General features: G+C 37.3%; 4 protein-coding genes across 4 annotated transcripts; 2 read left to right on the forward strand and 2 right to left on the reverse strand.

Annotated features, from left to right (window-relative positions):
- Nucleotides 1-450: 450 nt before the first annotated feature.
- Nucleotides 451-8727, reverse strand: LOC131318398 (glucomannan 4-beta-mannosyltransferase 9). The gene is made up of 9 exons (XM_058348116.1): nt 7714-8727; nt 7495-7593; nt 6806-7058; nt 4932-5042; nt 3488-3624; nt 2373-2486; nt 2084-2283; nt 1275-1469; nt 451-1174 (listed from the first exon to the last, which is right to left on the reverse strand). Exons 1-9 carry the CDS (start codon nt 8041-8043, stop codon nt 1012-1014), a joined length of 1602 nt encoding a protein of 533 aa, XP_058204099.1. The 5' UTR covers nt 8044-8727; the 3' UTR covers nt 451-1011.
- A 19959-nt stretch (nt 8728-28686) lies between these two features.
- LOC131321101 (uncharacterized) lies at nt 28687-42994 on the forward strand. The gene is made up of 6 exons (XM_058352114.1): nt 28687-28954; nt 29682-29763; nt 41819-41885; nt 42005-42184; nt 42454-42514; nt 42622-42994. Exons 1-6 carry the CDS (start codon nt 28687-28689, stop codon nt 42783-42785), a joined length of 822 nt encoding a protein of 273 aa, XP_058208097.1. The 3' UTR covers nt 42786-42994.
- Nucleotides 42995-43877: 883 nt separating this feature from the next.
- On the forward strand, nt 43878-49374 carry LOC131321102 (uncharacterized). Its single transcript, XM_058352115.1, has 8 exons — nt 43878-43898; nt 44104-44395; nt 47119-47352; nt 47458-47539; nt 48338-48404; nt 48529-48708; nt 48801-48861; nt 48958-49374. The coding sequence occupies exons 1-8, from the start codon at nt 43878-43880 to the stop codon at nt 49161-49163; spliced, it is 1143 nt and encodes a 380-aa protein (XP_058208098.1). The 3' UTR covers nt 49164-49374.
- Nucleotides 49375-51295: 1921 nt separating this feature from the next.
- Nucleotides 51296-56411, reverse strand: LOC131318399 (AT-hook motif nuclear-localized protein 1-like). Its single transcript, XM_058348118.1, has 5 exons — nt 55769-56411; nt 54887-54954; nt 54631-54762; nt 53278-53439; nt 51296-51811 (listed from the first exon to the last, which is right to left on the reverse strand). The coding sequence occupies exons 1-5, from the start codon at nt 56163-56165 to the stop codon at nt 51503-51505; spliced, it is 1068 nt and encodes a 355-aa protein (XP_058204101.1). The 5' UTR covers nt 56166-56411; the 3' UTR covers nt 51296-51502.
- Nucleotides 56412-57286: the final 875 nt, after the last annotated feature.

Below are 57286 nucleotides of genomic sequence, written 5' to 3' on the forward strand. Positions count from 1 at the left end.
CCGGAACTAATTTGGTCCAAGCCTAATTTACGGGCTGGCCTGTGAAAACCACTTGTTTTACAAAACGGTTCTTTCATGGTCCACTACTGTAGTTCCTTTCTGGGATTTGTGGATGGGCATCCACTTGGTAAAGTTCGTAAAAGCCCTTAAGATTTTACTGTTTCACTGAATTGCTATTAAATTATTAATTCTTGCTTAATGTTGATGAACTAAATAATGACTTCTACTTCACATTGATGAACTAAATAAGTACGGTATTTATTTTATGAATTAATGGTGATGTATTGTGAGATAAGACATATTTCGTAAAACGAGAAATAAATACTTAAACAATAAAAAAACCTTAACAGATTGGGCCTGATACGGTTGGTCAAAGACTCAAAATCCCAGTCAGTTCGCTACAAGAAGAAACAATCACAAACACAAAACAGATGTAGAGAGAGAGAGAGAGAAGAAGAAGAAGATTACTGGATTGAAGAATGAAACTTGAGAAGGTTTTCTGTTTCCATCAGTTTATTCCCCATGAAACAAACCCAGCCAGAATCAAAACGGAGAAACAAAAAAAAAAAAAAAATACAAGCTGCTAGAAGTATCAGAATTACAAACAAATCATTTGATGATTTTATCTATTCTATATACCTAATTCTTGGCAACCCATGTTCTGCTTTTGCATCCTTTGTTTCTTTATTCTCCTTATCTCCTTTGTATTACCCATTCCCAAATCCATATTTTAGTTGTGTGACTGCTTTGGATTGGGAATATGAGCATACACAAACAAATTCCTTATTTTTATGCTTCTCAAAGCATAAAAGAATGACAACCTTTCCTGTTTTTTTATTTTTTTTTATTTTTACAAAGATGGTAAAAGAAGAATTGTGAAAAAAAACGGAGAGGAAAATCGCTTAAGACGGCACTGACATGTGATGCCGAATGATGAGAAACACCACCACGGCGCGATGAATTGCAGAAACAAACTGTGATACTGACAAATCAACTCTTGAAACCCGCGCGCTACGAGTTGGGAACAAAGGTGCCAATGTAACCGAACCCCATGATGAAGAAGGCGATTGCTTGGACGAAAAGGTAGATGAAGTAGTGGTTTTTCCCAAAGGCCATGTCGTAGCATCCGCAGAAGAAGAGGTAGAGGCCAGTGCCAAGTTCCAACAAATGGATTCTGTGAAAATTTGGAGAAGGATAAGATAAAGAAGATATTACTGCCATATCATTCTGGATGTGTTTTCTGCAAAAGTACAACGGAATTTGAGAACTTGTACCTTTCTCCAATCTTGAAGCGAGGTCTTTTAGGCGCTTTAGCGCCTGCTTTTGTCTTGAGAGCATCCCCGAGTTTCTCAGTGACTACCCATTCGTTCACTCTCCCGGCCTCCAGAAGACCGATAAAGGTGGCCTTGGTCCGGTGTAGTGACATGACATTCTCGAAAAGGATCCAGAACACCAGTAAGTGGAGTGACCTGAGGGGATCAAAGTAGGGTACATGACAAAGAGAATCTCCTTTTACAAAACTTCTCTGATGGTTGTGATTGTGCGTCAAAGTACGAAAGTTTCATTGACAGTTAGAATGAACTGCAAGATCAATCGAAATAATGCCCTTGTACCAGATACAGCATATTACATTCAACCTTTAAATAGGACATTCTGTTAGATATCGTCCTTGTTCCCTTCGTATCTTTATATTTATTTTTCTTTCTTTGCAGTTTTGGCAAACGATTAAAAGTTCGATATATTGAAAGCTCTTGCTCTTCCACCAAAAAAACGTTTATTTCCCTCTATGTGAGAAAATAGTTCTCTGGAATTTAGAAAGCATCTTTTGGTGTTTCCGAAAGTTTGGTATTTTGAGATAGTATTAGTGTTTTTCAGAAAATGAGAACACAAAGCAGGAAAACAAGAAACGACACAAAACATGCCCGATTGCTACTTGACTTGGCTAGAGTGCACTAATGAAGCAAGGTTTGATCGTGAATTCAAAATCTGCTGCTACCTCGTGCTCATGCAAACATAAACCTTGAATTTCAATACAATTAAACATAAGAAGATAAAGAAGTAGCAATGTGCTAGAAAACCATACCTTGGAGTTCCAATTGCATTCAGAATGGTAATGACAGAAGGGATATAAACTGCAGCCCATTTCGGAACCTCAACTTCCGGTACCAACACAGTTGCCGGTAGCACAACGCAGTAAAACACAAACGTGACAATGTGGGCTACGATCTTCCTAACCATGAAGAAACTGTAGATTACATGCACCTTCTTCCACGTAGTCACTCTCTGCAATTACCATAACTCAAAGGATAAGGACTTTCTTTCAGGCTATAGCGATTGGTCTCAAGAAAATTTGCAAATTGGGGTAAACTGACCTTGTTTGTTACAATCTCCATTACCATTTTCCTGAAAAGATTGGCAGGGCCACAAGACCAGCGGTGCTGTTGGTAACGGTAGGCCTTGAATGTGCTCGGCAATTCGTTTTTCACCTACAATACAGATAAAAGCGTACGAGAACTTAGAATTACCGGTGCTATTGGAAAACGTTGCATACTGGCATATGTAAGTTACTCCACCAGCATAAAAAACTAGGTCCTAATCTGAAACATGATCTGCATATAGAGCTGAACGGGACTGAGTTTAACCGCTCAGACTCTTGTTTAATTTGGTGACCTGCAATTGAATGTCCAGAAAATTTCGAGCAACGATTAGCCAAGTTGCCAATCTTCTTATTAGCACCTTCCTTTTCTGTTTTTTTGTACTACATATGTTTTCTCCTTTCACCAAAGATATAAATGGATGCGTATTCATACGGTGCAGGCACAAGGCCAAGTGAAGGAATAGCAGAAATCAAACACTCACTCTACGACAAAGTTTGAGTCACAGAACTCCAACGAATGATCAGCTAGATCTAGCATTGCTTTCGTTTCCTTGATTGCAGCCGACGCTCCCACACAGAAGCCGTTTTGACCGAAAAAGCAAAACAGTTTTATTCTTCCTTCACCATTTCTTGTCCAGTGAGGAAACTGTTTTGGAAAAAAAAAAACAGCCCAACTGTTTTGCATCTTTTCACCCCTTTTACAGATTAGATATGAATTATTTTTCAATCTCTAGTATTGCTCAAATGAACATAAGGGTCTCTTTAGAAAAATAGGGATTTCACGTTGCTCTTCGATAAGAATAGCACAAATTCAGGTTTGATAGTTTACCTAGGGGTTTTGAGAGCTCTATTATGAGGACTTGACAACAATCCTAGTGCATGACATCTCTTACGCTTGTGTAAACCATTTTTATCCACACGGACCCTTAGGGTTATATGCTCGCTAGTACGTTTTTTGGGAAGGAAAAAAGGCGGTGATTCCACAACACTATGTCATCGCAAAAATCTGATAAGGCTTTCACTTTAGTGAACACGGATCAGTAAAAGTACGCTTAGATGCATTGCAAAAACCAAGAACAAAATTCTGGAGAGAAAGCGAAAATAGAACACCTTCAAAGAACCAAGGTAAAGGAATTTCCAGCCTTTCAAACTAGCCCGGACAGCTAGATCCATGTCTTCAACTGTTGTCCGGTCCTTCCACCCTCCGGCCTCGTTAATGGCGGCGATTCTCCACACGCCGGCAGTCCCTACAGTTGCAAAAGAATTCTATTGTTTCTCAAAACTGGAGAAAAATTGTTTCCCTAAATGGAAGGACTTAACGAATTAGCGATGCCGAGTTCATCGCAACACATGACATTTTCCCATGTCTGGTTGAAGCCGTCTTGCCAAGATAAGTTCTCATGTTTTTTTTAGCTCTAAAATTTGAATCGGTTATGCCATTGACACCTCATTGGACTGTTATTGCTGATCAATTTGAATTCAAATCCTCATTTATCATCTCATTAATTACTGTAATCATTCCATAAGTAAATCATGCATTCAATGATCATTTTTTGTTTGGGTAAATGCCATTAATTTGAATTTCAAATCCTCATTGATCAAGTAGTACACTGTACACCATGTATTCAATGAGTTCTGTTGGATGCATTAACTGCAACATAATAAACTTTGGAGGGCAATTATTAGAAACAGTCAATTAATGTCAAAATACATGGAGTTAATGCACAACATTTAGGGGTGCTTTGGCTATCGGATAATTTTTTTTGGCTTTTTTTTTTTTTTTTCACATTTGTTAGTTTTGTGTCAAGTTTTTTTAATTATTTCTTCATCATGATGAGGGAAATCTGAAAAAGAAAGAAATTGATGAAAGAAACCCAAAATTTATTGAATAAAGACAAAAATAAGTCATTAAGCCAAATTTTTTGTCTTTGAGTTCCGATAATAATTTTGTACTTCTCCGATTTCTCTCGTTGAGACAAACCAATAATTCACAAAAATTCGACAATAACTAACAAATGTGATTTTTTTTTAAATAAAGACAAAAAAATAATCCAAATGAATTATTTACTCTCTATCTTTACCATACATTTGAAGTGATAAATTACGATTCAATTTATTTATACTCGTAAAATGCAAATACAAACATGGAACAATAAAAGGCATGACACAAGGGTGTAGTCCGCCATCCGAGCTGTCCGTCATAACTATCAATGGTCAAGTTTTTTTATCTCGACAATGGACGGCTCAGATCTGCAAGGGCCGAGATAAATTCTGGCTCATTGATTGCCGAGACGGTCGGTTCGGATTGTGCACTACATCCCCGTAGTGCACTACAGAATCCCCAAATCCCGTACATAAGAGCTTGAGAATGTGTGAAATGGGTAGAGTTTCACTATTTCCTCATTCTTTTCTAAACTATATAAAATGTTTAACACGAGTGTGTGTGGGCTCCACATGTGTGTGAGAGGTTGTGTTTCGTGTTGTCGTGCATGTAGCATAATTGATTAACAAAAGTAGGAAAACAAAAACAGAGTTAAAAGGGGTGGGGTCTAACCATTGAAACCAAAGAAGGCATAAGTGGATGAGCCCACTTCTTGCTCCACCGTGAAATGGTAGTCCAGTGACATCTCCTGCATTCTTGTCATCAAGCATTCGTTTGCGTTCACTGCACACAAACAACAAAATGTGTCAATTATCATTCTTTGCCAACCAAATTATACATGCGTATTCACGTATGATTAAGGTGGACCGGACCGTCTAGCCATGCCCCGCAGGCCCATCGCAGATCTATTTTGATTGTGATAAATCGTAATCACTTGATCTCAAACATATTGGTCTTGGAAAATGAATGCGTTACTATGATGAATGGGAAATTTACTTCTCAAAGCCAAAGGTCACAAAATACGATTTACGAATAACTTTTTTAACCATCATCGAGGTGAGATTTGATTTATTCTCGTGATGAATGGAAATTATATTTGCCGTTCAGAAAAAGAGGCCAGATCTGCTATGCTATGGTACCATATAAGAACTGGGTGGTTACCCAAAATGAACAGGAAACAAGTCCACCCCTACACACAGTGACACAGATTTGTCTAGCATTTTTGTAATTTTTTTTTTAATTTCATAAGCGTGTATTCGTGCATTTAGTGTTGCATACAATAAAGTATATGCATTATGAATCCAATTTGGACCACCAGGCCATATAGCACATGCAACTGTTTGTCAGTTAAGGGAAGTAGGTGGGCGTGAAGGACAGATATACCCTTGCATGATTGCTTATGGATTTGGATCTTCTCGGGTCTTAGATGGGAGAGTTCAAATCTGGATCATTCATTGCTATAAATAATGACTCGGAACAGTAGCATGTGCTATATGATCCAAATTCAAACTATCCCGAGTTTTGAAACGGAAAGAATATGAACCCATTGAGTATAATTCCAAACATGCCCTTCCTTTGTAATTGAAGAAGGATAGAAGATTTTCTTGCCAGATCTTGCTCCCATAAATCTAGAAGACTACCTCTTGCTATTTGCTAACCATGTAAGGACATTGTCAGCTTTTCCAGAAAAAAAGAAGGTATGGGGCTCTAGCGTAATTCTACCACAAACAAAAAGTGCCCATTAAAAAAACTGGCTATTTTTCGGTTCAAGAAAAAAGAAGAAGAAGGCTATTTCCAGGTGTACTTCCTCTTCTTCCAGCAGCACCACACGGATTCGGAAATACTAGAGTGCACAGTCGCATTACAGGGTTGTAATGAAGCCGATCTAGTCGTCCATATTGGCACAGACGGTTCGCATTTAATCTACACTCCTATTAATATGAACCATCTATTACTCGGAATAAAAATCCGAACCGTCTATTATCAAAATAGACGATCGAATCAACCGCACTACAATCCCTGTAGGGCAGCCCACCCTGCACCACACAAGACAACTTTCAGGAAGAAGCAACAGTGTACTGGAAATAGCTAGTCCAAATAGTATTTGGAAACTTTATACTTGTACAGTTGTACTATCAAACAAGATAACAACGGACACGTGTTCTCGCCCTTGTGGAAAAATTAATTGCTAGTACCTTTAATATATGGGCCATTGCGTGCATACTACCTGTGTATGTATATATCACCGACAGTTTTTTAATCGTAATTAGAGATAAAAAAAACACTTATAGAAATAAAGTTAAATTAGAGATAACACACGGTTGTAGTGCGCTTCTGATAAACTTTTGAGCTATCAAACAGCTCATTTTGTGGAGTTTGACGAGCTTTTCAATCAATTAAAAGTAATCATTCATACCCAATTGACTTATTTTTGCTCAAATAAAATGCTCAACAAAATCTATTAGTATAAGCAGTTTATATGGCGCGAGAAGGCGTTACAAATAATTGTTGCGCTGAAATTTTTTTTTCGGTTTAGGAGGGCTTACCGAACTTCCAACGGGCCTGAACGAGGGCGAGTTCCGGGTTGTGGGCGAGGAAAGGGATGGTCCGCCAGAGGAAGTCGGGTTCGGGTTGAAAATCCGCGTCGAAGATGGCGACGTAGTCGCAGTGCTTCACGTAATCTCGCTTCATGCCCTCCTTGAGAGCCCCCGCTTTGTACCCGTTTCGATTGTCTCTGATTTCGTACTTTATGTTTATCCCTTTGCTCGCCCATCTCTGGCATTCCAATTCTACCATATCCTGTACCCAAAAAAACACAAACACCACAAAACCCTTATACAACCACGTACTACACATATACATCAACCGAGTCGATTATGACTTGAAGCTATAGGTGCCGGTGTTTGTGGCCTCAGGTTCAAGTCGATGGAACAACGTTTGACCTGCCATACTGACAAAAACGGTGACGAGCGACTATGTTTTGACTACCATGTTTTGTGTACTAATGACCACATTTTCAAGGACTTGAACAAATGGGTACTACTGGGAAGAGGGGTATAACAGACTAAGGCCCTGTTTGTATGCTACGGTAAAGAAGTAATGATAAAACTTTGATTTGGTGAAATTATGAGAAAATTGAAGAAATGGGTTTTGATCGGAATGGAGGGTTTTAATCTGGGTTTTTGCCCATTTTCGGAGAAGGAAAAATCTGGGTTTTTAAATATTTTTTTTTTACCTTGATAGTGGGGTCTGTTGAATCGTCCAGGACTTGAATTATGATTCTGTCCGAGGGCCAAGATAGCCCACATGCAGCTCCGATTGATAGCTGATACACCTGTGCGTATTTAATGTGCGCCATTAACAACCACAGAAAAAAAACAAGTTTTGGAAAATGGGAAGGAGAGGCAATGGTGGAGAGAGAGAGAGAGAGAGAGAGAGAGAGAGAGAGAGAGACCTCTCTTTCGTTGTACATTGGGATTTGAACAAGGACCATTGGATAAGCTGAATTACCAAACTCGATATCGTCCTTCAATGGCTCCCATTTGTACCGTTTCTCTGGTTTCCGTCCAAACAGCTTCACGAGGGTGATCACGACGGCCATGTACACCCTCTCGGTGAAGAGCATCAGGGACATTATCAAGCACAGGAGAACGGCCAGTTTCAGGAGAGGGACGATCAACGGAGCCTTGATCTGCTCCCAAATCATTGAAATCTGCTGGGAAATGTCGTCTCTGGCGCCCGAAATCGCGTCCGGAATCAGGGTCGTCGACGAAAGACGATCCATTGCTAAAACAGAGGAAAACAGAGTTTGTTTTTAAATGATAAAATTCAACGAGATCTGTTTGAATATATAGGGGCCTTCTTTGGGGAAAAAGAGAGGAATAATTGTCTTTTCTGATTTTGCTTCTGGGTGAAGCAAATTAACGGTGGTGGCTTTAAAATTCAGAAAGCAAAAACCATGTTTGGACCTAAGAAGCTAGAGAAAGAAAGAGCATTTTGCATTGATAAACCGAAGAATGTAGAGGTTTATGAGCAAATAATCTCACTCAATGCCCTGTGATGTTGTTTTTGCGAGAAATAGAAATAAAGGCCTTTGCTTCTGTAATCAGAGGAGTACAGAAGCAGAAATGTGAACGTGGAAACAGAGAGGTAGAATGATTATGGAGAGAGAGAGAGAGAGAGAGAGAGAGAGAGAGAGAGAGAACGTGTTTTTGTAATGGAAGCTCTCTATTTTGGTTTCTGTTTGAGGTTTTTTGGTTTCTCTCTCTTACTAATTATTTGTTTGAGAGAGAAAGCCACATAGCCCCCCAACTGCATGTTGGAACAAGAAGTGTGAGGCTCATATATAAACAAAGAAACTAAAATTAGGTGACAACCCCACTCCGTTCGCCGGCGGCCACTGCCGTCAGATACCGACGGCGACGTGAATTTTTCATCTCTCTCTCTACTGTACACACGCTGGATTGGTTTGTCTACGTATAGAAGCGTATTTACAGGTTAATAAACCCTGTACTTTTCAAATTTTGGGGGTAATCAGCCCGTAGTCCTTAACGCAACGGTCAGCCCCATTCATGCTAGAGATTAATTTATATATCATAATTTTTTAATTTAGTTTTTATTTAATTTTTGTGTGTGTGTTTGTTAGTTTTACGCTAAATTTTTATATAATATAGGTTTGTCTCGACGAGAGAAACCGAAAAAGTAAAAAATTGAAATATAACTTTTACACAAGTATTTTGAAAAATATCTAAGAAAAAGTTTAAGAACTGACTTTTTGAGATTTTACTTGTGTAAAAGTCATAATTTTTTACTTTTTTAATTCTTCTCGTCGAGACGAATTTATATCATATAAAGTTTGCCGTAGAACTAACAAATGCAAAAAAAAAAAAATTAAATAAAGATAAACTAAAAAATTATGCTGCATAGATTAATCACTAACGTAAACACAATAAAGGGTTCTTGTACACTTTTTTTTCCCGTTTTGTATGTTTTGCGTTATACTATTTTTTGGATTAATTATCTGTCTCCAAGAGAGAAGTCTAAAAAGTACTCCATCCGTCCCTTAATAAATGTCCATGTTACTATTTTGGACATTTTAAAAAATTATTTATATTTTCCAAAGTATATTATTTTTTATATGCAATTAATATGGATCTTGTTTGATAATCTCTATTGGTTCTATTAGACAACGTTTTGAAAATTATGAAAAACGTAATAAATTGAAAGATTAATTTAAAAATAATTTGAACAGAGGGAGTAAAAAATTATGACCAAAACCAGAAAAAAGTTCACCAGAGACGAAAAAAATATCAAACTGTCTTTTTTGTCTAAAGTGTCGTCTTATATGAACTTTTTCAACATCGATTAGTATTTTTATACTTTTCCATTTCGCCTCGTCGAGATGAACTGTTAACCCTAAAAATTATGAGAAAAACTAAACAAAGAGTTACGAAAAATAAAAAAATATCGAAATAAATTCTGTACAAATAAGTTTACAAGAAAACAGCCCTTAACAGTTCAAAAATAAGACTTTTTTTGTATATCCAATAAAAAACGAACTTAAGAGTTTTATTACCCATACACGATAGTTATGGCATCCCCAACCCAATTCTTTGACCCCGTTTGATAACGGGTTTGGGGGTTGAGATTGGAGTAATAATCCCATGGGACTATTAATACTCTGTTTGGTAACAAAAAAAATGTCCGGACTATTAGTCCGTTGGAATGTCCAATCTGGTCTTTAGAGGGTATTAGCAATACCCCGTGGGACTTGGTATTCGTAGTCCCATCCCAACCCATTTTCATTACCAATCCATTTTTATTACCAATTTCTTCTTTCAATCCAATCTCATCTCAAACAAACATGATATTAATAATCTCATCATCTAATTACATTCCAAACAAATATATTCATTATTAATCCATTCTCATCCATCTATCACTGTTATCAAACGGGGTCTCAATTCTTCAATTTGAATAATCAATATAGTGAATTTAAAGAGTGCTACTATTCATTCAAACTCCAATCACATATCTCTGTTACTATCTTCATTTTCCAAAGGGTAAATTTCACTTATCTCTTCTGAGGTTTCTAATAATAACAAAAATCTCCCTTCATGTTTTTAAAATTACACTTACCTCCCCCTCGCTTTAGTTGTTGGTTGTAGATTCTCCCATTCCGTTAGGAGAATGTTACCAATTAATGGAAATCGCTGACATCACCAACTAAACCTATTTTCCTACCCATTTTACCCTTAGAATGATGGTATGACATGAATGCTCTTCTCAACTCAATTTAAAAGACGTTAATAACTCTAATCACAATTTCTTAAAAGAGACATATCCATATATACATTTGTATGTTAATTAAACACATATCGACATTTGGTTTTAAACATGCATGTATAATATTTTTTTTATTTCAAAGCTTCAAAAAAAATTTGAATTTTTATTAAGCCACACACATGCGAGGCATAAACACAAAGGAATTAGAGTTCCTTTACTTTTTTTATGATAATTCACATTTTTTTTGGCAAAGAATAAAAAAATCTCAAATATATAGCTTCATATTAAAATAATTATATTTTGCAACCCTATACCGCCTTTTTTTACACTCCAAAAAACAAATGTTAACATTTTTAGCCAAAAATTTCTTTTTCTCCCATCGAATTTTTTTTCTTGAACTTTTGAAATTTCTAAGCCACATATTCATTGAATAATTAACCTTCAAACACTTTACATTAACATTGATTAAAAAAACTTTATTACTGAACAAAAATGAACTAAAAAAACTATGCTAAATTTTTTTTCTTTTGCATATTGGCTTAAAAAAACTATGCTTTATAGATGAATAACTTTAACTATCAAGTTTTTGAAATTACACTTATCAATTGGTTATGTATATTAGTTCAATGTATTTTTTAAAATTCAGGGTGTTTTGAGATACTTTATGCACATCATACAACACTTTAGTTCAATGTTCAATCAACTTTCTTTGTCTTGTACTCGTAAAGAAAAAATAGAAGTGAAAGCAATTACAACAACAAAAAAAAAAACTATTTTTTTTCGGGGGAGGTATCTAATATTATTATAAACCTCAGGGGAGGTAAATAAAGGGATAGAAATGGAAATTCACACTTTCTGTTAACAGAAGTTAGCTGACAAGACTGACAGGGGAGGTAAGTGCAATTTCAGAAACGTGAGGGGAGGTGTCTGTCATTATCAGAAACCTCAGGGGAGGTAAGTGAAATTTACCCTTTTTCAAATAACACACTCAAAATTGAATCATCTCTCGAAATTAATTAAGGCTGATCACGTGATGCAGTCTGATTTTTTGGAGTGCATTCGGCAAATACCCCTCACAGTGGTCTCTAATCCTCCTTGAAACTTGCCCTCCGACATCGTAGTTTCATCTGATGTAGGAAGCACTTTTTTTCCCTTCCGTTTTACAACCGGTTTTCTCCATTTTGGAAATACACTAGACCGGTCTGGTTCCAGTCAGTGGGCCAATCATAGGGTTACACTGGTAATTTGAGCATTTTTTTTATATACTATTAGGGTAGATATTTTGGTTCCACTATCCTCGCTACTTTCCAAAATCTCCAAGAGCATCTCCAACAGTCACTAGGCAAAATGCCTACCCAAAACAACAAATTTTATTTTGGCTAGTCACAAACACGTCCACATCCCAACAGCCCAAGCAAAATGCCTATTCAAATCGCAAACTGACAAAACTCCTTTTGATATAAAAAAAAAAACTTGCAAAACCCATTTTGTCTCTCTGAAATACTTCTGTGCTGTGTACCAAAAACAAAAAGGCCAAACAAATCTACAAATTAAACCACCTCAAATCCATCACTTGTTTTGATCTAGTGCTCAATATATATGTTGATAGTTCTGCTGCATCACAAGGAACAATTGGGAGGAATAGCCATCTTCGAACAATCATTTGGTTTGGTTCATTCTTTGATTGCTCTGCTCCCCTACAAAAAGGGGGGAGACTTGTTCTTTCTCTCCCAATTCAGGAAGACGAAAGAAAATCGCCGGTTAGTTTTAGCTTAAAAAATTCAACACTCAATACTTCATTTTTTAGCTTTCAATTTTATCAAACAATACCTTAAACTTGCCATTTTTCTTAATTTGATTTCACATTTTTAACGTTGTTTTTTTAATGTAATTAATGTTTTTGTAAAGATTATTGAAGTAAGCAAGTGATTATAATGCATAGGGTAATTAATGCTAGACATATGTCGACACACAAGTCCTTTGCTTAGTTAATTACTAGATCTTTGAAGTACTTATGTAGAAGTGCTGCCATAATTATTAGGCTTTAGATTGCTTTCCTTAATTAGTTAATTAGATGTTTAAAGAAGTTGCTGATGATAAAATGTTGCTATCTCACCAATTCCATCACCTACAAAAGAAAAGACAGGAAGTGGTATTTTTCATCGATGATGAGGAAAATATTGATCACCTAATGGTCAAAAACTTCAACAACATGTTATTTGCATCTAAAAGCTATGGATGGAGCCAAGGACAAACAACGTAAGTGAAAAGGAAAACCAAGCTCTTGGGAACAAGAACCCGGCTTCTCTGCAGTCAATTGCAGAGAAGGGCGTGCGGTTCTATCTGACCTGTTTATCTTGAAAATCAATGGTTCAGATTTGTTAAATTTTATTACTGGTCATAAATTGAAAACAAATCTGGACCCTTGAAAACTTCATCCGACATCTGCGATCACTTGGACCGCATATCTGCAGTTCAAAACTAGACCGCAGACAAGCCAATTCTTGGAAGAAATTGAAGCTCAACACATTTCTTTGACAGTTTTTTTTTTTTTAATAACTTAGGTGTTTTGACTAACTTTCGCACATCCAGACTAATTCAGGAGGTTTCTTTGACGGATATTTTTTTTATAACACGAGTGTTCAGGCCGATTTCGTACACCTAGACTAATTCAGGAGGTTTCTTTGACGGTTGTTATTATTGTACAATGACAAGTTATTATTGTACAATGACAACTTAAGCTACGTACTTGATCCAAATACGGAGTATATACATTGTGTGGCAAGAGGAATAATATGATTATCACTAATCGTTATTGGTCTCTTGCCAACGTTTTGGGTCTCGATTGACCTTAGGTTAGTAATTTTTCCTTTGAATGCTCTTGTCCTTTTAATCTCTGTATTTTTTCAGAGATTAATAAAATTCTTTTGCTGAGCTTAAAAAAAATTCGTGTATTAAATAGTTGAATTATTTAATTGCACAGAGGGTGAAATTTTCGTAATCATAAGCACGTTTAAATAGTGATACCTAAGCTATATGAATTTTTTTTTGTTTGAATTTTTTTTTTTCCTGACAAGGTGTCACAGGCTTTATTCTGATTAATACCTGGACAAATTTAGAGTTCTACCAATCCAGCATCGACATATATTAGGAATCTGGGAGCCAAATATTCTTTAAATTCTTGAACGTGAATTCTATGCTCCAGATTGTTAAACTATAATTAAAATCTGCAAAAGTGTTTGGATAATAATTTTGCAGAAAGATTTTGTGTGTTAAAGTATAACCAGGATTCAAGAAGCTCAACTAGATATGATTTTTGGATTCTTCATTCTCAAAATTCATTCTTGAAAATGCATTTTGGAAAACTGCTTACACCAACGATCTAAAACTGCAAAAAGTAAAATCCATAAGGGGTCTCCGAAACGGGCCCTAAGTAATTAAAAAGATTCTAATTAGGGAGATAGACTCGAAACAGGACAAGGAATAGAAAACTCATTAAAAATGAGTACTGCTATGGGTACCGACGGTACCCATAGGGAAAATGCACCGACGGCCACCGGACGGCCGTCTCCGGTCACCGGACGGCCGATCCGAGCCGTCCAAAAATTTTAAAAAATAAAACCGAGTGGCCTTACGCGAGAATCAATGGCATCCGAGGTGTGTAGGGTACTTGATCCGAGCACCCATTTTTCGTGTATATTTGTATATGGGTGTATATACACGAAAAAGGGGTACTCGGATCAAGTACCCTACACACCTCGGATGCCATTGATTCTCGCGCGAGGCCACTCGGTTTTATTTTTTAAAATTTTTGGACGGCTCGGATCGGCCGTCCGGTGACCGGAGAAGGCCGTCCGGTGGCCGTCGGTGCATTTTCCCTATGGGTACCGTCGGTACCAATAGGATTTCTGTTAAAAATATGGTTCCAAACTTTGTTAACCATAACCTCTCCAACCAACAGGGACTAGTTCAGTTAGTCAGGATTCTTGCATCTTATTAAGATGTCAGGAGTTCGAGTCTCTCTATCTGTGTGTGGATATTCTTCCTTTAGAGAGCTTTTCCTTTCTTTCTTTGTTTCGACCCTATAATGGTCTTATTTCTTGTATGGGTTTTGTTAACATATGCCCCTAAGGCACATGATAAAGAGTACATTAACTCCTTCATTTATTATATTTTGTATGGGAAATCTAAACTTGAAACAACAACCATTAATTCTTTTTCAAATGATTAACTTTTTATCTTTGGGACAGAAATACCCCCAGTTTCAAATATTTAAATTTTCTGCCATTTTTTTTTTTTGGGTTTGTTTTTGCCTTTAAGAATTCCACATGCTTCCGGACTTCCACTGTTCCACAATTTCACCAAACACTCCACCAATCAAATAGGTAACCATTTACCTCCAAACTCTTCAGCAGCTAATTTGACTCATTAGCACTATCGAAATTCTTTCAAAAATTAAAAACTCATATTTGAATTTTTTTTTTGTCTTTATTTAATGCCATTTGCATTTGTTTTTTTACGCATCAATTTTTTTAGATATTTGGTTTATCTCGACGCGAGCATTCATAAACAGCAAAATAATGATGATCGGAACTCAAATTTTTTTGAATAAAGACAAAAACAAGGGGAAAAAACTGTCTTCTTGGCTTATTTTGTATTTTGTCAAAAAAAAATTGAGTTCTAATCATAATTTTAAAAATTTTCAATTCCTCTTATCAAGATGAAGTAATAATCGGCCACTTAATTCATTAGATTGAAATCAACATCCAAATCATGTATGATTCTAATATTTTATCAACTACTTCTTATATGCAAGGAGCTAACATTAACGAATATTTTTGATATGAAGAGAGACAAACAAGATGTGGTGGAGGGAAAAAGGGAAAATTTTGATCAATTACTTTCACAAAAGTGGGTTTAATTAATCGAACATGATAGGATTAGAAGATGGAAACCCAATTTTTTGGTTTCAAGTACTAGATGAATGTTTATGTTAATATAATTTTTTTTAATAGATATTGCATTTGCTAATCTTTCTTATCTAATGACATGAATTTGTTGAATATTGTATTCAATTCTTTTAAAAAAAACAAGTCATATGAATATAATGGTCGTGAGATGGAAATATTTGCCGAAAGTTTTTGGGAGGGAATTTGGTATGTTGGATTGGGATACTTTTGTCCAACCTGAAAAAATTACTCCTTTCAAAAAGGATTAATGAAAGAGTTTATGGCTTTAACTTCAACCTTAGATTCCCCATACAAATAGTGTTAAATGAAGGAATTAATATGACCTTATCATATGCCTTGGGGGCACATAATAACAAAACCCTTCTTGTATTGGTTGGCTTTGTTGTGCTTGATTATCTCGTGGACTTTTATAATCAATGTAGTATCCCGAACTTATACTTTGTACTTCATATCTGATGTAAAATGATCTCTTCCATCAATAAAAACAAACAAACATAACCTCTTCGTATCCATATATCTGTGGTGCATGAGTCCCCACAAACACTTTAGTGTGTGAGAGAGTAAAGTGTTTGGTATTTAGTGCCTAACGAACTCTCGGGAAACAGGTTAACATTATAAATGCCCCATCTGCATTGCTATCTGTATTTTTCTTCAATAAGTCTTTTGACACAGACTTCTTGTATACAGATTCCGCACAGATTATACAGATTCCGCACAGATTTTTTGTGTGGGATCCACTACGGGTCTCACACAAACAATTCAGTAATGCTACACGCACAGCAACTGTGCACAGATTTTGTGCACAGATTTTTTGTGGGGCCCACTACGGGTCCCACACAAATAATCCAAGCCGTTCATTAAATGTAAAACATTTTTTCAAGGGCCCCCGCAAAAAATCAGCTCAATCCGATACTCATAGATGTTCGATTCAATCATTTAACTTTTCATTCGAATCTCAGGATAATGAAAAGTTAAATGATTGAATCAAACACTACTTTGCTTTTTGTGGGCTTATGTTGGGTCCACGACAAAGATCGAAACCGTGCATCATGTAGATCTCGTCGAGAGGAGTGACCAAAACAAAAATCATGTTCATCGGATTTGTTTTGATACCTGATTGAAACACATTTATTTCTTAAAAATGGTGTTGGGCACATTGGATAGGAACCTGTTGGTTGCAAGTTTATATGTTCCGATCCGGTATCAATACAAATTTGATGGACATGATTTTTGGTGTGGTCCCTCGTCTCGACGAGATCTACATGATGAACGGTTCCGATTGTCGACTTAGGCCCGAAATGGACCTACAAAATGTAAACTGGAGGGAAGACCTGAGGGAAGAAACTGAAGGGGAGGCGAACCCTAAAGATGGTCTGATTCCTACCCCACTAAAAGCATATTTAAAAAAGAAAAAACTAGCTCGTAGAAAATAGGCATGAGTGTCATTCTAAACATCCCCCCAAACCACTCAAACGGATCATGAACCATTCCATAAGCCCACAGAATGTCAAAAATCCAATCAATCCTCGGGTGGTGGCTTAATTCTCCAACTCACTTGTGTTTGGAAAGGTATTCTATAAGGAAAATATACAGTTGGGGGAAGGCTTGATCTGCAGACAAGAAAATGATGGTGGATCTAACTTGTCTCCCAAACTTCTTAAGGTAAGATGTGTTAATAAGATCCATGACATACTGGTGAAGCTTTTAAATCCTTAAACTACTTGTCACGGACTGTTTTGGGAAACTTTTGGAACTAGCTTGACACCATACCTTAATGGGACATCCATCGATCCCCATCGAGCGCAATATTTGGAATCCATCATTTAGCGCAATGTATATAGCCTTTTCTTTTAATTAACTCAATCATGTTTGAGAAAGCTTGCGCGTAAAGTATGAGATTTTGACCATTAAGGTTACTGCTGCAGAAATGTATTAATGTACTTGATTTGTGTGATGGTCTTAAAGGACAATAAAACCCTTTCTAAAGTTAATCCCATCATCAAGTGCATCTCAAACGGTAGGCTATTTTCACTGCCGGCCAAAGCTAGTTTCTGGCTTGAAGGTCATTTTTCACCCCTCCAATGGGAAGACATGCATTTCAGCAATAAAAAAATGGCTCACCCAATTATGTGACCAAATTTGACTAAGCACTGGGGCCATTATGCCACATCGATCAAGTCATCAACATTCGCGTGTTGCAATCTTTTTTCGTTCGAATCCCTATAACATTATCCAAGTGATCCAACAGCCGTCATGGATTAAGGTAAAGATTGAAATGGCTTAATTTGGCACCATCGGAACAGTTTCGCCAAAATTTGACAAAATACTACTTTAGCAAGCAAAAAGTGGCTTTCGCTTGGAAAATTAGCTCTAACAAGTTACAAATGCTCTAATGTACGTTCTTGTTCATTATTTTAAATTTTGCATTAACAAGGAGAAAGAGATGGGGAGAGAGTGTCATGACTGGAAGAGAACTAAAGTGGGGGCCATAGGAAGAGTTGGTGTGGGACAAGCATCATCAAATAAAGACTGGAACATTCAATTGAATATCGAATAATACCATAATATTCTATTGGTCAGCTGCTTGCAAATTGCTGTCTTGTTTGCCCTTTAGGCCCTATAGCCATCAAAGGAAATGGAAAATTTGCTTGGCTATCAAGTGTTCACGTTGGAATTAGTCGAGGTATGTGTAAGTAATAAATTTGGATACTTACTCATGGATATGTATATATGGCCAGGTCTGACTCTAAATTTCGAGGGCTCTAAACGAATATGTGAAATAGGGTGCTGCGTGATTTTAGAATCAAATTAAAAAAAAAATCACTATAACAATTCATTTAAAAGAAAGAAATTTAATTTTCTTAAGTTATGGCTACTAGAGGCATGCACAACACCACCTAGTCAAAATTGCAAGTAAAACAAACTTTCTTTCCTATTAACTAGTTATTTTTTATTCACACTTCAACATACAATACTAGTTATTCTCCCTATTTTCTTCTACGTAGACATATTTTATACCTTTAAAAATTAACACGAGGAGAGACAACTTTTTTAAAATAAGAGAGAGGGTGTACGCTAGTATAGATTAAAAGAAAATAACCAAAAAAGACCATGCCAATAAATCTCTACAAGGTTAGGTCAAAGAGGCCTTATTTTACTCCTATTTAATTAGTTGGATAGTTAATAGTACGTAACTTAGCACACTCCCTCCTAATATCTCAAATTCGAAATCTAACGGGTGCTATCAACTAATTCGGGACCAGTCCATACGAAGTTTTCTCTAGCTTTAAGTGGGCCCCCGCGAATGAATGGTGGGATTGATCACTCGGAATTAGTGGAGGTGTATATAAACTGGCTCGAACATCTGAGTTATCAAAAAAAACGTTTGAGAAATTAATTTTTTGGTAAGGCGGTTGGATTTTTATTATTTACCAATGAGTGAAAATAGCCTAAGGTTAAGTCACATAATTCGTGTTCGCGTACGTGAGCAAAAGTGCGATCGCGTGCATAAAAATGCCTTTAAATCACATCTCAAAGTACTAAAAATCAACAATACTAGAAAGGTTTCCACATCGGTCTCTCCCAAAAATCAAGAAAGCCAGACCCTGGCAAAGATCAGCTGAAGCGAGTATATACTACTTGTTATCACAACAACCTAGGTCCAGCACTAATTATTCAACAATAGTAAGGTTTCCACATCAGACATCATAAAGTTGTGTTACTTTAGGCTCTTTGCCTTTCAAAAAAAATAAAAAATAAAAATTGCGTTAGGCTTGTGAAGAATGATTTTGTTTGGGTTCACTGACCACGGTTTAGGATTCGTAAACTCTAGGTTATAAATACTTGCTAGCTATACATTACGGTAATTGGTAAACTTGACCAAAAGGTTCCAGGTTTGTGAACCCTACGACAATTGGTGAGGTAGGCCATAGGTTATAAATACTTAACTTGTGGTCTGTGAGCGATCTTGCTGGAAAAAATTTTCTTTTTGTTTTACGTGTTATTTACTTTATGTTCTGATCACCGTATTACTTGTTTAAAAGCTAATAATCAGTTTATGTGCGGAACCAAACAAAATAACGAGAGGCTTTATGTTGAATGAGTATGAGCCTGTCTTTAAAGCTGGGCGGAGAGAAGTGTCTAACACTTCCCCCTCACCTTACTTTTGGCTCTTGATTTCATAATCTATTCCCGACTTCTTGGTTCCTAAAATCAAGTGGCGACTCTCAACAAATACAAGTGCGCCGCAATGCAACGGGTACCACGTTACATGCATCGCCATATAATCAAACTTAGGCCCCGTTCCAGAAACCTTCTTAAAAAATAAACAGCTTATTTCACATTTTTAAACTCAAAAATAAAGTAAATAAAAAATATTTTTTTAAATTTTTTTTGCATCGTATAAAAGATCTCATCGAGATCTTTCAAACAAGATCCATATTGCATATTTTTAGATTTTAATAAACCCATAATTTTTGAGCTTGAAATTGTCTTCTTAAAAAATAAGAATTTATTTTTTGTTCCGGAACGGAGCCTTAGCCAATCATTGTGCGACAGTATCTCTCCGAGGGGTTGTCTACAGAACCCAAGTACCAAGCAAGAAGCCAAGTACGTACCCATTAAACCTGTGAATTATTGGATTTGAAGAGACACACACAAAATAAATAAATAAATAAATAAAACCCAGAGTTGGCATCCAATAATCACAAATGATGGTAGGTCAGGATTCCCGAAAGAGATTGATGAAGCAATTAACTTGGGTTTGTGTCGGTGCTAACTGCTAAGGATGGTCGGTCAGTCAATGGAATTCGAAACACATGGCGCCAAAGCAAAATAAGGGGAGTGATTTTGTCACTTTTCTTTTTGTTAATGTCACTTCTATTTGTATCTTTATTAGAGCATCCGCAATGAAAATAATCAAAATCAATAACCAAAATGTGCCATGTCAGCATTTGATTATCTATTTAGTTCATAATCAAACTTAACAACATTTACCTCCACATTGGCTATTTTTGCATCCCTATAAAAAAAAACCCCACAGTACGCAATGCACCTATGTCCAATTGCAAACGAGTTCCAATCACGCACCTGACCACACCAAATTATTCGTCTCGATGAGACGATTCTAATGTGGGGCATTTTTTTAGTTATTGAGTGTTGAGTTTGGTTATTGGGTTTGGTTATTGAGTTTTGGTTATTGGTAAAAGTTGTTAAGTTTAGTTATGGAATGAGTGAAATTTGGTTATTTGCTAAAAGACTTGTAACTTTACTTATTACAATGTGAGGTGTTTTTTTAGCATTGTTGTTAAGTTTGCTTATCCATATCAATTTGATTATTACAATGTGGATGCTCTTAGATGATTTGTTTTGTGAGAGAAGGAAAGTGACATTAACAAAACGAAGAGTGGCAAAATCAATTCTCCCAAATAATCATCCTTTTCTTAAAGACATGAGAGGTTATTTGAAGCCCTTGTGGTTGTCGTTAATTAGGAATGAGCCCCCCTCTTGTCCTTTCAATTTTTTTTTCATATTGTCCTCATGCAATTATTTTTTTCTTATCTCATATTGTGCTATGTAATTGTTTTTATGTGTTTCTACTGTTTTGCTTTGACATCGATGTGTGAGAGCACTTGATATTTCCAATTTGTTCATAAATTCAGGACCACTAATTAAGAACTCCAAAATGTAATTATATGTAGTATAAAGATGGATTCAAGATTCTAATCTTGGTGGTGACCACCTATTAATTTAGGAGATTTGGTAATAGGTCCACTATAGAGATTTCATAAGCCCGCAAGTCCAGCCCAATATTTTGTAAGCTTACAAGTCCACACGCGTAACCTAAATCATAGGATATTCTATGAAAGTGCTAAAACCATTAAAATTCTATAATAGAAAGGTGCACCCTAAAATCCTATGAAAGTGCCTAAACCCTAGGGTATCCTACCCTACTCCAGAATAGGAAAATGCACCCTACAATCCTATGAAAGTGCCTAAACCCTTGGGTACCCTATAGACCCTACCCTACTCTAGGGTATCCTACCTTAGGGAGTGGACTGAGCTTACTATGAATTTTTTAAAATAGACTTTGACACTTTACAAAACTAATAAAACTAATAAGTGGACTTGTGAGTATATGAAATTCACATAATAGATCTAAGACCAATTTTTTATTTAATTTAAGGGTACGAACTCCATAGTTCTGCGATTACCTTATAATTTATTAGGAGTAGTATTGAAAGGGGGCTCTCTAAACATTTTGAGTGTGAGATTGCCCCCTCGGCCTTCTTAAATCAGTCGTTATGTAAATCATAGTACTCCGTACTATATATGTGCGCCCTCAAATCAAACGACGTGTGTGGACGGCCCCTCAAATGATAGAATTCTGCCACTCTTTATCACCAGAACTAACCCTTCGATTCAATTATCTCATTCTCTATTCCACTCTTGCAAAATATAGGTTAGCCGGTGGTGTGCTATTTTTTCTTTAATTATAACAACTGCGACATATGTTCTCTCTAGATTACTATCGGTGCCCATGGGCAATCCTGTCTATTCCAATCCCTTCCCGAAATCAATCTGAAATTCAATATGCCCCAAAATCAAACCCTCGACCATATACTGCAATCCAGAACTCCTCATTACATCCCATGCTCGTTGCGCCATCCATGTGTTTTTGTACGATGATTTTAGAAAAGTGCACTACTATTCGTGCAAAAGTCACCGCCAAACTTTGAGAATAATATTGTACTTTTTTTTCAAAATAAAGACGACAAAAAGGTGTTGATTTTTTTTGAGCGTTAGACTAATTTTCCATTTAGACAATGTGTCTTGATCTTGTCGGGCTTATAAATAAAGTGAAAAAGCATGAGTCTCATCAACGGAAAACTGTTAACTAGAGGTAAATAAGTCCACTTATGTCGTAAGCCCAAAGGCTTTAATAGCTACTGGACATAGGCCCATAGCCCAACCGCTGTCGTGGACCCAAAACGGTATATGGGCTCGCAAGCCCAAACGGGGGGTTTGAACACAAAAATGGCCTAGAGTATTGGTTTTCTGTTTTGTTAATATATATATATTAGTAAATTAGAGGCCGCCCACCGTTTTCTAGCCTCGGTTTGAAACCAACCCTGAAATGTTTTTTCCAAACCTAGACAGGCTCGGGTATGTTGGTTCATGACTTTTCTGCCCCTCACCATCACACTCTCACTTTCTCTCTCAAACTACACCCACCAGTTCTGATTAAAAAAAAAAAAAAAAACTACACCCACCAGTTCTTGGCAAAGCCTCCAATGGCAAGATTGACGACGACGAGTTGGACGAGAATGATGAAGAAGACTTCCACCGCCGCTGCCTTCGCCGTCACACCACCACCACTGCTCTTTCCGACGCCGACTATTACTCCTTCACCGCTCTTGGGGAGATCGTGATCGCCAACTGGACAAGGAGACATCGTGAAGTTAAACTCCTCTTCATCAAACCAAACAGAAAAATTTTGGAACAAATTTCTGCAACAAATCGTCCAACGTCGATGGTAAAATTTCACACTTCGAATGAGATCCATTTTCAACAGTTCAGAGTAGATGGCACGTCGCCAAATTAGAAGCAAGAGATCGACAAAGAAGGATACGGCACCATCGATCTCAACAAGTTCGCCGACTTCTACCCCAAAAGTAAATCCAACGGGCTCGAAATAGTTGGATTATGATGCATATGGAAGTATTTTGACATGTATATTAGAAGGCAGATTAGAATTGCTTTGCTTTGCTTTTCCTTCAAGATAGTTGAAAAATTGGGAAATCCGAGCAAAGTTGCAGTAAAAGCTATGGCTATGATTGATTGTTATAGTGGTATTTCTTAGTATATAGAAATGTATATGGCAATTGTATGCGAACCGTGTATGTAAATTGTGTATGCGAATTGTGAATTGTGTATGTAAACTGCGAATGTGAACAGTGTAGTCAGCTATGTGAACTACGTAGTTCACATATGTGAATTGTGTATTTTTGGTGTATGGTGAGGCTATGAGAATTGTCTATTTTCGGTTATTTTTGGTATATGGTAAGGTTATGTGAATTGTGTATTTTTGTTCGTTTGTGTATTTTCTATGAGATTTATTTATTATCTATAAGAACTGTGTATTTTTTATGAGAACTGACTATGATAACTGTGTATTTTCTATAAGAATTATGTATTTTTCATGAGAACTGTGTATTTCTATGAGAATTGTGTATTGTTCATGAAAAATGTCTATGAAAATTGTGTATTTTAGTGTGTAGTGAAACATAATGAATTGTATATTTTCTATGAGAATTGTGCATAGTTCTCATAGACACAGTTCTCATAGACACAGTTCTCACAGACAGTTTTCATAGACACAGTACTCATAAACAGTTTTCATAGACAATTCTCATAAAATTGTGTATTGTCCATGAGAACTGTGTATTTTTTTTTTATGAGAATTGTGTATTATCCATGAAAACTGCCTGTAAAAACTGTGTATTTTAGTGTATAGTGAAACTATGTGAACTGTGTATTTTCTATGAGGTTCCCAGTTCTCATAGTCAAAGTTCTCATAGATAGTTCTCATAACCAATCTCATAGAAACAATTCTCATAGACAATTCTTATAGAAACAATTTTCATAGGAACAATTTTTATAGAGTCAATTGATAGACGCGTAAATATTCACATGCGCGCCCTCTAAATTATCCTTGCTAAGTTTATTTATATGTTATTACTTAGAGATTTATGCTTTTGTTTTTGTTGTAGGTATTTGAAGGATTTGATACAAAAAGTACAAAGTTAAAGTATTAAACGATGTCCGAAGGTCCGAATTGCAATACGAAGTCAGGAGTAGCACTGGACTTAACCAAAGTTAATGGGCCAAGGAATTGGACTTTCAAATGAGAGATTGGACTTGCACTGCTTTGACTAAAGATGGGCCCATGATGTTTTAATATACTCCATCCTATTAGGGCTTTTTGAAGTCAAAATAAAGGGGACGGCAGCAGTACATATAAAAAGGGAGATTACAAGTCGGCTACAAGGGTTATTAGAGGAGACAGAAAGGAAGAGAAACACGGCCGAAAATCGAGAGCACTGTTCCCCGCATAGTCATTCTTTTTTTATCACGGCTGGACAGAAGATCAGTGTGATGATTTCTCTTCTGATGTCCGGCTAAACTCGTTTCTAGGGTGTAGATGAAGCTCGAACTTTGAGTAACGATGTTTATATTTTGATTTAGTGTTTTATTATTCGAATCGTGATTGTATGACTTGAGGATTTATTTGTGGTATTAATTTTGGAAAAATTTCAAAAAAGCTCCTGAACTTTCTGACAATTTGCAAAAAAACACCTGAACTTTCACTATTAACAAAAAAACACTTAAACTTAGCATTCCGTTAGCAATTAAACCCCTGCCGTCCAATTCCGTCAATTTTTAACTGATGGAGCTAACGGAAGGCGTTAACTTTTTATTTTTTTTTACTTTTTACATTCAAAAATTACTTTTAACTCTTTCTTTTTTTTATTGGTAAATAAATATGCAATAAAGTTCTTTTTTTTTCTTACTATTTATCAAAAATTACTTTAACTCTATTTTTTACTATTTACAAAAATAACTTTAACCACCATCTTTTTTGTTACTTTCAAATTTTACCTTTCCCCTTTTCTCTCTCTCTCTCTCTCCCTCTTTTTTTTTTTAGAACTTTAACTCCACTCCACCAATCAACTGCCAAAGCTCTAGCTCTAATTTTAGAAATTCGAAATTACTCTTTTTTTTAGCATTCTTGTTTTTTATATTTTTTACTTCCAAAATTACTTTTAACTCTTTATTTTTAGTAGTAAATAAATATGAAATAAAGTTTTTTTTCTTACTATTTATCAAAATTTACTTTAACTCTAATCTTTACTATTTATAATAATAACTTTAACCCATTTTTACTATTTATTGCATATTTATTTATGACTAAAAAAAAGAATGAGTTAAAAGTAATTTTTGGAAGTAAAAGTAGTAAAAAAAAGAAAAGGTTACAAAGAGGAGGTTAAAAGAACTTTTGAATTTCTGAAATTGTGGCTAAGGCTTTGGCGGTTGGTTGTGGGGTTAATTGGTGGTGTGGAATCGATTCTAATAAGAAAAATGGGGGGGGGGGGGAAGGTAAAATTTGAAAATAAAAAATAGGGTTAAAGTAATTTTCGATAAATAATAAGAAAAAAAAGAACTTAATTGCATATTTTATTTACCAATAAAAAAAGAAAGAGTTAAAAGTAATTTTTGAATGTAAAAAGTAAAAAAATAAAAAGTTAACACCTTCCGTTAAAAATTGACGGAATTGGACGGCAGGGGTTTAATTGCTAACGGAATGCTAAGTTTAGGTGTTTTTTTGTTAATAGTGAAAGTTCAGATGTTTTTTTGCAAGTTGTCAGAAAGTTCAGGGGCTTTTTTGAAATTTTCCCATTAATTTTCTCTATCAAATCTTGTGTATAATTTTCTAGATTTTTATACACGTTCATACAACAGTTCTTAATTATTCTGTGATAGCTTGGTAAGATAGGTTATGCTCCGTAAGACGCGTCGTGCTATTAGACGATCCGTGCCATAGAGACAGATCGTACAAGTAAGACAGTTCGTGCTAGGCGGCGATACCCCATGCTATTCGGTGATTCATAGAAATCTTTTGGCGATACCGTGAGGGCCCGCAAACCCTAACGATATCTAAATTGATTCGAATATTAGACTTTTACCATCGTATAGAAATTGTTACAACGGGTCGAGTGGATTCGAAACCCTAGATCTTTTCTCTCATAAACTTTCACTTTTTATTGCTTATTTTTATTCAGTTGTAAATATTTTCGAAATCGAACAATCAAATCCCTTTTTCTGAATTAAGTTAGAAATTAATTAAAACAACTACAATTTAGCCTTCGTAATCCCTGAGGACAATACTCGGAATTCTTGCTGCTATCTTTCAGGTAGTAGTAATTATTCTGTTTTATTAATTATTTTTGGTACGGAAACGACACGATCATCAATTCTCATAAAAACAATTCTCATAGCAAAGGGTATTTTTTTAATCTTACATAATTTCATATTCAATATGGATCTTGTTCAGTAGATATCGTCGAGTAGGTTATATCTACAACATAAGATATGACTTTTTGAAATTTAAACAATGTTTTAATGGTGCACTAATGCTTATGGAGCACTAGATATACAGTTCTCATAGACATAATTCTCATATTCAGAAAATTCTCATAGACAGTTCTCATAAAAACAGTTCTCATAGACAATTTTCATAGGGACAATGCTCATAAAAACAATTCTCATAGCGAAGGGTATTTTTTTAATCTTACATAATTTTATATTCAATATGGATCTTGTTCAGTAGATATCGTCGAGTAGGTTCCAAAAATGTAATTTTTTTAAAAAATGAATATTTACAACAAAAGATATGACTTTTTAAAATTTAAACAATATTTTAATTAATAGTGCACTAATGCTCATGGAGCACTGGATAATTTTCCTATACTAAATGCTCTCTAACTCTTTGCGCGCTGATGCGCTTGAGGAAGGCAGGGGCATGGTTGGAATAAAAAATGTAAATAATTATACGAGACTAAATTAGATCCGAACCTAATTTTTAGGGCCAACCTAAAAATTTCCCTATACAGGAGGTCTATGAATATAATAAGAAGTTAACACCACGCGCAACATTTTGCACAACAGTTTTTCAACACCATCAATTGTGGGTCTCACCGTGCATATATTATAGAAATCTGAACCGTTCATCTCGCAAAGTAGCAAATCTTCACAAAAAAATCAGCTTTATTGGACATGGATAGGTATATAAAAATTTGAAGCTTGATTTAAAAAATCGACGGTAGATAAGTTTAAAGTTAAACTATCCATAGCCGTCTATTTTATAAACTAAGATTTAATTTTTAATATATCTATCGATATCTGATAAATATGATTTTTTTTTTGTGTGAATGTATGACTATGCAGACCCTACAAGATGAACGGTTCAGATCACAGAAAAAAATACACGGCGGGATCCGCAATGGGTGGTGGAAACCCAATATGGAAAGAATTTTTTTGGCGGGGTTGAAGAGATGTAAAGATATTTTATTGTTTTAGTCGTGGGGCTCAACTAGAGTCATCTAAGATTGTTGTGTAACTTATCGTAATTGTGTCGTGATAGTATCGTTTCCCTAGTTGTTATAGGGCCGAGATGGTCCCGTATTTTGAGTTATAAATTCTGTTGTTCTTGGGTCACAAGTCTCTCAAGCCTCCGTTTACAACGTAAAAATACCAAAAACCGTCTGTTTCCCCTACCCAAATTTGTGTACACAACTCTTCAATTTAAAACTCTAGTATTTCAATGCGTGCATGATCATTGAATTTTGTCTCGATTCTCCAGATTCCCAATACTCTTTTTCAATGCGTGCTGATCTTAGTCCCCAAATTGTTACTACTACTGGATAAGCTCAAATAATTCAGACTCCAATCCCAATAAAACCGGTCAAGGACAGATCCAACTCACAGACGAAGCATACAAGCCAAAGAGCGTGACAATGGGTACAGACGACAAATGCATCATCCCCACAAAAATGATCCGAATCGTTCATTAATTTTAAAATAAACTTTGAGTGGGCTAGTGAAGAAATCAAGTCGACCGAGTAACTACAAATGCTTGATCTGATATTTCAATTATTTATCCAGAATTCAGAATCCTGAGCTGTGAAGTGAATTTTTTAGAAAACTAGGATAATTGCATCAAGTAGTTCTAGTTATCCGATTGAATTAATTTTTTTTAAATACTACCATTCAAACAATTATTTTAAAATTAATGAGCAGTTCGAATCATTTGTTCAAGACCGCAAAGTAGGCCCCACACACCAATCTATACACCATCAGAGCATTCGTCGTCGGTACCCACCGAATTATAGAAAACGAAACTGCCCAAGTATACCAAACGATTCATTTCTCAAACCTTAACCACATTTCAGCCAAATACAGTAATTAAAGTTGGGTTATTATTAGTCCAGAAGTCTAAAAGTTGACAACCTCTTCATTTCCTTTATAAACCATTTCAATTCAACTCTTTTTACAAGCTTCTCATCAACACAACTCTCCCTTTTGCTCCAAAAAATAACAATATAGCTGTCAATATGTCTGGAAAGCTCCCAAACTTGAAAGCCAAATCTGTAGTTCATTACCATAGCAGCGATGACGACGATAACGATGATGATGAGAAAGAAGAATCAGGAACCGATTTAGGTTTAGGGTTTTCGTTGGAGAAGCTAAACCTAGGTCCGAGAAAGAAACTCCTCGTTCTTGGTCTGGGTGGGGTCCTGGTGCACCGCCTGCACCGGCGCGATCAAAAGACTAACGCTGAATACTATCGTCGTCCCGATGGGATTGCTGGAAGTTTTCAAGGTGATCGAATTCTACTACGTTCATTTCCACTACTACACATACTCGGAATTATAATTTATAAACCAGATTAATCGTGGTAACTATGTCTCGTCACACTGTCGAACTTCGTGTTGTACTCTCTCCATTTCAATTTGTTTGTCCAATTGTCGAAATTCGTATCTTTTAAAAATATACTTATCTTACATTTTATAATGTTTTTTTTAATGATTTTAAAGATTTTGTATGATAAAACTAATTGAGATTTACCAAACAAGATCCATATTGCATATTAAAAATATTACGAATTGAAAATTATAGACAATTTTTTAAAAGATCAAACGCTCTTAAAAAGTAAAAAATGGGACAAACAAATCAGGACAGATGGAGTATGTAGACAGAAAGGGGGAATTCATGCTCTTAAAAAGAAAGCTAGTCAGTGGAAATTGCTAGAAACTAAACGAAAAAATTCGGAAGAACCTCATCTGCTCTCCTTGCCTACAGGCTACAGATACAGAATAAAACATTAAACCTTAATATTTTATAGAACAAGAGGGTGGGGGCCCACATTATGAGGGTCCAACTTGTTAGAGTATATATGGACTTTTTATTTTATTACTACTATTTTATTGAGCATACCTCTTTATTTATTTATTTTTCTCGATTAATTGTCAATTTATTTTTCCGGTACATTTTGCAATGTGACATTATAAAAATTCTCAACTCTCTCTTTCCCTTTGTAAATGTGCAGTGTTCAATAGGCCTTTCTGCAATGAGTTTCTGAAATTCTGTTTCGAAAGATTCGACGTGGGAATATGGTCTTCTGCAAGGGAGTAAGCCTAATTTGATATAGCTTCCATTTTTTCCTTCCCATTTGCAATTATTAATGTAACGTGTGTCCCTTTTGACCTGTACCCCTGCTCTTTAAATCCACAGATGGTACATGAATGAAGGTTTGAGCACTATCAATAGAGGATTGAAAGACAAGCTGCTATTTGTATGGGTATGCATTGTTTATATGTATCATATTTTGTAAAGAAGTTGTGCCTTCCAATTAACACATAGAACACAAGAAGATTTACGTGGTTCAGTTTAAAATTTACGTTGACGTATCTAAAAAACATCGGAATAATGTCATTATGTAAAAAGACATTGTATTGAGTCTTCACTATCACGTAACTCTACTTGAAAAGCCCTAGAAGTCCGAAAAACAAATCTTCCATTTACTTACCCAATTGCTCCATTTGTTTGTTCTTCTGAAAGAATTGGGATTGGAGTATGGAGACCACAAATGTTGTATTTTTGAACATACTTCGGACATGTAATACAGTACCTTATACCATGGACAGTGAAGTGTTATTTTTCGACCTCTCAGTATTAGTTCGACAAAAATATAGTATCATGTCACTAATATCTCGATTAATTCTGGGGACCTGAAGTTAAAGACCGGGCAAACCCTTCAGTGATTCCAAAGTTTGAAATGTTTGGCCTCCGTGAGATCCAAACAAAACACACTTATTTATTTTGTCGTACGACTCATACTCACTTGACCAAACCTCTCCGAGTTAACAAGTTCAGAAAAACGTACTCGGTTTGTCCCTTTTCAGGATCAGAAGAAATGCAGTGATTCGGGGTTCGAGAGCTTGGAGAGGAAAGACAAACCTATATTCCTTAAGGAGCTGAAGAAACTGTGGGAGGACCCTACTCTGCCATGGCATCGCGGGCAATACTCTTCGTCGAACACATTGTTGATCGACGATGATCCCTACAAGGCGCTGCTCAATCCCGTAAATCCTAAACTTCAACATGTCAATTTTGCGATATCAAATGACGTTAAAACCAATTCAAGAAATATACTGTAGTTCTTTGTTTTCCTATTATTGCAGCCTAACACAGCAGTTTTCCCTGAGTCATACAAATTTGACATGGAAAACGACGCGGTTTTAGGTGAGATTGACCGTAAATCAACTCTTTTTTTCAACTAAATATAATTTGTTTTACGCGTTATCGTATCAATAAGACGACTATGATGGTACTAGGTTCGAAAGGGGAGTTGCGGCTGTTCCTCGACGGCCTGGCTGAAGCTGCTGATGTTCCTTCCTACGTAAAAGAGCACCGAATCGGACAGCCTGCAATAACCGAGTCTGATCCCAATTGGGATTACTATTCGAAGATTGTTCGTCGCTTTCGTTAGGAGGTGGTGATGAAAAGAAGACATGCTTAGTTTATTTTTATTTTTTTATCAATGGAGAATTTTTATGTAAACTAGTTTTAGTTTTTACTTATGAAATTTGGGTACACATGTTTTCTGGAGTGCCCTGAACTGAGAGAAATGCCACAGTGGTTTTATGTTACTATATGTCTTAGAATTGACTCTTGGATGTTCCATCACTTCCAAGTAATCTTTGAAGATCAGTACTATAATTATGTTTTCAATTAAAGGTTGGGTTTGACAGAAGATCAAGATGTATGAAAATGATAAGGATGCCTCCCTAAAAAAAAAAAAACATGCTTTCCCCCTTGTTGGTTGTCTGGCTGCTGCCAACATTGAGAGTTTAGATTGTTGTGTGCTTGTGAATAAGGGTCTTCCACCACTTACTTAGTTAGCAATTGCCTAAGTAAATTGGTGTGCGAAGCTACTCTAATATCCTTCCTCTAAAAAATGATAAGGATGCCAGAAAAGATGTATATGGTCAAGATTCACGGAGATTTTAGGAGCGGAGCTCAGATTTTTTGTAACGGTCCAAGTTTTTGAGTAACAATTTATTTGCAAATATATTTTTTTTGCTTGTTAGTTATACGATTTTTTTTTTATGCTGTCACACAAAATTTTATTCCGTAATTGATTGTGTGCGCGCGTGCCCGGCGAATAATTTTCCTTGTGTGTGTACTTTGGTTGCACTAGATAATCTTTCCTAACCAAAAACTACTTTGTCCCAGCCACATTGTTTCCTCATACGTGGCCTTTTTCCACCCATTTGTTCCACCGAATTACCCATCCAATTTCCCTAACAATCCTAAACTAACTGAAGCAAACATAATACCCTTTTAAACATCTTCCATCTAACTTCCCCATGTTTAACCATTTTTGTCACCTCCTTTTCTCTAACCAATAAGAAGCCGACAACCACCCAAGAAGCCTTCCTTTGACTCGCAAACTAAAGTATTCAACCTGCGACCCAAGAGATATATACTCCTCCCTATGTTACTCTTCTTTCTTTCGTTTCTTCTTTTTATCAACACCAGCCCACACACACTGTGCGGCAGAGGAGTGAGAGAGAGAGAGAGGGAGAGAGCGTGAGAGGTGAGAGGCGGAGCCGGGTCACCTCCAACCGTCCATCACCGATCGATCAGCTCCCACCACCATCTGCCGCCATCACCTCCACCGGGCCACCACTCCTCCATTCTCCACCCTCCAGCCGCCGCTCATCTTTCTCACCAACCGGAGCAGCCACCACCTGACCACCTTCTCCTCCTTCCATCCCGGGTCACCACAGCCGTAGCACCGTCAGCACCGAGTTCTGCTGCCGCTCCGAACCGCCGCCAAAATCTCTCCAAACCCCGTTTCGCCGGACGAAAGGTAGTTAAAACTTACCTCCCTATGTATATAGTGTGATAAATGTGTTCAGTGTTGGAGATTTGACAAGTGATATATGATTAAGCTATTCAAACTTAATAAAGAAGTTGACCGGGCTGAGCATGATAAAGGAAATTATTAGTTCAAACCTATTAGTATTATTTTGGTTATAGTGATTACGTGGTAGCTCCTGATTAAAATGGGAAATTTGGGTATCGATCTTTATGAAGCATAATTTATTCGAAAGATTGTATCCGACTAAGCGGAAAACATGAAGTTGGATAAACTTCGTAAAATCATGTCGTTTACGTAGTAACATACCAAACAGCTATCTATGCCGCAAAAAGGATGTATAGAGTTTTGTTGAGTAAGCTGTAGTATTACCTAGTGTCATTTTATGTGCTATGCATGTTCTTAACTGGACCTAGTTAACGTGATGAAACAGATACCCTAGGTTCGGTGGCTATTGCTATGTGTGCCTATTGAAAGTGTCCGAGGGCAGGCATAGGTAACCACTAAGAGAAGGAACAAAATATTTTATCGGCTATTCATTGTTTTATTTTCTGTTATCCCGATTAATGGTATCGTTAGCTTAAGATTGTTGGTATTATGTTAGATACTATGATCAAGTGATTGCTTGTGAATATATGATACGTGAACGTGGCTATTAATCCTTGTGAAGCATAATTTATTTTGTCGTTTTGCTTAATTCCTGTCAACTGTGGACATGCATGATTTCGAAAATCTAGAATGGACATTAGAACCCGAGGTGGAATGCGATTAGAGGATCACGTAGACGCTGATAAGTAGAGGATAAATCGAAAAGTGATTGAGTTATGATTTTAAGATGGATGCTAACAGGGGCCTAGTCTTGTGTTAAGATTGGTGCTAACAGGAGTCCAATCTTGTGCTAAGATAGGTGCTAACAGGGGCCCAGTCTTGTGTTAATGGGTGCTAATTAATAGGGGCCCAGGTTGTTTGAGAAACGTAACCCTAGGTAGGGCACAGTGGTGATTGGCTGCAAGAACAGATTTGGTTTCTTCCTTGCGTGGTTGCGTCGACTGTAGATCCGAGTAAATAATTTGGTAGATATCAGTGAGACACAGCAATGAGTAGTTTGAGTTACACTGGGTTGCCTTACGCTTGAGGTTGAGGGTAGGATGGATCTCGTGGTGGAGATCCTAGACTTTCATATAAGTGAAGGATAGTAACGAAATCAAGCGCCGTTATCTGTATTGCACTCTTTTTCTTGTTGTGTGTAAGTTATAGATTTTGGGTGAGTTTTGGCTACTGAGCGTCATCGCTCACGGTACTATGTTGCCCTGGTAACTTGAACGCCAGGTATATATTGAAGATAGAGCAAAAGGGCCATACGCGAAGAAGGTTTTGACGCCGACCAAAGAAGATATTATCGAACTCTGGTTACACTCTTAGTTGCTCTGTAACTTAAAACTAATTATTTTAATATTGTACTGTAAGAGAATTTGGCAAAATACTTTAAGGTCGATACATTGTGATTTGATTGGAATTGACAAGACTTTAGAAATTTTAAATGCTTCAAAATGAAAAACTAATTAGAAATCTCTTTTCAATTTTTTTAATGTCTTCGAATTTTCAGAGTGTTACACCTCCACCACTTACCTAGTTAGCAATTGCCTAGGTAAATTGGTGTGTGGAATTATTCTTCTATCCTTCCTCAAAAAAATGATAAGGATGCCAGAAAAGATGTATGGTCATGATTCATGGAGATTTCAGAAGCAGAGCTAAGATTTTTAGTTATTGATAAATGAAATTATACTACCAACTCTCGATATGAATAGAACACTTGGGATCTCTATGCATTTGAACCAAATCGGAACAATTTACAATTTTTAATCCTCCTGTGGTAACTATATTACAATTTTATAAGCCTGATCAAATCGATACTCCCAACCAAATCAAATCTGAGTTCTTATAAATTTATTACAATTATATAAGCACTCCTCGTAAGCTTGGCTTCTTATTCTTCTCCGGACATTCATGACTGGGCATAAATCCACCAAGAGGTCTGTCTATTCCTAACATTAGTTTCATCAACCTCTTCTTTAACTTCGATTTTATAAGGGGTTTTGTTTGTTTGAATGTAAAAATATTTTACAAAATTTCCGGTGTTTTGGTGTTGAAATTGCCAAAATATGATTTTTTGGGAAAAATCTTTTACACCCTCGGCGATAAAATGATTTACCTCAAAAAACCATTAAGTTGTTTTCCAATTTTCGTCTAGGCATGGTCCTTCCATTCCACGACCACTTCTCATTCCTCTTTTTTTTTGAACCAGATTCTCATTTCCCTCATTCCCCGTTAATAATCTCTATCTCTCTTCCCTTCATGCACACGCCAATTTCGTGAATATATGTAAAACTTATTTTTCATGTAAAATATTTTACAACCAACCAAACAAAGCCTAGATCCAAAATGAGAGAGAGGAGGGGAGAGAGAGCTTAATTGATTAAAATATTTCTAAACCAGTCGTCTATCATTATTTTGAAAAATATTTTTCATGAATCAACCAAATCTTGAAAAATACATGTTTAAAATTTGTTATTTAAAAAATATTTTATATTATAAAATAATTTACATCGAAACAAACGAAACCTAGGGTCAATACCCCAGCCGACTTTTGGAACCTGGAAATGTTGGTCTTCCATCCCACGTGTATTGGTTGTTGTCTCATTCATTCCTTGATGCTTTAGTATCACTAAGGGTCCTACATTCAATTGTCACATAGTAGGGTCAGCTTGTTGTGCTTTCCACGTCAGTCCCTTTGTTCCTCTGTATTGCCAAGTCACGCTTACTCGGCATATTGAGATTAGTTCTCTTTTCTTTGATGGCATCCTTGTCATTGATTCTACCGTCCACGTCATCTTCTTGATCGGCGTACATTGTTAATCCCCCTATGGTACTCCTATTCTGGAAACGTGACGCGCACGTGTTCAGGCTATTCTACACTGTTCAAGAGAACCCTCCTATAAAATATAACACGAAATTTGGATATGTTATCGATCAAAGTTTTAGATGACGTTGACGCTTGAACACTTGCCCGCACCCGCTACACCTACAAGGCTACAAGGCATGTAACATAGCAAGCCACAATAATAAAATACCCCACCAATTTCCTAGGAAGAACCTCCCCAAACGAAGCATCAAACCAACCGGTCCATTTCCCACTCATGAATCACAATCAATAGAATTAATTAGTTCAATGCAGGCAGACAACCAGTTTAATGCAGAATTCCAAAGGTTGGCAATCTCTGCACCCAACTTTTTGGTTATAAGCACATTTGTTGTGGCCCAGGTTTGTCCATACACTCACACATACACACCAAACACAGATTTCAAAGGAAAAACTCTATTTTATATATATACTCACAACGTATACAAAACTTGAAATAACCTCACCGAGGAAAGCCACAATCGGTTCCCTCTCTCAGGACCTTACCCTCTCAGACTCTCATTAGCTCAACCTACACCTCAACCTCTCAAATACAACATATATTTATAGGGAGAAATCAGGGGAACATTCCAATAGCATTCAATGCTCTTCCCATGCGTGAGATATCAGAAGATCTCCAATAGCTGCCAAGTCTATCCAATCCTTGACTTTGGCCAGCTATCACCATCACCCACTTGGGTGAATTCCAACAATCACCCCTTCACCCAATGTGGGGTAATCGTCAAATTCGTTCAGTTTCTCTAGCAAGCGCCTTTGTCACTCCAAATCTAGCTTCCAGCACCCTTACATTGGAGTACCCATTCCCGACTGAATGGCTCCTTGCTTAACTAAATCTTCTGAGGCTAAACTCGCAGCTCTGTTCGGCTGCAATACCGCCACTCTAGCATATTCCGTGTATTGGAGCACCAACACAGCTTCCCTTTGCTCACACCAGAGGCTCCATTCACCAAATGGTCTCACACACCACCAAGGTAGAGGTTGACTTCTTTCTCTGTTGACACATTGCATCCACCACAGAGCTACGCCATACCTCTAAACCAAGATACATAACTCGCGAATCCGGGACGTCTTTGATCACCTGCTAGATCTCTGTGGCCCATACCGACATAGCTGCCGATATGCCGCACCCCCTGACCGAAGTGCCCGCATCCAAAACCAGATGCTCCTGGTCCGTCATCCACGAGAACAATGTCCGCATCCCTCAGAAACAATGTCTGCATTCAGCCTGTGCACCTGGCTGATCTCCAGCAGAACCCCACGGAGCTCAACTAACTCAACATCCCTGCTTGTCTCTTCGGAATGCCTCCACATCTAAACTCGGATGACCCACTTGCCGTCAACCATTATGAATTCCTAAGAAAGAATAGTGAGGACTCGACCTCCTTAAAAACCATTCTCCTTCAACCCTTAGGTTATTTTGCTAGAATTCAAAATGTTTGCAAGTATTCCGCAACAGAGTCCATTTAAATTGTGCTCCTCTGCTGCTTGAGTGCCCGCATCACTCCTCTAGATGCCAATAACCACGTCCGACAAACCAAAAATGTTTGTGCCCCAGTCACAGGACGCAAAACCGTGACTCCATCTCTCCACCTCATGTGACCGCATATCCTGGAGAGGATCCAGTCACAAAATCCACAAAGGATGAGATCCAGTGAAGCTTCAACTCATATCCATCTCAATCCTTAGTCTGAAGCACCAATGAACAATCCCGCAAGCTGTTGTTGTCGTCGTTGCTGGCCAGCATTCCGCACGCCACCAGATTTGTTTCCAAGCACACACATCAGTACGTCTCAGGTCGCGACTCCTCGTACTCCCAAGCCTATTCCGTGTGCGTCCGCAACTGTTGTTTCCTCCGTTCATTGTCAACATCCACCCGCACTACTTGACTGTGCCCGACATCAACTCCATCTGCCGTTGCACTCCCACAAGCCTGTATAGGTTGCCCCTCATCTATTAGACCGGAAATCGCCATCCGATCAGCTCCTCCTGCAGCCGGAATCAAAAACTGTTGTTTCCTCCGTTCATTGTCAACATCCACCCGCACTACTTGACTGTGCCTGACATCAACTCCATCTGCCGTTGCACTCCCACAAGCCTGTATAGGTTGCCCCTCATCCCTTAGACCAGAAATCGCCATCTGATCAGCTCCTCCTGCAGCCCGAATCAAAAACTGCATGTCCGGATGATAGGTCTTTCCGGATTGATCCAGACTAGAGGTGGCAATCCCAACCCATATTTTTTAACCCGCCCAAATCCGTCCACTTATAACCCAATCTGCCCATATTATATAATGGGTTCATGTGGGTTGAACCCAATCTACCCATATTTATATGGGTTTAGGTGGGTTAAAAATAGGTTGAAAACGGGTTCAATATGAACTCAAACTAAAGACCCAGAGCCCGTAATACAAGCGTAACGAAAAGTTCTTTAACTATGGAAAATGGGAAATCTAGATTTTGGCTTTTCTACTTCTTCAGTCGAGTGAGGAGGAGACAACGAATTATCATACACATACACAACGCCATTTAATTACCTCCTAATTATGAAGGCCTGATGAATAACTTCTTTTTTGTGAAAAAAAAAGAATAATTCAAAATCAATAAAACTTTTTGGCGCACACTAAATAATATTTAGTAAATATACATCGCGTTGTGTGATAACTACCTTGGAGTTCCACACAATTGATTGACCCGCCCATTTGCCGCTTCTAGAAGATACGATGTAAAAATTATACCCTGATCTCGTAAGAATTACCCTGATCTTGTAAGAATTGAGAGAAAACAACCAAGAAAACTTTTTTTTTTTTTGTCTTCATTTAAATTTTTTCATATTTGTTAGTTTTGCGTAAACTTTTGTGACTTATTGATTCGTATTGATGAGAAAAACTAAAAAAGTAAAATACTTTGGACACATAGGAAAATTAGGTTAACGCCCTCCAGCTAAGTGTCGTCTATTACTTAAAGACGGTGGGGGACGACACATAGGAAAATTAGGTTACTTAGGAAAGCTAATTTTGGTTTGTGCCAAGTAAAATAGGTCGGGTTAGGTATATGGTGCAATCTTAGTCATCTATTTGCGCAATCAATGGCTGAAATTCGTTTTCAATTATAACTGGTCATAATTGATTTTCAATCCGGACTATCCAAAAATACTTTAAACATGTGCGATTGGTCTCAGTAAAACTTTCTTTACGGAATAGTCCGCAAATAAGATTTTCGAATTTGTTAATTTTGCTTCAAATTTTTGTAATTTATTGATTCGTCTCGTCGAGAGGAATCGAAAAAGTAAATTTTTTTTATCGAAACTCATAATTTTTTGAAAAAAGAAAAGAAGTAAAAAAAGATATCACGGATAAGGAATCGTGTCGAGGGGAAAAAAAAAAGGAGAGGAAAACGGGTCAGGTCGAACGGGTTTGGGTTTGACTTGACCCATATTCGACCTGACCCATTTCAACCCATTTACTATTTGACCCACGACCCATTTGAACCCGTTCAAACCCGGTCATTTGCCACCTTTAATCCAGACTGCCTCTGATCACCGTCAATCATCTCCGCAATATGTCACCCTAGTAGCGCCAGTGTCACTACCAATGTCAGACATTCCAACATCCCACACACTGGGATATACTGCCGAACCGAGTGTCCCCTTGCTCGATTAACTTTTTCGTGACTGATAGCCCCGATCATCCAACGATCACTATAAGTTTGCACCATCAATCGTCCTTGGTGGGTAGCTCCTCCAACATTGTCCACCTCTTCCTGCACTCCTGTCATCTCTTTCGGGTCTCCTCCTGCCATTGGTCCATCCTTGTTCCATTCCTGGCTTTTCTCAGTAGCCCTCGATCTCCGTTGGTTAACCGATCTATCGCTCGTTAAAGGTCTGTCATTAACCAGTCGAGCTCTCCAGCACCCCCAAACCGAGATACATGCTCGAAAGAATGTGTCATTGCTCACTGCGGCAGATCACGACCCCATGGGTAGTCCGGAACAGATCACTTTGCTGTAACCAGCCTCTTCACAACCCGATCAACCTCCAAACGCCTGATTCCTGCTCCTCTAAGCAATCACACCAGCTTAGGAGGCTCCACGTGAAAAATGGAGTGCAGAGTTGGATCAGGAACGGTCCAAAAACATGTCCAGGGGTTGAACTGCAACTTTTTGCAACTCCAGAGACTCAAACATAAATCTGTGAAACTCCAGGGACCTCCAGTGCAATTTCAGCCGAGTATTAGAATAGTACTATTCACCCGTATAGCACTATTCACCAATACGACACTATTCCCGCGTACGGTACTATTCACCTGTACTGTTGCACATACCCTCCACAGGTGCCTGCCACACCGGATAAATTCTCTTTCCAACTTTAATAATTCATCTTTCTTCCGCACCTGCTCTGCCGACATTCCAGTCCTGCGGAAAGAATGCAGAGCACGCCAGGCTCTGCTCCGGTAACCCACGTGTGCACCTCGGTTGTCTGTTCTCCGCACCGTTCGCACCGTTGAACTCCTATCGACAAGAGCTTCGCATTGGTGTGATCAAAATTTGGATTCGACCAACTTTCCTTTTGGGCAAATTTCGACAGAGCACTTCAATTTCTGCTCTTCTGAGCTCTGATACCAATTGTTGTGCCCCAGGTTTGCCCATAAACTCACACACACCCACACCAAACACACAGATTTCAAAGGAGAAACTTCATTTGATATATATACTCACAACATATACAAAACTTGAAAAAATCTCACCGGGGAAAGCCACAATCGGCTCCCCCTCTCAGGACCTCACCCTCTCAAACTCTCATTAGCTCAACCCACACCTCAACCTCTCAAATACAATATGTATTTATAGGGAGAAATCAGAGGAACACTCCAAGAGCATTCAATGCTCTGCCAATGCGTGAGATATCAGAAGATCTCCAATAGCTACCAAGTCCATCCAATCCTTGACTTTGGCCAGCTATCACCATCACCCACATGGGTGAATTCCAACAACACGAACCATTTCTGAACTGTTGGTCTGATAATAATACCCATGCGCTACAGGATTCCCGGTTCCTACTAAAAAACTATGGCTGCGGGAAACCCGACAAGTCTGAAGCTGAAAGCTGCTGCTGTTCATGAAAATAGCAGAAACAGGGATGTAGAAGAAGCTGGAAATGATGATTTTGTCCTTCCACTCGAGAAGCTGAAACTTGTTTCGAGAAAGAAACTTATTGTTCTGGACCTAAATGGGTTGCTGGTTCATCGGGTGTTTCGTTTTGATCGCAATATCAACGTTCAAGATTATCCTCCTCCTGATGTGATCTCTGGACCCTATCTAGGTGAACGTTTTTCTCTCTTTTTTGAGGGTTTTTTTCTGTGTACTTTGTTAATTGTTACTGCCTTCTTTTATCTTTGTATTTAATTCTCCCTCTCTCTCTCTCTCTCTCTCTCTCTCAATAATATGTTACAGTGTTCACTAGGCCTTTCTGTAGCGAATTTCTGGAATTCTGTTTTGAAAGATTTGAAGTGGGAATATGGTCTTCTGGAAGGGAGTAAGTATTCTCAAAACATGAAATTACATGCTTCTATCTGGTCCTAAAGATGGATTATAGCGTTCATTTTGCCAGTTGTAGGATATACGGGTCTATCAAATAAATTTCATGTAAAAAAAAACAATGGTGTACAGTGGACCCGGTGACGGAGCCAGAATCTTCATCCAGGAGGTCTGAACAGAGCGAGATATATTTCAATCAACATTTCCATTGTTTTATATTCTTTCTTTCCTTGTATTATATAAATGCTATAAAATCATCCTGTTCTGTTGATTTTAGGAGTATAAAATCAACATTCCCATTGATTTTAAACAGGAGAATTTTTTAAGAAACAAGGTAGAATTAGTTGATTCAAGGATCAAATTTCCATTTTATTCATAATCAATTTTATTATATGTAAATTTTAAAAATTCAGGGGTGATTAATTCCCGCCAACCCCAGCTAGTCCGTCCCGGTCACAAGCATTTTTGGATCTCACTTGTGTTGCGATAACGCAAAGCAAATATGATACCAAGAATACACCCTTCTTATTCAAAACACATTCCGACCAGTGTCCAATCAACCCATGTCTGTGTTGATGGTGTTCTCGACGGATCCTATAAAATGGACAAATTTGAATCATCGATGCTACCCTATAGCGGGCTAACTATACAGTCTAGTTCCTTTCGGAACCAGACAGAACCTTGTCCTTAAATAGTACTCCATCTTTTAATTTTGTTGTTGGTTTGCTTATGTCCTGATTTCTTTCTAACGCGTTTTTTACGTTTCCCTTTGCCCGGTCGATCAATAGAAGGAGCATAGACACTATTTTGAGCACTATAAAAACAGGGCTCAAAGACAAGCTGCTATTTGTATGGGTATGTTTAATTCATTTGGAAGGGTTCAGAATCTAAACTTATTCAACAACAAAAAAAACTAATTAAGCTAATCCCATAACTGGTTTAGTTTCTAAACTACGATTTTCATTTTTTTCTAGGACAAAGAGAGGTGCACTGATTCAGGGTTCAAGAGCTTGGAGAGGAAAGACAAACCCATATTCCTAAAGGAGCTGAAGAAACTGTGGGAGGACCCCGCTCTGCCATGGCGTCGCGGGCAATACTCTTCATCGAACACATTGTTGATTGATGATGCTCCCTACAAGGCCCTGCTCAATCCTGTAATCTTGTTACTGCTTCATGCCCGTATTTCATTTTTCGTTTTTTTAACAACTTTTTTTTTTTTTTTTATCAAGTTTTTTTTAACAACTTAAGTGTCCCAACAACCTACGTTTATGCCCGTATTTCTAACTTCAAATAAAGTCTGATATATGCTAAGCCTTTGGCTTTTGTTTTTCCATTTTTTTTTTTCGAATTTCTGCGGACTAATACATCAAATGACGTTAAACCAATTCAAGAAATATTGTACTTTGTTTTCCTATTGTTGCAGCCTAACACAGCAATTTTCCCTGAGTCATACAAATTTGACATGGAAAACGATGCGGTTTTAGGTGAGATTGCCCGTAAAACAACTCTTTTTTTTTTCAACTGAATATATTTATTTTAGGTGTTATCGTATCAACAAGACGACTATGATCCTTCTAAATTTTGGTACTAGGTTCGAACGGGGAGTTGCGGCTGTTCCTCGATGGCCTAGCTGAAGCTGCTGATGTTCCTTCCTATGTAAAAGAGCACCCAATCGGACAGGCAACAATAACCGAGTCTGATCCTAATTGGGATTACTATTCGAAGATTGTTCGTCGTTTCGTTAGGAGGTGGTGATGAAAAGAAGACATGCTTAGTTTTTTTATTTATTTATTAAGGGAGGTTTTTATGTTTACTGGTTTTGTTTTTATGAATTTGGATACACTACACATGCTTTCTGTAGTGCCCTGAACTGGGAGAAGGCCACAGTAGCTTTATGTTGTGTCTCAGAAGTGACTATTAGATGTTCCAAGTACTAATGTACTATATGCATGTTTTGAGAGAAATTTTTTTGGTGTCGGGTGGGTATATCCCATGTGGTATCCGATCGGCACATTCGAACCGTCAAATATATTTTTGAACGGCTCGGATTCATAATTTGAGAACGATGCGTGATAGTCACATTTGTTATACTACCAACTCTCTATGAATAGAACACTTTGGAGTTTTGCCTTTTGTTTTCCTTTTTTTTTGCTTACACCAATTTTCCCCTAATCCCACAATGTTGTTACGTTGACAACGGGAACGACACCACTCTGGTTAAGCAAATCGTGTTCAGAGATTGTTCGAACAAAAATGCCAAGTGCACAATCATTCGAACACAACACCAAATACAATCTTTTACATACACGTGGGTCCCACATGTTAAATGTGTGTGGGACCCACGTATATGAGGGGTTGTGCACTTAGCATCTCTCTCATTTGAAACCTTTCAGGCGGGATTTGGGGTTCCCTCCTCCGGTTGTGGGTTTCTCTATAATCTACTCTCTCTGTCCCAATTTGTTGCACCTATTTTGACTTTCACGTAATTTAAAAAAAGATTATAGTTACATTAACTTTGTATCAATTTTATCATTTTATACCTTTATAACTTATGACTTTTTGTCCACTTTCCTTGTTATGTCATTGAGAGAATAGAGACAAATCTAATTTGGTCCATTTTCTTTTCAAATCAAGTTCAAAATTTGAATTTGGGAGGGAGAAATGAGGGGTAAAATGGTAATATGAACATCTAAAATTATAAAATTTTGAAACAAACACATCATTTTGGAACTTTTCAAAAAGAAATAAGGACACAACAAAGTGGGACGGAAGAAGTATCTTGGTTATTTGAACAGTCCATCTTGTTAAGAATTTTGAGTAGATCATTTCCGAGAAAATCAAATTGATATGAATATTGGTAGCCATATGGTTAGATACCATTTATTTTAGCGAAAATGGATGAACAATATGATTTAGAGAATGAACTCTAAGTTCATTTCTCCCATTCATATATGTCTACCAATGTCCAATCCATTTTTGTATACACAAAATATGCTTAGCATGCCTGAAAAAATGATTCCAATTACAAATGTAAACTCTAGAGGATTCGCAATTTAGGGCATTACGGGCATAGGGTTTTGGGCACTACAGAAACCCAAGGCAGTCCGACCAGCTTACACGGACCTTTAATCTTGTCTCGTGGATAGAAGCGTTTGAAGTTGAAATTTATTCTTTCTTTCCCCCATATTCCATTCAATACCCAGATATTCCCCACAAGAACCGTTGGACGAGCCCCAGCTCTCTCCACTCCACCTTCTCTCTCGATAACAGGCCAAAAACCCTGGCACCATTGCTCCCTCCCACCCTTTGCACCACCGTCCGACAGCACCACTTCCTCCTCTCCACGCACATTACTCCTCCACCAGGTTTGTTCCTCTCTCTCTCTCTCTCTCTCTCTCTCTCTCTCTCTCGTATATCTGTGTGTGAGAGAGTTTTGGGATGGAAAAAATTATTGTTTACTTGCAAATTTATGTGGGTCTAGTGTATAGTGTTAAGTAGTGGTATATCACCAGTTGCATTGTTAAATTGGGTAATTGATAGTAGCGTTGGGTGCCAAGTGTTTGATAAATTGCCGAGGCAATTCCATAGCAGCAAATCAACCCATTTTTAAAAAGGGAATTACTAATGGAGTCTCTTTCTAATGCAACGTTTATCTTTCTCATTAATCAGTTTGGACTTAATTGTCATGTTAGCTATCCCCCAAAGTCCCTTGACCTGTTCAGTAATCTGATTGCAGTACACACACTTGTGCACCATCATGTATAAAATATTACGTAGAAGAATATGCCCAATTATGCTTACATGCGAAGAAGTTTGGATTTTATTGTACCTGACTCCTCGTATCCATATGAAAGGTGCAACATTTGAGTTAGGCTGAGAATTGTAGTTCCGAGACTATATAGCTTGGAATTCGCATTGGTAAAATGTCTTCATTGCATTCATTTGCATTCATGATGTGGGTTAGTTAAAAGTAACTTCAGTGTTATTTGACTCATGTTTAAGCGTTTGCATTGTAATGCTTTTTTTATTTCTTCAAGATTTGTGCAATGAAGTTGAAATTTTTGCTTTGTTATCCTCAGTCAACCTTGTGAGTTAGGGTTATGAGTACTATTCGTTACCGTGGTCTTGAGTCCTACTGTTAGGCTTGCCACTCCTTGGTGTTTGGTTATTTGTATCATGGTATTTGTTATTTTTGTTCCCTTGTATTTGTTACCCTTGGAGGTGTTGATGCAATGTAAAACTTCTTAATTTGAACACTTAACAACACAACCACCACCACCACCACAAAAACAGTAGAGAATTTTCGCAGTTTTATAAAAAGTATGAGAATTTTTTCAATTCTTAAAATTTCTAAAGTCACCACCTCCACCGTTGGAGAAAATGGTAAAAATAAAATAAGATTGAGAATTTTCTCAATCCAAAGAAAAGTAATCCTACTGTTATTATTTGTTTAGACTTTAGAGTTTAGAGTGAGTTGTTGATGCATAAATAACATACACAATTCTTACAATTGAGGCAAAAAACCCAATATCGTTCTCTCTTGGAAATTTCTCCCTTCGTTAGATAAGTTAAAGCCACTAGACACGCCTCCAGGTTCTTGATCAGTTTTGCTATGTTCTAAAGGAATTTGAGGTACTAGTGGGATGTGTTCTGAACAAAGAAAAGTGAAATAATTCAAGTGAATTTGAGGGCTGGAGTACACATTGACTTCTAAAAGTTTGTGGGCTTAAATAGAAGAGATGAAATCTGAGGGACATTTTCTGCCCAAAAGAATTGAAGAAAGTTATTAAACAAGTTTGGAGAGAAAGATCCATTTCTTTCAGGCGGAGATTCTAACAGAAGGCTTTAACCTTGAGGAAGACATAGGAAAAGGATGGACATGAAAAGCTAGGGGTATTGATGTAATTTTAGATTTTCCGTTAACGGAGTTACCAATTGCACTTTACTCCAAAACCACGAGGAGGCAAGTTGGTTATTTCTAAATGACAAATGTTAGGGAGGTGATGTGTCAAAGGGCCAAACCTCAGGGAGCTTATCTGTATTTTGCCATAACTCCTTTCTCTATCTTTCTGTGTGCATATTTCTAGTCATTAATCATATGAGAATTTCCCCAAAAAAAAATCTTTGAGACATGATCCAACAACTAAAAATACCAGGGGAAGAGAGAGAAATGGGTATAGGTGATCTCGTGTCAATGTGGGAAGACTAGATGAGTACTCTTCTTCAACCCATCATAATTACCTTGAAAGAGAAACAAAGCCACACAAATGTTATATATGGATCCTCCAAAATGTGGGGGAAAAAGCCTGTGTCATGCACTCAACATTTGGATGGAGGTGTGGGATCGATGTCCTTTATATTTAGTTGGACATACACCTAACTATCGTATTTCGTAATCCAGATTTACCATGAACTATGTGTGGAACTTTTATACTCCCTCCGTCCCAAATTGGATGTCAATTTTCGATATCTGTGCCAATTTCAATTACTTATATCTTTTAATATGGATCTCAAAATATATGCAATATGGATCTTGTTTGATAGTTCTTGATTAGTTCTATTATACAAAGTTTTCAAACTCATGAAAAATATTATAGATTGAAAGATATAAACGATGAAAAATGACACGAGTTTCAAAAATTGTCATCCATTTTGGGACGGAGGGAGTATTATGCATGAACTTCTCTAACTTCTCAGGTACCTTGTAAATATTATTTATCTGAGAAAATTAATAAATATACTACGGAATTTGGATATTTTTGTGTATTGAGATGAAAATTAGATGAAGCAGATTAGACACTTACCCGCATCCGCTACCCGTACGAGCCACGTAACATACCAAGCCGCAATAAAAAAAAAATAGTAAAACACCTCCACCAACTTCCTAGGAATAACCTCCCCAAATGAAGCATCAAACCAAACAGTCCATTTCCCTCTCATGAATCACAATCAGCAGCATTGATTAGCATAATGCAGAATTCCAAACGTTGACAATCTCTGCACCCCACTTTTTGTTTAAGTACATGAACTATTTCTGAATTGTTGGTCTGATAATATAATACTAAACTACTGACAACTATGGCTGCAGGAAATCCAACGAGTCGGAAGTTGAAAACTGCTGTTGTTAACAGCAGAAACAGGGATGTAAAAGCAGGAAATGATGATTTTGTCCGTCCATTAGAGAAGCAGAACCTTGTTCCAAGAAAGAAACTTCTTGTTCTGGACCTGAATGGGTTGCTGGTGCATCGGGTGTACCGGTTCCGTCCCAACACCAACGTTCAAAATTATCCTCCTCCTGATGTGATTTCTGGACCCTTTCTAGGTGAACTTTTTTCTCTGTTTTTGGGGTTTTTCTGTTTGTGTGCATTGTTACTACCTTTTTGAAACTTTGAATTTAACTCTGTGTGTGTGTGTGTGTGTGTTACAGTGTTCACTAGGCCTTTCTGCAGTGAATTTCTGGAATTCTGTTTTGAAAGATTTGAAGTGGGAATATGGTCTTCTGCTAGGGAGTAAGTATTCTCAACATGAAATTGCATTCTTTCTCTCTGGTCCTAAAAACGGATTATAACTTTCATTTTACCAGTTGTCTACCAAATAAATCCCATGTAAACAATCAATGGTTCGAACTTCGAACCATTGGTGGAGTCAGGATGTCCATCCGGGAGGGCCGATCAGAGGGAGATGTCTTACTATCAACAGAAATACATTTCCATTGTTATGTGTTCTTTCGTTCCTTCTATAATAAATTTTATAAAATCATCCTCTTCTTTTATTATAGTAACACGCATACTTAAATTTGATTATGTTTTTTGAAAAAACAAGAGACATCGTTAAGAAACACGATCGAATTCATTGAATCAAGGATCAAATTTAATTCTTTTCATAATTATAGACACTATTGTCCTTGCTAAAGATACACGTGCTTGATCCGCGCTGATCCCGGGTAGCTCCACCCCTGGATTGAACATTGGTAGGTCACAAGCATTTTTGGATCTCACTTGCATTGCAGAAATTCACAGCACATATGATACAAAGAATATACCCTTCTTTTCAAAGCACATTCCGACCAGTGTCCAATCAACCCATTTCAGTGTTGATGATGTTCTCGACGGATCCTACAAAATGGACAATTTGAATTATTGATGCTACCCTATAGCGGGCTAACTAGACAGTCTAGTTCCTTTTGGAACCAGACAGAACCATGTCCTTTGACAGTAGTCCATCTTTTAGTTTTGTTGTTTTTTTTTATTATATCCTGATTTCTTTCTAATGCTTTTTCATGTTTCACTGCGTTGTCTGGTCAATAGGAGGAGCATAGACACTATTTTGAACACTATAAAAACAGGGCTAAAAGACAAGCTGCTATTTGTATGGGTATGTCTAATTCCTTGGCAGGGGTTTGGATTATAAAATTGTTCAACAAAAATAATTAGTTAATTAATTAAGCTAATCCCACAACTGGTTTAGGTTCTAGACTATGATTTTCATTTTATTACAGGACCAGGAGAAATGCACTGATTCAGGGTTCAAGAGCTTGGAGAGGAAACGCAAACCCATCTTCTTAAAAGAGCTGAGGAAATTATGGGAGGATCCCACTCTTCCTTGGTGTTGTGGGCCATACTCGTCATCAAACACATTGTTGATAGATGATGCCCGCTACAAGGCCCTGCTCAATCCTGTAATCTTAAAACTGCTTCATGCCCTTATTTCTAACTTCAAATAAGTCTGAGATATGCTAACCCTTTGCCTTTTGTTTTTCGAATATTGCAGCCTAATACTGCAATTTTCCTCCAATCATACAAGGTTGACAACGGGAATGACACCGTTTTGGGTAAGCCGGTCGTAACTCGAATCTTGTACCGGAAAATGTGGGTGGTGTGGACATTACGTAAAGTATCCAATATAATCTTCTGAACTTCATTGACAGAATCGAATAGCGAACTGCGGTTATTCCTGGACGGTCTTAGTGAAGCTGATGATGTTCCTTCTTACGTAAAAGAGCACCCGATCGGACAGCCGGCAATAACTGATTCTCACGCTGAGTGGGGTTACTATTCAGAGATCATCCGTCAATTACGTCAGAAGGAGCTTATATGGAAAGAAGATTCGTTTTCAGTTCGAGATTGTTGGTAATAGGAAAATGAATACCGGAACAAAAAAAAAAGGGGAACATGAATACATGTTTTTTTAATGCCTGTAAATTTGGAATTGGAACACATACTTGAAATTTGTTTTTTTTGTTTCTCAATTTGGATTGTCGTATCTTCCCCATTGTATGATAGTATGAAAATAGTTGAGCAAATTGGATTTACATGAGGTCATTGGATTCCTTTATTCTCAACAATTTCATGGAAAAATGTGCATTGGTTTTATGTGATGTTCGCGTAATCGTAAATCTGCCACTCTAAGGAGCTTTGCCCTACTTTAATTGGACTCCCAGCAATTGGGCGGTGGATTGAACCCCTGGATTAGTCGAGTTGCTCCTAAGGTGGTCTGAACACCTGTCTTATTAAAAAAAAAACCTTACAACTCAGAGTCAGACTTCTAATCATATAACCTGGGTGTGCTCATGTTATGACTCAAAATCCTACGTGGTCGTAATTATATAACCTAAGCATCCACAATGTAATAATCAAAATCAAAAGATTGCTAAAGTTAACAATGTGTTCTTAAAAAAGTGTTCATATTGTAATAATCAAAGTTAGTAACCTCCTAACCAATAATCAAATTTGAGCATTTGAATAATCAAAAGTAACAATGAGGGATTTCACATTGCTAACTTTTGCAACCCTCTAAATGAATAATCAAAAGCTGATGTGGCAAATTTTGATTATTCACTTTTGATTATTACATTGCGGATGCTCAGCTGAATAAGCTACCCAACAGAATTGTCATTAGGATAACGAATGCCAAGACAAACACTTTTTGGTACACATTTTACATTTTAGAGAACCATGCAATTTTGACCAATATTTGCTTAAGTTTTTTGGGCTTTTTCTTATTTTGTCCCTATTCAATTTTTTATTTTTATTTTTTGTGTTTTTAGTTTTGCACCTCACTTTTTTGAAAAAAGTAAAAAATTATGACTTTTACCCAAATATTATTAGAAATATTCAAGATAAAGCTCAAAAAATATTTCAAAAAATATTCTTAAAATATTTTTAAAATAATTATTGCATATTTAGTTACTACTAAAAAAAGAGTTAAAAGTAATTTTTGGAAGTAAAAAGCAAAAAAAAAGGTTAACACCTTCCGTTAGCTCAATCCGTTACAAATTGATGAAATGGGATGGCGGGGGCCTAATTGTTGACTGAATAACACGTTCAGGTATTTTTTTGACATTTTTAAAAGTCTAGGTTTTTTTTGAAATTTTTCCTAAATATTGCATAAAGCCACTTTTCTACGGAGCGTATCTTCATAATCGGAACTAAACCCAAAAAGTACTAAACCAAATACTATGAAACATTGGTATGGCCCACCTGCATATAATGAGTGTTCTCTTGGGTTGATTTCTTGCTAACCTAGGGTTTGGGTCTTCTGTGAGCAGAAGATAGTTCTTAGCTTTGCTTTGATACCATCATCACTTGTCCTTTCAATCTTTGTAACAATTTCAAAGATTAATAAAAAAAAATTACCGTTCAAAAAAAAAAAACCATTATATGCAGGTGTGCAACATAACTTTCTCCAATCACTTCCCTGCTTGGAAGGCAATTGCATAGGAGTTATTCTGCAACTTCCCAAGAAAGTGACGCATCTGTTGGAAAATGGAGCTGGTTTCTGCTCATACCAAGACCTTAAGCGAAGTTTCCCTCCCGAAGCAATAAAAAATGCAGGCCTAAACTGATACTACTAGAGCGCTCAACTGAACACTTGACTTTCTTCTGCTCCTTAATTTTTTGGTTCGGGTGCAAGGCGAGCCACCTTTGGCTTTAGGCCCCTGAAAAGTTAGGACCGGCTGGCTCTGGGTGCAAATCACAGACTGGCTCAAATGTGAGGGATCAAAAAATTACCCCGATTGACAATGGCAGTTCTCTATAGTTTCTGCAAACCAAAGTTCTCTACGCCAGTAGTACGGGCTGAATGCCACAAGTTCATTCCCACAAACTGAGATGATCAATCCTTGCTGAGGGAAATTTCCTCTCAAAGCATACACACATAAAGAGAACACTGCACCAAGTGAATGAAGACACCATCAATCCGCCAAGAAATGTGAAGATTATTCGCGCTGATGTACGAAGGCAATGCTAGAGGAATAGACAGATGAATTTGTCAAATTAGAAGAGTCTTTTCCAATATTAGTGCAACAACAAGAATTGAAGTTAAAATTATGACCCCGGTACTGATCTTACTGTCAGCCTCTATGGATCTATGAAGCAGACCTGAAATTGTCTTCGAGATTCAACAAATACATCTTCATAAATCTACCTAAAAATGAACCAACAGACAACACATAATGCAACCATACATTACATCTATTCTACTGAGACAGAAATATTGATGTCAGGATATGGTCTCTGAGCTGAGGCAGGTTCTGAGCCGTTCCATTCACCACTATCAGGAGACAAGCCATTTGGGTTTTGTCCATTAGATGTGTTGTTATCTGCCTCTCCGTGGTTTTCTGATGGTAATTGAGATGTTGGAGTCAGAGAGATGTCAGCACCAGGTGCTGCTTGGGAGATTGGTGTTGCTTCGGTCACCGCATCTGGAGCGGTTCTAGGTTCCAAATGGTGCTTTCTCTTGTGAACCTTAAAGCCATTTGGCATGAAGCTCCCCACCACAATCTGAAAGAATCAACCAGAACCACATCATTTTGCAGTCTGTGGTCTGTGGTTATCTTTGGCTACATGAGATTTTAGCTTCTGAAGCAATTATATTGAGGAGAGAAAGAGGAGAACTAGCATACATTACGTTATCGACAATATAGATTACTTTGTGTTTTCTCCATTTCATAAATCACCAAGATTTAGCAAATTCATGGAGAGTTGGTTATTAATGTGAATCACAGCATGCAAATGAGGGAATATAATGGAATTGATCCCTTGTGTCTTGTGGCTGTAATTTACATTTATATAAACAAGATGGAGAAAACAGCACCAAAACTGAGAAACTAATGATGATTGATCGGATAGATAAAATAAGAAATAATGATGATTGATTGGAAGAGGATCCAAGGCTTTCCTTGCTAGTGAAAACGATTATCTTACCATTTTTTCAGGAGGGGAAGAAAATAGATAGTTGCTTTTTGTCCCCTCCAAGTAGTTGTATTGAACTCATGTATTTGATGCTAATGTTATTTTGATTACTTATAGAGTGAGCTTTGACCTATGAAGCACTGACACTCTCAACTGCTTGCCATATCCATGTCGGACACGCTAGGGACACGTTAGGTGGCATGTCCAATAAATTTAAATTATGTTTAAACAATAAATTTAAATTATGTTTAAACAGGAAAACACCGAGGACACACCATGTCTCAACTTGGACACGTATGGACACATGATAGAGAGCAATTTATAATAGTGAAAACCTAATTTTGAGGGTAATGATATTCCAAAGATACAAGGAAAAAAGTAAAAAAACTATGAATTTTGGCCAAATAAAACCCTCATTTAACTCCTAATGTTTAAAAAAGGAAAACTTAGTTTTGGTTTCTCTGGGTCCCCTGCAGTTTCCGTGTCCCTATTTATTTAGAATTCCTGTGTGCTGTGTCCGTATTGATATCCACTTCCGTGCTTCCCAGGCTTCAACTATAAAGCGGTTCTAGTCTGCGCTAATAAACTCAAGCAGCTACAGATTAAAAACTTTGAACCATGTTCATGCCCTTCCTAACAGTTCATCCAAGTGCCAAGGTGCATAATTTTGTTTCTCTACATGTTTACACAGATAATATAGCACAAATCCATTATTTAAATAGGACCAAGAATAAAATGTGTGCTCACTGAAGATTCAGATTTCAAAGAATAGTGTGTTTCATATTTGATTTGCACCATATGAATGTAGAAAACTGTACTTAATTTCCTATATACAAGGTAATTTTAGCATATGTTTGGAATCTCTCCTTGTCCACTTAGAATGTGTTAATCCTGAATGCAACTATAACACAATAGGTGCATGATGATTCACCATCTTATATAACAGCCAGCGGAATAGTGCTAAATCATCAAATCTAGTTTGCAATGAATGTAAGATTCACTAATGATGCACAAACTCCCTTCAACAACATATGTATGTTTATGTATGCTCTTACTTGGATTGGGCTAGCAGCTGTTAATAAACCAGCAATGCCACCACCGACGACGCGACCATCGGGACCAGCCAACGACACACTTAATCCACCAGTCCTACTTCTCACTCCACTATTTTCGGAGACCGTAAAAGACCCTGTTAGAGACAATATCTCAAACCGTCCCTGCATGCATGAAATTAAAACAATGGTGTAACATACCTATCCCGTCACAATATGCATTACAGAGAAGTAAACAGATGACGTTAAATAAAATTAAAAGAGAAAAAGGCCATGAGTTACATTGGAAATTATGATTGTCTGACAAATAAGATCAGTAACAAAGCATAATAAGTAAATTTAATCAACAAAACAACTACTGGCTATTATGCTAATGAAAAGAGATAAAACAAAAAAAGAAAAAAAAAGAAAGAAAGGAAAAACTATGCCCTCAAAGCCCCTAGACCTGTGCACATTGCATTCCTCACATCTTCCAAGTCTGAAATAGAGTCCAAAGTGGGGAAAAAAATGCAACTGTACAAAATAGCCTAGAGGATAAGTTGAATGAAAGATTAGCGGACGGAAAGCAGATATGATGTGAAAACGGCTAAATTTCATTCTTTGATTTTCCATCGTTTTCCTTGCCTTGATAAATTCCTCTACCTAGGCATGAACAAACTCGACCTAAGTTTTAGTGGTTCTGTTTTCCATACTAATTCATAAAACTAAAAAATAATTAGCATGCCATGCGAGCAGGAAAAAACAAAATAGAGCACAATGGGAGTAAATAGCAAGGAAAATTTAAAATATACATGAGTGAACTTGTTAAAATAACAATGATCAAACATCATAAAAAAAGAAGCACAAGCACGTAAATAGCAAGAAAGAAGACTAGAAAGAACTCACATAACTAGGGGAAGAAGTAAGTGGAATTGCAATCCAGTCTTAGGGTATAGGTAAACAAATTGGCAGGAATCTGTAGAATACGACACAGGATCTAGATGATACGAAATCAGAAAAATAAATAAACTAAAAACAGTTGCACAAAACGCCGGAGAGTTGCATGGTTCACCAAATGCAGCTGCTTTACTATAGTGAAAAGATAGACAAAATTATATCTAAGAAAGGAACCCGAGTTTTGGAGTTTTCGCCCCAAGGACGAGCACGTAGGAATGCCAACCACTACATAAGTTACTAGTGGTGGAGAGAAAGCGGCTGGTGAATCTGCACCCGCTGGAACTTAGTCAGGCATGAACCCTAAGGGAAAGTTCCTGAGTCAGTCAACTTAAGGTTTCTGTTGCTACGATGCAGATCTAGGGTTGCAGCCTTACACATAACTGGAAAAGTACCAATCGAAAAGAGTGGTGGCATATATACCTCATATGTTAAGAGCCCGCCAGACGAACCGGGCTGCCTAATAGTGACATTAGAAACAGCTCCATTGGCAGAGAGGACGCATATTCCTCGAGGACCCTTCACAGAAAATGAGAGAATTTTTGCAGCAACATCCTGCAGTTATCAAAACATATAGAATTCCCCTAAGGTTCCACAAAAATATCTGAGATCTGCATAAAGGTTAGAATTCCATTATTTATAAGTCGAAGAATTCGAAATTCCATATATCTGAGATTACCTCTCCTGTATAAACAGTCACCACATGGGGTGTGAAATCCCCTCCTGCTGTGTTTGCAAACACCTCACCTTCACAGATCAAACAATCCAATATGATGTGAATTCCAAAAGAAAACCCAGTCCTCTGAAGTAGATAAATCATCATCATTATAATAGCACAACATTTTCTTTCCGGGAAAAAAAAATGCAGTCAAATGTTTTACGAAAATTTTCACTGAAATTCGAAGTTCTGTTTACCCCAAGTCAAAGTTAATAAGTGCAATTCCACAGTCGAGATGGGCGTAAGCTAGCATGGACACCTTATTATAAAAAATAAAAAAAAAGGAGTGCAACCCCGGTAGATTGTTTCAAATCTTTTGGTCACCTAACCAAAAGAAAACCCCTAATTGGTTTAGCCCCCAAAGCACATAAACCCAGACCTTAAGGGCCTGTTTGGAACTTATTTGGGAAAAGAAAGGAATGTGTGGAGAAAAATTGTTCACGGGAAAATTATTTTCCTTCCTTTCTTTTATTTTTGACTGATTCCAAACAAACCCTAAACCTACAAGTGGAAAACAATATGCTATTCAAAAGCCAACAACCATCAATCCTGTTTGGTATTGTTTCCTGTTTTTCATTTGCTCACTGTTTTTCTCGAAACTACTTGGAAAATTTCGTGCGGCCAAACCCATTTTTAGAGATCAAGAAAATATGTTTTCCGAATTTCCCCTACTGTTTTTGCACAAAAAAACAAGAAAAAATTATGGAACCATGTAGCTTCTCTGCTATTCAAAAAGAAAAAAAAAAACTACTAGTTTTCTATCAAAATAAACAATTTGCGCGAGTATATGATAACAATGTGTTGAACCCTTAAATCTAGGGCTTGACTTTATTATAATCTCACCTAAAGAAGCAAGCAGCTGCCAGTTACCGGACCCAGCTGGGCGGCCGCGGCCCCTTTTAGCCGAGAAATCAGACGGCGGCGGAGGAGAGAGAAAAAAACCCGGCGGCGGCGGAGATTTATGCGGCACTCTCAAGTTACCATCTGAGTCATACTTCCTAGGCCGCCCTCTCTTCTTCTTACCCAATACACCGCCACTTCCACCACCACCTCCGCCGCCGCCGCCGCCGGCGGAGGCGGGGGCGGGGGCGGCGATTCCTGTGCTCGTGTTGAAAGTCGTGTTCGTTTCCTGTGGCACCGACCCGCCGCCGTCGACGACGGTGAGGCTGATCGCCGGCGGTGACTCGGTCTCGGAGTAAACCGCCGGCGACCCAGAGAGCGAAAACTCCTTCTCTTCCATACCCAGGATATTTTTCTTTACAAAAATGGAGTGAAAGGCCAGATGCTTCTAGAGAGAGAAACAAGAGAGGGAGGAGGTTTTCGAAAAAGTGGTTTTTGTTTTTTGTCTTCTCAGAAATGGCGCCAAAGTAGAAGCAGCGTTGTCTGGTTCTGTTCCCTGCATTAAATTTCAATGTACTTTTGTTGAACAGAGAGAGCGAGATTTGTAAAGTTGGGTTCCCTCCATTAATGGACAAATGGAAGGAGGAAAAAAGACTGACATAGAAAAACTGATTTTGTCTATGTACGTTGTACGAGAGAGAATCACGACGACCCGTTCGATTTGGAATTTGAATTCTAATTATTATTTTATTTTTTTTAATAATTATTTTTCTTTTTCTTTTTTATATCTTTTTAATCATTATCTCTATTTTTAATTATTATTTTATTTCTCTTTCAGCAATGAACGGCTCTCGATCTTACATCCAACGGCTCAGATTTCATCTCGACAATGAACGTTTCTTGATCATTGGTAGCCGAGATAAGATCCAAGCTGTCAGATGCACGATCCAACGGCTCAGAGGTGTGCAGTACAATGCTGTGCACTCACTACCCAACACTAACTTGAAGTTCCATTTTCAAACTCATTTTTAGAATTTTTTTACTTGCACTCTCAATTCTTTATTCATGTAAAGTCCCAAAATTGAATTTTGATACATTAAAGACCATTGTTAATTGTTAGAAATTTACATGAATGAAGATTAAAAGAATAAGGTTAATGACAAAATCGGGGACGTAAAAATCAATTACCTATTTAAATTTGCATATCCTTAAATGACTATAGTACTAATAGCAAATCTAGAATATTTAAAATAGACTATTGAAATTCTTTTTCCTTGTTTTATTTAATTGGTATCTTAGTAGTTATTTTTTGTTTCTAACCAAACGTAGTGAGATTTATGCAACAACAAATAAATAAATAAGGGATGCAAATCAAATGTAAGGAGATTTGCTTGGAAAGAAAGATTATGTACGGAGATGAACCAAATTTAGAGAATTTACTAAATAATTAGCAGGATACGAACTAAAGAGTCCTTCTACTACCACACCCATTCACACATCCAATCACACACCCACACTCAC

This window comes from Rhododendron vialii, chromosome 3a (assembly GCF_030253575.1).
Source record: "Rhododendron vialii isolate Sample 1 chromosome 3a, ASM3025357v1".
Lineage (NCBI taxonomy): Eukaryota > Viridiplantae > Streptophyta > Magnoliopsida > Ericales > Ericaceae > Rhododendron > Rhododendron vialii.

Bases quoted from the DNA above. Each gene is read 5' to 3' on its own strand.
- LOC131321101 (XM_058352114.1), top strand. From the start codon at position 28,687: ATGTCTGGAAAGCTCCCAAACTTGAAAGCCAAATCTGTAGTTCATTAC. The intron at 28,955-29,681 runs GTGATCGAATTC...GTAAATGTGCAG, and splicing joins GATTGCTGGAAGTTTTCAAG to TGTTCAATAGGCCTTTCTGC. The intron at 42,185-42,453 runs GTAATCTTGTTA...CTATTGTTGCAG, and splicing joins ACAAGGCCCTGCTCAATCCT to CCTAACACAGCAATTTTCCC.
- LOC131318399 (XM_058348118.1), bottom strand. From the start codon at position 56,165: ATGGAAGAGAAGGAGTTTTCGCTCTCTGGGTCGCCGGCGGTTTACTCC. The intron at 54,955-55,768 runs GTGAGATTATAA...TGATCTGTGAAG, and splicing joins GCAGCTGCTTGCTTCTTTAG to GTGAGGTGTTTGCAAACACA. The intron at 54,763-54,886 runs GTAATCTCAGAT...TGATAACTGCAG, and splicing joins TGACTGTTTATACAGGAGAG to GATGTTGCTGCAAAAATTCT.
- LOC131321102 (XM_058352115.1), top strand. From the start codon at position 43,878: ATGAATATTGGTAGCCATATG. The intron at 47,353-47,457 runs GTGAACTTTTTT...TGTGTGTTACAG, and splicing joins GATTTCTGGACCCTTTCTAG to TGTTCACTAGGCCTTTCTGC. The intron at 48,862-48,957 runs GTAAGCCGGTCG...CTTCATTGACAG, and splicing joins CGGGAATGACACCGTTTTGG to AATCGAATAGCGAACTGCGG.
- LOC131318398 (XM_058348116.1), bottom strand. From the start codon at position 8,043: ATGGATCGTCTTTCGTCGACGACCCTGATTCCGGACGCGATTTCGGGC. The intron at 7,594-7,713 runs GTCTCTCTCTCT...AAATACGCACAG, and splicing joins CAATGTACAACGAAAGAGAG to GTGTATCAGCTATCAATCGG. The intron at 5,043-6,805 runs GTAAGCCCTCCT...GTTTGTGTGCAG, and splicing joins TCAGGCCCGTTGGAAGTTCG to TGAACGCAAACGAATGCTTG.